General features: G+C 39.4%; 1 pseudogene; it reads left to right on the top strand.

Moving 5' to 3' along the window:
* Nucleotides 1–9792: 9792 nt before the first annotated feature.
* On the top strand, nt 9793–35073 carry LOC148009715 (uncharacterized; annotated as a pseudogene).
* The last annotated feature ends 37016 nt before the right edge of the window (nt 35074–72089 follow it).

The following is a 72089-nucleotide window of genomic DNA, read 5'->3' on the forward strand; positions in this document are numbered from 1 at the left end:
TTTTTTACTTTTATACATACCCTCATTCCTTTTGGGCACCCATCCCTTTTTTACATAACCGGCTATTTTATCCTAGGTCCTGCTTTTCTTATTCCCTTCTATTTACATTGTGGCTTCACCCATGCCAGTCCACTCTTTACAAATTGCATAGGAGGGAGCCTGATACTCTTTTATAACGATTTAGGGGCATTGTTGCATTTTAAAATGTGCCTCTTCCATTCTTGCACTTGCCTTGGGTTTTTAAGGGGTCCTTACACGTTTGACCCTTTTCCATCTTATTTTTGCTGTTGGGCCGCCTTTTTCCACTTTTCCCTATATTTTATTTCTTTTGCTTTCCTCTTTTTTATTTTTTTCCTTTCTTGCACTTTTTATTTTTTGCCTTTCTTGTGTCGGGTTTAACAATCGGATCCCCACTTATGACTACCAACAACAAATTTGAATTATAATACATGCAAGCATCGTAGGTAAACTATGATAGAAGATTATGAATACATTAGAACTTGGCTAAAGTTTATTAGCATCAAAAGGCATCTCTACACCTAGCACTTAGTTGCAAAAATCAAAGCACGCATCAAGGGATTCCTAAAATAGTAATACTTTTTGTAAGTCTAAGTGCTCACTCCATCATTACATCCTTAATTCGGTGTAGATAATGATGATGATGATGATGCTTCAACATCCTCCTTCATGATACATATTTGTGATCAAGAGTTAAAAATTGATACAAAGAGTTAGTTTGAAACCCATCCATCTACAGTCATCTCCCTTGACTAGTAGGCCCTATAATAATAGATGATTGCTTTAGCAGGCTTGTATTTTGTCCTAGTATGCACTTGCCCTATAGTAATAGGTGACCACTTCAACATGCTCGTATCTTAAAAAAAGACTACTCTACTATAAACTTCAAGATTTCCAAAAAGGTCAATGGCCTTCTACTATGTAGGAGATCGATCAGTGTATATGCTACAAACTTCAGGGTACCCAAAAATTGATGGCCTCGAGTAGAGTATGCTATAAACTTGAATATGCAACTTGATTCGGTAGCATGCAACACCCATGCGATGATGTTGTGCTGGATGAGAAAGTAGAGGAGGTGCTTACTTGATAAGAAAGGTCATGGCAAGAGAAATTAGAGGCACATGCATGCCTATTATACAAGTACACTATTGTAGAGGAATCTCTTGCTAATGATGTAGATTTTCAGCCGCCCATGGTTTCCTAGGTGAAGAAAGCTCCAACCTAGTGTACCATTATGTTCTATTAAGGAATAATGATAAAGGTACTAATTGGAAAAGCTATATCTGCAGGATTGTGGCTCCATAGAGAAACCTAAAAATATTCTAGAAGATCTTATTACAACTTGAACATATGCTAGGTAGTACGTACATTGCTACATGGAGCTAAAATATCAGCAATTAGCATGCAACCATCTCATTGCCAATGTTCTAGGAATACACTACAGACTTCATTATGGTGCTTGATCTACTAGCATGCAAGTAACTATCCCACTAGTATTTTGGGTGTACACTATTAGTACTCTATAGTGGCAGTACCATGTGTCTACTTATTTTCACAAAATAATTTACCAAACCCATGTCCCACATGTCTACTCTAGCCTACTTTACAAACTAATTCACAAATGTCTACTCTAACCTAATTCACATACTAATTTTCTTAACCCATATGCAAGTTGGGAGAGCTTAATAGTCGAGTAAATTTTTTTATTGTTTTGTATAGTCTTGTTCTTTATTAAAATTTATTGATACTCTTGTAGCTTGGGAATCTCCACAAAAGTAGTTGGGAGGTCTTTTTGTGTGTGTTCCATAACATCAAGGTTGTCTATCAAGTCTTTCAAGGCAAGTTATCTATTGACCTCAAATTTCATATTTTCCCTCATACTATCTTGACATTTCATAAATATAGTCGCTTTAATCTTTGCATCACAGTTAAATCATGTCTTCAATAGGTAATTTAAGAAAATGTACTTGTAATTATAGATGTGCATGTACATGCTTTAGACAAAATAATCAGGATATTCTTCGTAACTTGCATCCTCCTATTGAAGAAGGTGTTGATATTATACTCGAAGAACAAACAATATTGATAAAAAATGAGTAAAAAACAAATGTGGTGCAGTTATATTGCATATGGTGGTGGTGGACATTATGTGGTCCCTTCCACATATTTCAAATACCAACAATTCAAAGTTGCATATAATGGGTTGGGTAGAAACTTAGGCCCTCTAAGAAAACATGAGACACGTTCACCTAGTAATGATAATGACTCTACACATGGCAATAATGATAATAATGGCAATGGTCCTATCCTATAGATATTAGTAACAATAGTAATGCAAATGAATCTCTAGCAAATAACTCTTTTATCGACATTCCTACTGAGAATGGCAATGGTCTTTGTTAAGAGGAACACAATGAGAGTCACTATAACTTCCACAGTGAATATGATGAGCATGAACATGATAATGAAAACAACCCTACTATGAATTCGTTAGCTCATCAGATTATAGAGAGACTCATTGAGCCTCAATCACTTTGGGATGAACATGAAATCTCAATTACTGCTTAAGATAATATGCTTCAACTCTTATTCGGGGATATGGGTGGCAAAAGAATTGGAAAGCGTAGTGTAGAAAAAACAAAGCCAAGTTTATGTCAACTACTAGTTCAATTACCAGAAGCGTGGGATGGTGATCTAGATGGTGTGAGAGTTCCAACATGTTAGGAACAAGTGAACTCGATGTTTCATGAACTTGGAATGGTTAAGCCACAACATTATATATTATGTACAGGTGATGAAACAAATCCCCATGAATTTGAATACTTTTAACCTAGTAATGAAGACTTTTACTACAAAAATGTTATAACATGTGGATGTAAAGATAATTGGAAAAGTGTAAGCTTAAGTGTGATTGCTTTAGTTGTTGTGAGAAGTATAAGCAATGTTTAAAGATTAGAAAGGACACTATAGCTTTTGATTATTTACCTATACAAAAACAAATTAAACGTTTAGCTCAAAGCAAAAAAAAAATTCATGACATGCAAATAATATGGCATCAAAAAGATAGGTAGTTAGGTATAAATGAATTTTGGGATGGTTCAACATGTAGAGAAGTTCAAAATTTTTGGAATCCAAGTGTTGAATATGAGATGCCTGTTGTATGTAAAAATGAATCATGTTAGAAAGTATACATTACATTCTCAATAACTTTTTTTTTTAAATTCTTAGAAAGAGGCTAGAACAAAATAAATCAAGATTATAACTTTGTGTGTAAAATAGTGACAAACATAAAAAGAGTAGGGTAAAAGCTGATCTTTGTAACTTGGCTCTTTTTCTGCATTGGGATGGATTCTAAGCATCTTAAACAACTCAACATGATTGTGGAGTGGTAGAAATTAAGATTCTAAATGGTGAAAAATATTCCACTACGATAGGCATACTTCCTAACTTGTTTCTAGCTTTTAGTACTTGTAAAGTCATAGAAAATCTAGTGATGTATTTCATGCATTTTTGTGGCCTTTTTGAAGAGCTTTATGTTAATAGACTTGAATTTTTTTATAATTATTCACTAAAAATTATATTCAAAGACTCAACAAGCCATTCTAAAACATGTAAAATTTGTGCATTGTTAATGATGGTTATTGGGGACCATCCTACATAGTGTAAAATATATTCATTCAAAGATGGTGGTCAATTTTTTTGTCGTAGAGACAAATCTCATGCAAGTCTAGATGTTACTAATCCATCCTTTTCAAGATAGATATCTATATGATTTAAATAGATACTTCATACTAGGGCCACGGATAAAATGAAAAGCTAGTTACATGGTCATAGCCTTGTCTAAAGCAAAGAGATCCTCCACAATGGGTGAGAGAGAGACATAAGGTTTGTTTGGAGAGTCATCACTCTAGGGATTATATGACTTGTATGGGTTAGATTTATCGTAAGATTCAGTATACGACACAATGCACATTCTATCACTTAATCTATTTAGTAAATGTATAAGTTCACTTATGAAAATTTTACCAATCGAGACAAACAAAGCTATTGATAGCTATACAAAAATGATTTATAATCTTTCTCCTCCTTCCATAAAATATGGATAGTGGCTGCATGCTCCAAGAAAATACCATGAAAGTTTTAAAGCACAAGAGGATCAACAATTTATGCAATGGTTCTTGTCATGCATCATGAGCATTGTAGAGGGTATTCCAAAGGAATTTTGCGATTTAGGTATTATTTTAGTGGATATAGCACGTATATTTTATAGTTATAACAAGAAAAAGGTTGGTCTAGGAAAAATATAGCAAGTCATTTTTGTTGGAATTTTGTAAAGACAATCAAAATTGTGTTTATTGTGCAAACCATAAAATAACTAAATGTTGGCTAAAGGGCCATAATATACAACATGATTTACTGCACAAGAAGGAAGAGCAACAAAAGCTCATGGATATAATGGATGCAAATCAACACACTATTCTACCTCTTGAGTTTCCTGGAGCTTCTTACATATGGAAAAGAGAATATATAAGTGTTTATCTCCACAATACTTTGGTTGTATGTCAAAAGAAGTAAAAGACAAAAGCCAAAGCAAAGGATCCATTGCTAATGAGTCATTCATCTTACTTTTGTATTATGGTTTCACAAGAATTCAATTTCATATTTAATAAATGATTTTCTTGTATATGTAGGGGAGATCTATCTTGATATCAAAGGCTCCTATGCGATGGAAAATCTCACCACCAACGCAAGAAGAGACAGATAATCATGAAAAAAATACATTGGATGATGAACTCATCCAAGAGAACATGAGTGATGTTTTTTAATAATTATTTAATATTTTTATTTTCTTCCTTAAATTTACAAAATATTCTCATTTTGTAGGAAAGGTTATATGAAGCCAATAACTCTTACGATGAGGTTGTTACATCCCATGAGATGTTGGAAGAAAACAATATGATTGTAATGGTTTGGACTTTCTTTTATATATTTGAATGTTGATCTTCTAAAATATGAAGATGTCATGCAATGAACTATCTAAATTGATGAAAACATATAGGATGTAGAAGAGGATGTGTATTGATCGCAATTTGAGGATCAAATTATTCATTTATAATGAGGTATAACAATTTTACTAAAAGCATTATCATTATATTAAATCTTTGAAGCACTCATAGATGATATTAATAACTTGCTTATATATCATAGGATTATTTGCTATAAGAAATGACTCATTTATGGAGCTATTAAATGGCTCTACGAAGGTTTGATATCTCTAACATACATATATACGTATGTACACACACACACACACACACACACACACACATAATCTTTACTTATATTTATGATGTAATTCATTTTTTTAATTACACATAATGAACATGTGGATGTTAAAGAGTTGCAAAATGAGAATGTAGAGATTGTTATTGGGAGAAAAAGCAACCATATATGCAATGTCTTTTTATATTTTTAAGTTGAATAATGACTTTTATCTTTGCATGTCTTTTACAATAAATGTATTTTTCTAAAACATTGATGGTATCTTGAACATGAGCAAGAGAATGGAATCCAATTTTGAAAGTAGAAAGATTACTCATGAGAACCAAAAGTAAAAAAAGGATGAAGGTGCAGCCTCTTGTGAAAAAGTAGTGTTATTTTAATTGAGATAAAACTTTTTATTAATATATTTGTTGATCATAATGCATGATCTTAGTTCTATCCAAGATTCTGGAAGAGGCTGTTAGTTCTCACAACATGAAAAAGCTCAACCATCTTATTTTATGACTACTTTGGTATGTTATAAATGTTTACTATTATATTTACTTTATAAGTTGGCTACTAGTTATATGGATAGCATTTTGAAATTGTTTCTCATTGATACATAATGGTTATGTAGTATAAAGTTTACTCTTGTATCAAAAATAGATTATAAGTGACAATATTGGATTGTGCTTTTTACCCTTTGTGTTTCTTTAATTTGTGTAGGTGGAAACATTTGATGATGAAGATCAAGAGACCATATTTATGAAGTTTTTTGACGTTCAGAATATTGATTAGTTATCTATATCATTGAAATCATCTTTCAACATCATAAAGAGATATTCAACCTCTGAAGCAAATCGTAGAGAGCAAAATCCTTTTGTAATTAAAAAGATTATTGTGTACTAGCTTCTTTATACAAAAAATTATGGTTATGAGAAGTGTGAAACATGCATTGTGCCTTGATGATGTACTCCTATTGGACTAAAACATAAAAATTAGAACATCTTATGAAAACATTAAATTTTGATGTGTAAATTTGTTTGCATCATTTAGACTCTTCATTGAGTTGCTAATATTCATATTTTGTACAATTGAGTCTATTGCTCCATTTAGACTATGATTATTTGTATGGGTATTAATTTGTTTTCAAGAACTTGAAATGAGGACTTTACTAGATAGATAGAGTTATATCTAATTAAATTAAATGGATTTATTTTTTTGGTTGGTTTATGTATGTAGTAGAATCCATCTAGTTTTTTAGTGTGTAACAAAATTCTGTTGTGAAATTACTATATAGTAATTTGAAATAGTAAATTATAGGAAATTGCTAAGTAGCAACCTTTACAATTTTTCTACTCAAGCAAATGGCTATATTGTAATCTCTCTAGATTAATTTTTATATCTATTAAATATTTTATTATAAAGATATTTAGCAAAACATCCACTTTTTACTATTTGAGACTTTTGCTAGATATGTTGTAACCTATCTCATAAACTTCTATTTTTTCACTATATAGATAAGAGTTTAGAGTTCCTTCTATGTCAGCTATAGTTTTCACAATGGTGCTGCATTTTTGGAAGTGCTACATGAAGTTGAGGGTGGTAGCAATTGCAAGTGTAGTTAGTTCACTATAAGGGTCATCACTTCTTCAAGCTGGGATGATAGAATGAGATTGGGGAGGAGGCAAGAGATGAGGTTTACTTATGGCTATGGTTGTTGAGGGGTTTCTAATTGTTGAGAGAGAGAGAGAGAGAGAGAGAGAGAGAGAGAGAGAGAGAGAGAGAGAGAGAGAGAGAGAGAGAGAGATCATCAAAAGGTTGAGTTGATAAAGATTATTGAGGTTTTTCACATAGTCCCATGCGCTACCTTATACAATAGCTTGTACATCCTTATAGGCTTCCTAGCAACATCTCCATTAAGTATTTTGGCCTTTTCAAATCGAAATAATAGGGCTTGAACATGGGAGGTAGTATTTGAAGAATTAATCAAAGATGTTTAGTTATCCTTTAAAGTCTTTTAATTAGAGGTTACCATGTTAATGGTAGTTGATTGATTCTGAGTTTCTTTCAAGTTGAAAAAAAGCTACACAAAGGAGGAGCCTAGGGCTAGAACCAAAACTCATATAAACTAGTCAGCAAGAAGGTTGTGGCCCTAAAGGTCCTTCAATTTTGGGATGTTGAAAGTTCAATAGGAGAGCTTAGCAACTTTAGCTACAAGCAATTTCATCAATACCATCAACATTATCTTGGTCAACAAAAAGAGTTTCTTGGGTATTTCATAGTGCTTTGAATTAAAGTCTTGTATTTTCCTTTGTATTACTGCAAAAGAGATTTGGGATTCACAGTGTAGTTGGAAAATTTTTTAATGTAGTTAGAGGTTCTAGCTATCATCTTGAGTTAGTGTTTGTGAGTTCCAGTAAGAGTACTACAATGTTAAGGGATTGAACTAAGTCTTCATCGGTGAATACATTTGTTTCTTACTTCTATCTCTTGACTTGTCATGCCTTTCAGAGACCCCGTGTCTTCATGGCCAATGCGCATAGCTCTTCAACTTTGTGGTGCACCTGACATCAAACTTGATTAAGGTGAGGGTTTGATTATGGCAAGTTACATGGATACAAATGTGATTTCTCTATAGGTTGTGAATCAACTACTAGAACTAAGGTCATAGATAATTGAGTTTGGGGATGTGGATGTGGAACTCAAGAGATATTTGTTGAACACATGTAGGATGATGGTTGATTTATACAAGAAATAACAAATAATGTAGGAAGATGTTGATAGTGGGATAGAGGATCAAGCACTCCAAGCACTTGAGTGGGTCATCCAAGAAGAGTATCTCTTTGATGCAAGTAATGTAACCACATATCTCAAAGGTTTTGATGGATGTATGAAACTATATGAAATTCATGAAGATCAAAGGCTTGTCTATTTCTCACAATGTGAATAACTAGACAATCCAATACACAAGTTCAAGATATATAGTGAATGCATGATGCAACTTGAAAAAGATTCAATAATGCTCTAGAAGTAGAGATTCATACATTATATCGAAAGGCAAACAATGCTCTAGGGAATATGCAAGATATGGGAGATGTATGATTTGCTTGCTAACTTATCTAATGTTTTAGATGTTTTTTCACCAAATGATTTGATAGAGGAGGAAAATGATATTTTTGATACTATAGTACTCTCTACTGAGGCTTTGTTTAACTATGTAGAGGATACATTAGTAGAACTTGAAGTCAATGCAATGATAGGAGTTGCACATGCAGACATACTACTGACAGATGATGGCATTGAAATAGATGTATTGACTGTGATTGTGTATGAGGAGGTACATGATGTATATGCATTATTTGATGTCAAAGGGGTCATTAGATAACGCTAAGTTGATACATGTATATGCTATGAGGACAAAGACTAGTAGATATCCTAACTACTGTACTCGGGTAAGTTACTCACGAATATATGTGTGCATCACGTGGGTTCAAAATAAGGTATTTTTAAAATACAATCTTTATATATTTTTTACATACAAAAGGGTGTAACATAAAGGGGTTATTTACATATTGAATAGAAAAGGGTTTTGTTTTATTCATGAAAAATTCACAGATAAGAATATTTGAATGCACGTTGTCGTAGAGTTCATGCAAGGGCTGCAGAACACGGGGTTCAAGGTACAGCAATGGAAGAGACTAACAAGAAGAAAATTGAATTGTTGATGCCAAAGTACACTATATTTCTTGTCAAGTGAGTTACATGAAGCTCATGTTCAGAAAAATCTGAACATATTCAGTTTCCTGTTTGTGAAGAGATCTTTGCAAAGATTGCAATATTAGCATACATTTCTTCAGGTACGATTGATAGCCAGATGGTGTAGTTCCTAATCCAGAACCATATCCATAATCATTATAAGAGCTAGAAGTATTGATGAAGGCTGAAGTTCCGTAGTCCAGATTGATATTCAAGTAAGATCCTGGAAGTGAAATAGGACTCCTGTACCCAGCACTGTAACCAGGATAATGGCCAACACTGAGAGGAAGATGATTAAAGCCAGCTTAAGCTGACCCTACACCATAGGTAGATACACCTATTTCAGTATACTGGGCCCTTTCAAATCCACGAAATGAGGGTATTTTATAAGAGGTTGTGCATTTGACACATTCAATGGACCTTCCAATATCACATGAAATGTCTACAAAGCCAGCAAGTCGGCTATGCACACTTCCATCTGCAACTAATAGTTTCTGAAGTTGCTTATTGGTGAGCAGTCTAGGATATCTTGTCTTCCAGTAATTACAGTTCTCAATGACAGAAGCATAAGGCGCAATAGTTTCATGAATCACAGAGTGATATTATTCAGGATGAGCATAGTAATTTGCTTTGTCAAAACCCTGTTCAGAATCATTTGACTATACCATGTGCTCTGCAGAGACCACACAACCATACACTTGATAGATTCCTCCTTTTTATCCCAGAAAAGATTGGTTTATCTTCTCCTTAGCTATGGTGCACGTGAGCTTCCATCGCAACTATGGCAAGACCTTTAAGAAACCTCGTAGGCCCTATGAGAAGGATCGTCTAGATGCAGAGCTCAAGCTTGTTGGAGAATATGGTCTCCGCAACAAGCGGGAACTCTGGAGAGTGCAGTATGCCCTTAATCACATCCAGAATAATGCCCGTATGCTTCTGACACTTGATGAAAAGAACCCACGGCGTATCTTTGAAGGAGAACCCACGGCATATCGTTGAAGGAGAACCCACGGCATATCATTGAAGGAGAGGCTCTACTACGCCACATGCTTAGATAAGGTCTCCTCGAGGAGAGCCAGAACAAACTGGATTATATCCTTGCTTTGACTGTGGAGAACTTTTTTGGAGCGCCGCCTGCAGACAAGACCAGGCCTGTTTGTCAAGGCCAATCCTCAAACTCAACACTCTACAAGACAATACTGCACTCTGCATTGATGTATTTACATAAAGTTGACTCAAACCATTATGAAAATCCGTATAGATCAGAAGCATTCATGACAAAGATGTAGGCTTTGACTTTGTAACATGAAAGCCTGAAAGCACTCTGAGACATAAATATCTAGCATGTTCAGTTGTTCAAGGTTTTTAGCATACTCAGGAGCATGAACTAGATCTCAGATGACAGCGATGCCGCCTGGCCTCAATACACGAACAATCTCCTGCAACCCCTTAAGCCTCTCAACAGCTTTTCGACCAATGCTTTAGAAACTGATGAATTAGGTAGCTGTTTCGGTGTCGTCTTCACTCCTCTTCCCATGAATCTTCTCTCCTTGCCGCACTGTTTTTCCTGTCCCCTGGATGAATTCCTTGATCAGCTTCCCGACACCAGGCAGTTATGCCTCTCAAAAGTCTTGTGATGGCTAATTCTCAACGGTAGTTCAATCAACAGCACAGTGAATTGCGCCGGTGATGATGATAACGGAGTGTCTTGAACCTGCTTTTTTTTTATTTGTTTCCGAAGTTTCCTGTTGGAAGGAACAGGGGAAGCACAGCCGGCCATGTAAATTCCCTCTATTCTGAGTGAAAAAAAAACTGCTAAGATAAGAACTCCCCCGTCGGGCATCGTCCTGATCGCCCCAAAAACGACCTGCTTTCCTCTTGCTTTTTCCCTCCAAAAGTGGTTCAAAATCCCCAAATTAGTTTTCCCCTCTTAGGAATGAGTAAAACACAAATAGTGAAGTGCATCCATCTCTCAATGTGTGACTGCATATACACATGAGACCCAAACCATGAAATCCGAAACAGAGACCAATAATTACAACACTTTAAGCTGTCCCACAGTAGCCATAACCAGTCCTGTGCCTATGAAGCCATTACTCGCTCCGATTGCTTCACCATATTCATCCCTTCTTCAAACGTATACTGGACAAGATTTAAGCACCATCATTGATTTAGACTTTGAGGTTTATCTTTGAAGTCATGCATTGCCCCTTTGTCAGTCAGCTTTACAATGAGTAATCTACGCATAAACTTCGACTTCGGCCTTAAAGATTGGATGGGAAAATACTCCCTCGGTGCTTCACTAGCGCTTTGCTCGCTTAAGTAGCTTTTGAGAGACTTCCTTCAACTCTATGTCATGGGAACTTTTGAACTTAGATGATCGCTTCCACAAACCTTCCTTTGATTCCATAATTCCCTGCACTTTTCTTAGAGATCATCATTGAAATTATCAGCTTGATAATGTCCTTTGGCATCAGTTTTTCATATTTTTCTAACACACACACCATGCATCCAAACAAAATCATATACATGCACTAACGGAATATATACATTGGATGCGGATTATCATAATGTATCACGCACACAATGAATCACACGCAGAAAATAACACAAATGTACAACAAAAGAAATGGAGGTGTAAACGACTCGGATGCGCAGCAGCACGACAATGTGATGTAGACAATATACATATAGTAACTTCCCCGAGCTACTGTATACATTGATGGTACAGATGTAGTGAAAATAAATGCTTTGAACGATGCTTTGGTAGAGGTAAGCAATGCTCCAATAAATACAATTGTATTGACTATGGACACTGAGGTAGTGGTAGTTGAGGATTTGCAAGATAAGTATGCATTAGCAATGACTATTGACAACACAGAGGATATCATGTGTCACGATGAAAATGACATAGATGTTATATGGTTTTGCTATCCTTGTGACAATTTACTTTCCAGTCAATACAATTTAATTTAACTTCCGTTTTCCTTAAAGATGAACTCATGCCAAATAACAACATTTGCCTTGCTAAGATGTGCAATTAGCAAAGATAACGTCCTAGTAAATTGAGCATCGAAAGAAACCTTTCATGAATTTAACCATTTACAATGATTTGTTGCCAAAGGAATAAGACTAATGGTGCAAGATATAATTTCTACACCTTTAGGATTTAACTAAAATATACTACTATAGTAAATGGATAATCTTGCTCGTAATTTATAATGCTTGATGCAATTTGAAGGAAACTAAGTTCTATACATTATCATTCACAAGCTAAACTTCTTCGTTACAAATAACTCAAACAAATATATCCTATCCTTAACAATTTCTCTTTGCATGATCAACTTAAAACCGAATTAAAGCCAAGAAGAAAAACCTGGTTTTGGGGTGAGATATCCACATGGATACCGGGAGATGACCCTCCCGCAGCTACACCTTGGACTTTCTTAGGCGGCATCGTAGTTCGAATGTGAGATAGCCTTTTTCACTTTCTTCTAGAATTCCACCATCTCTTTGGAAAAAAAAAAAGAAAGTTTATGGGTGAGTGTGGTTTTGCAACCACAAGAACCCTTGGAGGACTTTGACTTGGGGTAGAAGGAATAGAAAGCACTTATTCTCCTTCCTTCCCTTTCTTTTATCTTTTTCCCACTCTTTCTCCTTCACTCCTTCTTTTCACTCCCTTTACTTTCCCTCCCTATCTTTTATCTCACGGCTACCTTTTTCCTTACCGGATATCATCCGAGGCCATGATGATGATTTGGATTTTGATAATACTGGGGATATGGGGGATTAAGAAAAAACTTAGGGGTTTGTGGAAATAAGAGAGTTATGAGGGGGATGAGAAAGGGTTATAAGGGTTATAAGGGGGTGAAAAGGGGCTTAGGGGAATATAACATGCGGGGGGGGGGGGGGGGGGTGGGGTGGGGGTGGGGGGGGTAAAAAGGGCTTTATGAAAATCCACGGGAAGGCTTTACAACCGGGGAAAATGGATTTCCGGGGGGGAGATGCAAGGGGAAAGGGGGCTTAAATCCCGGAAGGGGGGGGGTAAAAAGGGCTGCTTGTGTAGGATCCAATGGGAAGGGGGCTTATAAAAGCCCCCTTAGAAGCTTCCTAGAGAAGCTTCTAAGAAGCTTCAGCACGTGGTGGCTTGGAGACTTGCTGGCGGTGGCCAAACAAGCCCAAGCGGCGGCGATCTGGATTGGTGGCAGCTGACGCAGCGCGGCTCTCTCCCCCTTCCTCCACACGGCACGACACGTCACTGTCCTCCTTCCTCCACACAATGAACTTCCACAGTCTGCCAGCCTCTTCTCTTCCCTCACGCCCTCACTTTTGGCACAGCATCATGGCAGTAGCCTTCCGTCCTTTTCCTCATCTCTAGCCCATCATTTAAATAGTGGAGGGGAGGGGGATCTTCCCTCCCTTGTGTCTCATCACACATGTTTCCCCCCCTCATTCCAAGCTCCACCAAGGAGCTTAATTGCTCCTTCTATTTCCCTTCCCCTCCAGCTCGTCAATCGGCTGGGGGGATAGGGGGGAATAATTTAAAAAAATTTCATTTATCCAATTCGTTTTTCATTTGAGGCCGTTCACGTGTTTAGCAAATCGGAATATTACATTCTCTCCCCCTTGGAGGAATCGAGATGTCCTCATCTCGAGATAAACTGGGGATATTGATGGTTGAGAGAGCTTTCATCTATCCAAGTGGCATCCTCTTCGGGATAATCTTTCCACTGGACGAGGCATTCTCTCAGGGTTCTAGATCTTAACTGTCTTTCCCTAACATCTAAGATCCTATCCGGCCTTAGTTCAAGGACTCCTTAACTAGGCATTACAATTTGTTGGTCATCAAGTACATGATTAGGGTTGGGTATATATTTTTTCAAGAGGCTGATATGGAATACATTGTGAACTTTTAGGTTCTCAAGGAGTTGCAATTTATAAGCATTGGGTCCTAGGCATTTGAGGATTGTGTATGGCCCACAATACCTTGGACTTAGCTTCTTGCATTCTCCTAGGGATAGAGAACTCTTTTTAGGGCGTACACGAATGAAGACCATGTCTCCTTCTTCAAAGACTCTTTCTTGACGTTTCAAATCTGCATATGCCTTTTGTCTATCCTTGGCCGCTTGTATGTCTTGTCTTATTGACTTTATTTGATCATCCATGTCTTCCAACATCTGTCTTGACGCTTCAACTCTTAGGGTTGGATCAGAAAAGTTTAGGGGACTTCTACAATCATGACCATATAATGCTTGAAAAGGGGTCATCTGAATGCTCTGCTGGTAAGAAGCATTGTAGGCAAATTCAACTAATGGCAAGTATTGAATCCACCTCTTCGGCTCTCGACAGCAGTATGCCCTAAGCATATCCTCGATGACTTGATTTACTCGCTCTGTTTGGCCATCCGTTTGGGGATGGTAGGCTGTGCTAAAACAGAGTTGAGTCCCAATAGCTTCAAAGATAGCTCTCCAGAAGTGTGATGTGAAGAGAGAATCTCGATCACTAATGATTCTTCTAGGTAACCCATGTAGCTTGAATATCTCCTTGATAAACAATCTTGCAATGTCGGAGGCTTTATAATTTGTCTTTACTGGAATCAGGTGTGCAACCTTGGTAAGCATGTCAACCACAACCATAATGGAATTGTATCCTCCTTGGACTTGGGGTAAGCCCACAAAAAAATCCATACTGATGAATTCCCATTTCATTTGGGGAATGTCAAGCGGTTGCAGTTTCCCTGGCATCATGACATGTTCGGCTTTGATACGTTGGCAAGACAAACACTCAGTGACATACTTGAGAACGTCACCTTTAAGCCTCTCCCAATGATATCTCTTCCTAACTGCATTAAGAGTCTTAGCATAGCCAGGATGTCCTGCGAAAGGAGAATCATGAGCTTCCCATAATATCTTCTGCTTAAGTGACTGGCTTGCTGGTATACACAGCCTTGTTCTGTAGTAGACAAGTCCATTATCAATGGAAAATTCCTGATACTTAGCTTGCAACTTCTGATTCTGCTCCTTGGTAGATATTTCCTTTATCATTGTTTGGTAGGCCAAATCATGGCATGCTTCCTCTCTAGCTAGTTCAAGTATAGGGTTTTTTGGCATAGATACTTTTGTAGCCAGAGATCTAGCCGTTGATGGATTATCCAAGATTAGGGAATTTAGGAATGCCTTGCGACTAAGTGCATTGGCAACTACATTCTCCTTCCCTGGTCGGTACTTGATTTCAAAATCATATTCCTCCAATACTTCAATCCACCGACGTTGTCTCATGTTGAGCTCGTTCTGGGTAAAAATCCATTTGAGACTCTTATGATCGGTTACTAGAGTAAACTTGTTACCCAACAGGTAGTGTCTCCAAAGCTTTAGATCATGGATGACAGCTAGTAATTCCAAATCATGCGTGGCATAATTCTTTTCATGACTCTTCAATTTCCTTGAAGAGTATGCTACTGGATGACCTTCCTGCATAAGTACACACCCAAAGGCAAGAGTGCTAGCATCAGTTACTACCTCGAACTCCTTATTGAGGTCAGGAAGTTTTAGAATAGGTGCTGATACCAAACTTTTCTTCAATTTGTCGAAGCTATTTTGTTCGGGAGTTGACCATGTAATGGAAGTCTGCTTCTTTAGTAAGTCTGTAAGAGGTGCTGCAATCAAAGCATAGTTTTTTATGAAGACCCTATACCATCCTGTCAATCCAAGAAAGCTACGTATCTCTTTGACGGATGCTGGTATTGGCCATTCAAGCACATCTCTGACCTTGGCTGGGTCTACTGATATTCCTTCTGATGATACTATGAATCCCAGATATTCAATCTGACGCTTGAAGAATGCACACTTCTTCATTTTTGCATACAGCTTATGAGACCTCATTGTATCAAGGACAATCCGAAGTTGAGGTTCATGATCTTCTTCCTGTTTAGAATAGACTAAAGTGTCATCGAAGAAGACAAGCACGAAATCATCAAGATATGGTCTAAAGATATCTTGCATTAATCTGTTGAAGGTGGCAGGTGCATTTGTAAGCCCGAATGACATAACTAGGAACTCAAAGTGCCCATATCTTGTATTGAAGGCCGTCTTTGGAATATCTTCTTCCTTGATCCTTATCTGATAGTAACCTGACCTGAGATCAATCTTGGAGAAGATCTTTGCACCTTGAAGACGATCAAGAAGCTCATCTATTCTAGGAATAGGATACTTGTTCTTGACTGTTGATTGATTCAACCCTCGGTAATCAATACATAGTCGAAGCGTCCCATCTTTCTTTTTCTGGAATAGTACTGGAGCTCCCCACGGTGAGTTGCTAGGCCGGATGTAACCCTGATCTAACAGTTGCTTGAGTTGTTCTTTCAACTCAATTGCTTCCGGTATGGACATTCTATAAGGTCTCTTTGCAATTGGTGCAGCTCCAGGCACTAGCCTAATCTCATGATCTACTTCTCTTTGAGGCGGAAGTTCAATCAATTCCTCAGGGAATACGTCAGCGTATTCCTTTAGCCAAGAAGGTCCTTCATGAGACTCTTGCTTTTGATCTAACTTGTTGAGTTTGATCAAGTAAACGGTTAATCCTTTTCTGACTCCTTTTATGATCTGAGATACTTTGGCTAATTGGATTCTTGGCACTCTTGCCTCACCTTGAGTTGTGACAAATTCCCTTTTAGCGTTTCGAAAGGAAACTTGACCCTTTCCACAGTGGATGTGGGCATCATTAGGCTTAAGCCAATCCATCCCGAGTAAACACTCATGGATACCTAAATTCATGACTCTGAATTTGACTGAGGTCTTCTTTCCTCCCAAAAAAAATTTCACCTTAGCAGTTTGCCTGGTACAAGTTACCTCACGACCGTTTGCCAATTCCACAAGCAGGATAGGTGCTTCTACTGTGGATATTCCTAAACTTTTTGCACATGCTGGTGAGATAAAGGAATGTCTACTGCCACAATCAATCAAGGTTTGTAAACCTTTACCTTGATAGTCCGACGGTGTCTGAATCACCGAGAACTGGTGATTCGGCCCTTTCTTGTGTAAAGCGGCATGAACTGTCGCTCTTTCGAATTCTGCTTCCATAGTCGGATCTTCCTCTTCTTCTTCTTTGCATCTTTGCCTATTGGCAATGCAGGCAGTTCTTCCTCTTCCACGGGTGGCGGCTCCTTGACCGCGGCCTGCACCTTGGAAAGGCGTTTGACGATGTCTTCCGTTGAGCTTGGGACATTGCCTCTTGAAGTGACCGGGTTCGTTGCAGTGGAAACAACGGAGGTTTCGGTCGTTACTTTGAGTAGGAACAAAGTTGTTGACGTTATTTCTCCTTGCTTTCTTCCTTTGTCCCTGATTGTGACCTTGAACTCTCTTCATTTGAGGTCTGAATGCTCCTCTCTTCGGGTCACTATAGGACCAAGTTTTGTTACCCCTTGGTCTAGCTTACACCTCCTGAATTATAGGCGCTGCTCGAATGAGTGCATCCTGAAGATCTGATGGATGCATAGATTCGAGACGGGTATTTACGGGTGGATTTAAGCCCGCACAAAATTTGGACACCTGCTGCGTCATGTCCATCTGTGGCGCATACTTTAAAAGTGAGACGAATTTAGAATAGTATGCGTCAAGAGTGAGTCCTAGCTGTTTTAGCTCATAGAACTCATTCATTTTCTGTATACGATATGCAGGTGGCAAATATCTTCCCTGCACGGCTTTCTTCAACTTCTCCCAGGTAACGGACCCCTCTGAAGTCCCTTGATCCCTGCACCATTGCTTCCACCAAAGTCTGGCTTCGCCGGTGAGCTTTAACTTGGCGAGCATGGCCTGTTTGGTAGGTGCAGTACCAGCTGCTTCAAAGTAATCCTCCATGGATTCCATCCAAATTTCAGCATTAGCTTGGACGAATCTGCCTGTCCCGTCAAACTCGGGTGGCTTTATCTGCTTGAGGAGGAACTTATTCTCTTGGGTCACAGCAGTACTTGATGTAGGAGGTGAATTTGGAACCTGTACCTGGGGTTGTGCATGGATAAAAGTTTTCTTAACGTTATTATATGATAATCGACGTTAGCTTATCTTTCATTTTTTTGTTCAGCTATCTCGTAAACAATGTAGCTACTTAACTTTTTAACAACTCTTATGCACAGCCAGATATTGATAAAAAGAAGTCTTTATTTGTATTTACATGGGCATAGCCTTTTTGAATACAACGTTTCTTGTGATGATAAGCCAATCATTACATTCAGTTTGGGGAGAACAATGTTGTATTGCATTTGTCTACAGGAACTGTGTAATAGTAGGGTTTTGGGTCATGGATCTTTAGGAACCGATAGTTCATTGGAAGTTCAGGATACCCTTTCCATTGGAATCCATACTTCTCATGGCGGCCCAACACTTTAATCTTGCCGGTTGGGATTACACGGGTTACTTCCTCATATACATATGAGTTCATTTCAACCCTCCGACCTTGAATATGTAAAGTCGAATTTACGTGAGCTTCCGTAAAAATGAACAGCTTCACGACTTTCAAGTCTTCCAACCACTTGATTCTCTTTAGGTTAAGCAAACCGGTGGGCAGCTATATAGTAGATTCCTGAAGACCCCGTCCATCTTCGTTCTATGTATAAAGGTGATGGATTATAAATCTGCTCCAGGATGTTCATCATCCCAATTCTTTGTCTATAAAGGGGAGAATGCATTGCAGTCATAAACATGACCCCAAATACCAAAAATTTGTTCCATGCTTCATAACCTTGCAAGACATCATTGAAGGTAAGGAAATGTTTCGATAGCAGCAATTTCTTTACTTCATTTAATTGAGATTTTATAAAAGCAATTCTGTTATTGGTCGGCTCTGATACCAACTGTAGCGTGTCCCCTAGTATCATCCAGGACACGTCTTAGCAGTCCATCGGAAAGGATGTCTAGAAAACTCCACTCGGCACTCCCATGGAATGTTACGAGTTTTGCGATCTAGGTCTTCCCGCGTCTGCCACGTAGTGGAAGTATCCTGGCCGTTCCCCACTTAGGATCGACCGGAATTAGGGTTTTCCTAATTGGTCATTAGCTAACAGCAACTAGCGTCAGACTCGAGCGAACTACTTTACACAGAAACGCCAGGTTCGAAGCAGATTCACACTGCACTTGGTTCAAGGAGAATGGGAAACGAGAGGGATGCAAGGCTCAACCTCTCTGGCATAAGGCATAGTCCCATTCCGTTCCCCTAAAACAGCGTAAATCGGGTAAGACGTAACTCTAGGTCATCGTTCTGGTTATTCGTTTTGATGATGATGATCATCCCGCCGTTCTTCGAGATTTTTGAGAAAAGTTCCCAGCTAACCAGGACCACCCAACCATAGGATATAACAATCAGCTTCTTTAATTAACCCTGTTAAGCACTGGTTCCTTCACGTAATCTTATCACGTGACATAGAAAAACAATATCAAGCAAGTTCTTTTAACATTTCATCATTTTATCTTTGAAATATAGGGAGTTCCGCCCGTAGGCTTGTCCATAATCCGTCCGAAGGCTATCCAGTGATTCCCAGGGATCACTATTCCAAGCTTCCGCCCATAAACTAGTATGCGGGCCTCGAGATCCAATCCCGAGTCACGTTAGCCTCTTGTGCAGGACCTGGAAGGCGAGGGATTTACGGCCAGAGCCCCCCCAGCACCCAAGCGTCCTCCTGCTCCAAGTAGAACTCAACGGAGAGACCTCTCGCGGCGGGTTCGGTCCACATTCCCGGCGCCGTCAACAACCCCCTTGGTTAGGGTTAGGCAGGTAGTCGGGGGTAACTGAACTGCCTCTTCCTTTAGGCCTTTAACCTGAAGTATAGGTACTCATTTAATTTGTAATTCATAATTCAAACAGAACCCTAAAATCTCTTACAAGCACAAACATTTCCATTAATCAACCGTGTTGTTTGGCAAACTGCTAAGGTAGTGTTCTTTCCTTTTTGAGTGTATCAGCACTCGTTCCCAAGGTATCTTGTAAATTGGCAAGATCCTTTACATTCCGGTGTAGGGCATATCTTATTAACCCAACTTGGTCAACCCTAAAGTTCCTTAGATATGCTAGTTTCCGGTTTACAACTTTTCCTTATTTAGAAGGATATCCAAAAATACGTCCTTTTGCAAGATAACTTGCGTAGGGATCTGCCATCCTTGATGAGGGTTTTTACCCTTTCTCCTTGCGAATCAATCACAAGACTAAATGATTTCCTACTTGTTGCGCAAGTCCTGCGATGGAATAAACTGTTTTAGATCCTTTAGCTGACGTATGTCAGGCCTAGGGTTTCTTTTTTTTAAGAACTTTAGGGACAAACCCTAGTTCCTTATCTTTACGCATTTATTGTCCCTACAATAAGGAAAGTAGTCAAGTGCTTAGGGTATGAATGTTTCTATGTTTAGATTGGTTTAGTTATCTCTTGGAAGGTAATATTAATCGTCTTGTCACGGTTTTGCTATCCTTGTGACAATTTGCTTTCCAGTCAATATTGTTTAATTTAACTTCCGTTTTCCTTAAAGATGAACTCATGCCAAATAACAACATTTGCCTTGCTAATATGTGCAATTAGCAAAGATAACGTCCTAGTAAATTGAGCATCGAAAGAAACCTTTCATGAATTTAACCATTTATAATGATTCGTTGCCAAAGGAATAAGACTAATGGTGCAAGATATAATTTCTACACCTTTAGGATTTAACTAAAATATACTACTATAGTAAATGGATAATCTTGCTCGTAATTTATAATGCTTGATGCAATTTGAAGGAAACTAAGTTCTATACATTATCATTCACAAGCTAAACTTCTTCGTTACAAATAACTCGAACAAAGATATCCTATCCTTAACAATTTCTCTTTGCATGATCGACTTAAAACCGAATTAAAGCCAAGAAGAAAAACCTGGTTTTGGGGTGAGATATCCACATGGATACCGGGAGATGACCCTCCCGCAGCTACACCTTGGACTTTCTTAGGCGGCATCGTAGTTCAAATGTGAGATAGCCTTTTTCACATTCTTCTAGAATTCCACCGTTTCTTTGGAAAAAAAAAAAGTTTATGGGTGAGTGTGGTTTTGCAACCACAAGAACCCTTGGAGGACTTTGACTTGGGGTAGAAGGAATAGAAAGATCTTATTCTCCTTCCTTCCCTTTCTTTTATCTTTTTCCCACTCTTCCTCCTTCACTCCTTCTTTTCACTCCCTTTACTTTCCCTCCCTATCTTTTATCTCACGGCTACCTTTTTCCTTACGGGATATCATCCGAGGCCATGATGATGATTTGGATTTTGATAATAATGGGGATATGGGGGATTAAGAAAAAGCTTAGGAGTTTGTGGAAATAAAAGAGTTATGAGGGGGATGAAAAAGGGTTAAAAGGGTTATAAGGGGGTGAAAAGGGGCTTAGCGGAATATAACATGAGGGGGGGTAAAAAGGACTTTATGAAAATCCACGGGAAGGCTTTACAACCGCGGTAAAATGGATTTCCGGGGGGGAGATGCAAGGGGAAAGGGGGCTTAAATCCGGGGGGGGGGGGGGGGGGTAAAAAGGGCTGCTTGTGCAGGATCCAATGGGAAGGGGGCTTATAAAAGCCCCCTTAGAAGCTTCAGCACGTGGCGGCTTGAAGACTTGCTGGCGGTGGCCAAACAAGCCCAGGCGGCGGCGATCTGGATTGGTGGCAGCTGACGCAGCGCGGCTCTCTCCCCCTTCCTCCACACGGCACGGCACGTCACCGTCCCCCTTCCTCCACACAATGAACTTCCATAGTCTGCCAGCCTCTTCTCTTCCCTCACGCCCTCACTTTTGGCACAACGTCATGGCAGCAACCTTTCGTCCTTTTCCTCATCTCTGGCCCGTCATTTAAATAGTGGAGGGGAGGGGATCTTCCCTCCCCTGCGTGTCATCACGCATGTTCCCCCCCTCATTCCAAGCTCCACCAAGGAGCTTAATTGCTCCTTCTATTTCCCTTCCCCTCTAGCTCGTCAGTCAGCTGGGGGGATAGGGGGGAATAATTTAAAAAATTTTCGTTTATCCAATTCATTTTTCATTTGAGGCCGTTCATGTGTTTACAAATCGGAATATTATAGTTATAGTATGGAGCTTTATGAATAGAGTAAGGTAGACCCTTAGAATTTGAAGAGTTTGAGGAGAAAAAGGCTTTTAGAGTATGTAGTTATACTTTTAGTTGGCTTTTTCTAGATGCGAAGGCATAGAGAAAATGGTGGGGGTACAACATGTTCAAGGGCTTTTTCATGATGGAAAAGAGTAAAGAGAATTGGGAAGAAAGTGAAAGCGGGACACATGTCACAAAGAGAACATCAACATAGACAAATGTAATAGTTCATTGATCCTTTTGATGTTGATGCTCAACAAGAAATTGAGGTGGAGGAGTGTTTGTAAGTTGAAGGTGACAATGACGAATGCAATTGTAGCTAGTCAACTGTGATTTTCATGGCTCCTTCATGTTGGCTGACATGAGAGATTGAGAGGAGGCCAAAGATGAGGTTATGGCTATGGAGAGAGAGAGAGAGAGAGAGAGAGAGAGAGAGAGAGAGAGAGAGAGAGAGAGAGAGAGAGAGAGAGAGAGAGAGAGAGAGAGAGAGAGAGAGAGAGAGAGAGAGAGAGAGAGAGAGAGAGAGAGAGAGAGAGAGAGAGAGAGAGAGAGAGATCATCAAGAAGGTTGAGGTGATAAACCTTCTTGAGGTTTTGTGCTTGGTCCCAAGTGTGCCACTTGACCCTACTAGCGATTAGTATGTTTTGGGAATCTTGTGCTTGTGAGCATATCAAATGGTGCCTTATACACCAGCCTATACACCCTTATAAGCTTCCTAGAAACATCTCCATGAAGCATTTGGGCCCCTTTAAATTGAAATAATAAGGGGTTGGCCATGGAAGGAGGTAATATTTGAAGAATCACTCAAAGCCATTGAGGTATCCTTAGAAGTTTCTTGATTGGAGGTTATAGTGTTGTTGATCGTTAATTGATTCTATGTTTCTTTCAAGTTGAGAAAAGCTACACAAAGGAGAAGCCTAGCTAGATATGAAACCCATATCAACTATGACAGCAAGAAGGCCATGGCCTTGAAGGTTCTTCAAATTTAGGATGTTGGGAGCTCAATATGGGAGCTTAGCAACTTTAGCTACAAGCAGTTTCATCAAGACCATTACATTAGCATTATCTTCGACATAACTGCCCCTTTCTTGATTGATCATAAAAATGAGTTACTAGTTTTATACTCTTTACTCCAAAATGTGACCGGCTTTATACGTTTTACTCCAAAATCTATGTATATTGGAGTCATCTAGTTCTTAAATATCTGATAACATGAGTTTTTTGGGTATTTGAGAGTGCTTTAAACCAATGTATTGTTTTTTTCTTTGTCCTATTTTGCAGAAAAGAGATCAGGATTCATACTATAGTTGGGAAAAATCCTAACAAATTTATGCTCTAGCTATTGCCTTGAGTCAATGTTTGTGAGTTTCAAGAAGGGTACTATAGTGTAAAGGGATTATATGAAGTCTTCATGAATGAATAAATTGGTTTCCTACTTTCCATCACTTAACTTGTTGTGCCTTTCAGAGACCCTATATCTTTGCGGCCAATGACATGCTCTTCGACAATGAGTTTTTAAAATACATTTTTTACATATAGAAGGGTGTGATATAAAGGAGACGTTTACATATTTAATAGAAAAGGGTTGTGTTTAATTTTGAAAAAAAACACAAATAATGGTATTTTTAAATAGGCCTTGAATACATGTGATATAGAGGGGCTACATATAATAAACCCCTCAATTTGGGGATCCCATGGTGTAGGTAGTGCTCGGGGAAGTTACTATATGTATATCCTCTACATCACGTGCATTCAAGGCCTATTTTAAAATATCCTTATCTATGAATTTTTCTTGAATAAAACATAACCCTTTTCTATTCAATCTGTAAATAACCCTTTTATATTACTCCTTTTTGTATGTAAAAAATGTATAAAAATAGTAATTTAAAAATACCTTATTTTGAACCCACGTGATGCACACAAATATTAATGAGTAACTTACCCGAGAGGTAGAGTGAGATGGAGGCATATCATGCCATGGTTAGTCCAGATCCTTGCCATGCTATGTGGTGGTGGTGATGGGGGAGGGGGGGAGGAAGTTCTGCCATGCCATGGTTGAGGTTGATGGGGGGATATGAGGTAATGTTTTAGGTGGGGTTATTGAGAGTGAAGTGGAAGTGTAGAAAAGTTTCTTTGTGGGTTTTTGTTTTTGGAGAGTTTGAGGGGTATGGAGTGGGTTTTGGCCATATGGGGATATGTAGACGTCATGGTAAGGTAGTGGATAGAAGTTTCACAGGGTTCTTTCTGGTATGATAGGAAAGGGGGATTGGAAGCTGAAGAGCACAAGGTGTTTATTGTTTGGGGGGGGACATAGGCTTTTTTAGGTTTTACGAAAAGTACAAATCCTTATTTTTAATGGTGACACTTAATATAATGTGTCATGAGGTGCACCTAAAAGAGGCCATCTATATTACATGCCTTCAAAGGATACTAAATATCTCATATATTTGCCTACACATTTACATATAAAGCAATATCACATATCTTCAAAGGGTATTTACAAATATCATATATTTTCTTTGATGTTTAAATATAAGGCAATAAGATGCCACATTTTTAAGGAAATTTAATTTTTTAATTATACTAAAAATCCCCTTATATAAGTATAAATTTATCCAATTTTTTAATTATACTAAAAATCCCCTTATATAAGTATAAATTATACTGAAAATTCCCTTATATAAGTATAAATTTATCCAATTTTTTAAAAGAAAGTAGCCCTTTTTCAATGGTATGTGGCACATTGTCATATTTTCTTTTGCACCATGGAGTATAAAATATAATTGACAATGTTATGTAAGAAAATTGTAAGCCTATGTGGCACCTTGGTGTTGAATCCAAATCTAAGGGCTTTCTTCTAAACTGTTAAAAGCAAAAACTATAACAAAATCTATATTCAGCATGCTCTCGACCATCTCTCTCTCTCTCTCTCTCTCTCTCTCTGTCTGTCTCTCTCTCTCTCTCTCTCTCTCTCTCTTTGTGCCTCTCTCTATCTGTTTGTCTCTCTCTGTCTCACAAACAATTGACTACAATAATTGATTCTCCAATTGAAGGATGCAAATGAATCAATGGAAAAGTGAAGTGAAGGATATGCATGAATTCATAATAGGGTGGTGATTCTCCAGGCCCTCTTGGAACAAACTAGAAGAATCCTTACTCCTTTCTACTTCATTGGTCTTTACATTGATGTAAGGGACAAATATTTTTTTGGTTTACCCACTACGATCAATTCATGTGTAAAGTATTTAGGAAACTCACACTACCAAGATTATTTATGTTCAAGAGTCACTTTAAAAAACAATTAAGGTCGCATTGAGAGAGAGAGAGAGAGAGAGAGAGAGAGAGAGAGAGAGAGAGAGAGAGAGAGAGAGAGAGAGAGAGAGAGAGAGTGTGTGTGTGTGTGTGTGTGTGTGGGGTGAGGGAGGGAGGGAGGGAGGGAGGGAAGGAGGGAAGGAGGGGGGATATATATACACACACAAAGCTAGAGGGGTTTTGCATAGGGAAGCAAAATTGTACATTTTGGATTGAATATTGAAGAAAAATGTGCCTTTGCCTAAAATCAAAGTCAAATTTTGCAAAATTTACCTATATTGAATGTCTTTTGTAAATGAGAAAATGTGTAGCAACCATAGGCTTGGGCATGTGTAAAGCCCTTCTTGTTGCCCTTTATTATTACAATCTTTATATTGGGAGCTAGATTGCTTGCGTTCATATTTTAAGTTTACTTTGGTGATTTAATTTGTTTATCTAGTTGATCATTTCCATTTGTAGATTTTAATGCTAATATTGTATATGGTATACCATTTACCATTAGTACGGTCATTGGACATCGATGACACATATTTGTCCAATTAAGTCACCAAAACCTTTAATGTTTCAACACATACTATACATTTTTCCTAATCATGTGGCTTTAAGAACAATCTACCACCATTTAAAGTATATGCAAAATAAACTTTCTAATGAGAATTACATCAAAGACTACACATGTGAAGATTTTTATGGCATTCACATTTTTAAAATCCTATCATTCAGATAGTGATATCTTTCAATACATACATGACTTAGCTTTGAGAATAATCTATAACCATTCAAATCATACGCAATATAAAAACTTTTCGTAACTAAATTGTTTCAAACACTTTACGTACTAATGATTTGTATGGAATGCATATTTTCAAATCCTATCGTTCTCACTTTGATAACTATATATTGGGGATGGTATCACAAATTATATTATATTATCAACTTTAGAACTTTTTGCATAGACTTTATGCATGCGCATGTATGCTCAAATCCAATCATAATAGAGTGCCTCTCTTCTCACCTAGTTTCTTGCTAAGAAATATGAAATATCTCATCCCTAGGAGCTTTTTAATATGAGATTTAGTAAATAATTTTCACATTGAGGATGCTCTTGGGGAGTAAATATCTAGAATTGCCTAGCAAGAAAATGGTAGTTGGAATAGAATGATGCTCTATGAATGTTGGACTCAAGAATATGTCCATGTGAACAAAGCATATGAAGAGAAGTTAAGAAGTTAAGAATAGGAAATGAGTTGTGACACATCTCCAAAGGTAGGTATCATAGTGACAATGATAGGGTTTGAAAATATTGATTCCATACAAATATTTACAGGTGTAGTTTGTAATACAATTTTGTTGAAAGTTTTATATTGTATATGCTTTAAATGCTTGTGTATTGTTGTCAAAGCCTAGTCAAGAGGAGACGTCTACTTCAAGCTTTTAGTTACCTAATTGGGCACGAATGTGGTGTAGATATCAACGTTGAATTGCTTTCTTGCTTTCTTGCAGCCAAACACGGCATTGACCAAACTTTGTTGTCCTTTAGGAGACACGACAGGTCCTTCGTACACCAGCTTCGGCTCTTCGACAGTAGCTTCTCTCTTCTCGCTGGAGGGTCCGAAGCCTCTCCACCACCCCGCCACGAATTCCTTTCTGGCATCTTAACAATCAGAGCAGGCCTTCCATCAAGAAGAGAAGAGGCTTCACTCTCGCGCGCGCGCGCGCCCATATATATATATCTATATATAGAGAGAGAGACATATATATATATATATATATATAGAGAGAGAGAGAGAGAGAGAGAGTATCACATGTAGTGGAGAGCCAAAACTATAGTAAATTTGGGAGTGGGAGTGAATCTCTATTTTGTTTTAGTTTTAGCTTTTAAGACTTCACTTAAAAATTCTTGAGGTTTGGATGCTGCCACATAAGCTTGGAGCATAGATTATATATAGCATTGGGCCTTGGCCTAAACCTCGAGATGCAAGTGTACTTCATGCTACTTATTGAAAAGTGATTGTTTTATTTGACAATAATTTGGATATATTTTTCATCATTACATTCGTAGAATGGGTTTTTATTGTAATTTGAAAAAAGCATGCAAGTTTCTCAAGGATAAATGTGTGTTGTTATTACCTTATTTACATGACTATACATATGTTAACATAGGAATTTTTTGATATCCTTTGAACAAACTTTATATGGATAGTTTCTTATACATGTGCTCTCTCCCCCTTCAATATATTATATACAATAAATAACTCATTAAATATATGGCTTCATACTTATTCACAAACTTTACTATTATTATTATATCGAGCTAAATGTGGTTGGTAATTTCAAAACATGACTTCTTGAAGTGTTGTAGTGGGAGAAATCTAGATCATAGTGGTGGTCACAGAAAAAAATCATATCCAAGTCTTATAGGGCTTTTGGGTGATATAAAAGGGTCTGCAAATGTGTGTGTGTGTGTGTGTGAGCTATGTACTATGGTGGAGAGCTTGGGAAATGCCAATCACGCTATAGTTTCAAAAAGTGAAATATCGAAAAATAGTACAACATGTAGACCCAATACTGACATTTAAAGCAATGGAATTATTCATGGAAAAAATTACCCATGTCATCCCTATCTAGATCACTTGTGGATGTTATGCCTCTTATGTGAGACGCATTTGGAGCTGATTTAGCTCAGCCATTGACTATTTTAAACAATCCCAAATCTGACCAAAACAGGGCAGCCACTTGTTACTTCAATTTTATGCTTACAGGTCTTGGCATTTGATGCCCGATTATGCTTGGTTGGTGTCTACATGTCTGGGAATGTATGCCTATGAGTTGGCACTTGATTTGAGCTTGGTTTGAGCATTATTTTACTCAATTTTGGACTGTTATTTGCCACTGGAAACTTTAGGGCTGAAGCTATTTATGCTACAGTTGGGTTATGTCTATTGGTCCAGAGGGTGCTCTCGGCTACATGATGTATCTGGACTATGCCACATGTCTTGTTTATGCTCTAGAATGCTTTTGTGCTAAGATTCGAGCTCGATTTTGATTTGACTGTCACTTCTTTGCAGCTGGCATTTCATCTATAACATGGTTTATGCCTAAGCTACCCAATACAAGTTATGATATCTTGGTGAATGCTTTATGCTTTGGCTGTGGTGGATGGCAGTTGTTTGATCTCGTCTCGACATTCACTTGAGTATTTTCTTGAGCCATTGGACATTGACTTGGCTTCTTCCATTACGACTCAGCTTTTTCCGTTACGATCTTGGATGCTATATGAGATTTGATACTCTGATTGTGAGTCTTGGCTATTACTTGGATGCCCTTACAGATATTGAGCAGTGAACTACTCCCTTGTTTTGGTAGTTGCCTATTGAGCTGTGATTGCTCGTTTGCTTTTGATATGCGGGATACTTACTAATCAGTAGACTTGGATAGTGCTTGGGATTTATAGTTATGGTTGTCCTACTTCTCTATTGTATGGCACCTATACTATCTGGGCTGCTATTGCCCATGTATGTTAGGGAGCAGTTGATCTTTATGGCCACCCGTGTATGCACATAATCTGTTGCTATGTATTTTATAGAGCCTCTTACCTGGATACTTTTACATAGATATTTGGGCTTTTATTGGAGCTTGATTCTTACAGGTTTATTTACCACTTGCCGTTCTTGGCTAGACATGTATGTCCGTACATGGTATGAGACACTGCAAGGCTATGTATACTCCTATATTTCGGGGATGCTTATGCATTTATGGCTCCGAGGCGCATGCTTATACTTTTATGGCTGTGAGCTACAGTGGTTGGATATGTCATGCTTTAATTGCATCCGTGGTTGATACCTTTGTGTTCTCCCCTTCTAGTTTGGATGAGTCCCCTTTGCAGTATGCTATGATGACTTCCAGCTCTTCTAGTCATGCAGCCAATCCTCTTAATGAGCCTGTTCTCTCTAATGAGAGTTTTCCTGATTCTTTGAGCTACTTGGATGTATTGGATAGTCTTACTCATGTTATTATAGAGCAATTGTCATCTTCTACAAGTTTTACAAGTTTTGTTTGTTTTCATTGTGGAAAGAAAGGGCATGTGAAGCGCAAATGCTTCAAGTGGATTAGAGAGGAGAAAAGATTGCGCCGCACTAGACATGAGAGAAGAGTGAGTGACACAGCAGGTGAGACCACTATTGATAGTGGTATGGTGCATGTAGTTACCCATGATTATGGAGTTGAGCCTAGACTCCTGGCATCATGGTACCCTACAAATTACTTACTCAGTGATACGGCCTATACCTTTTGTTGGCTTTTAGATTGTATGGCATCTTGTCATGTTACTCCGCACAAAGCTTGGTTCTCTTCTTACAGGGAGGTTGACGGATATATTTTTTTGGGCCTTGAGCAGGATTGTCATGTTATTGGTACAGGGGATATACACTTGGCTTTGCCAAATGGGTCTTCTCTTATGCTTTGTGATGTCTTGCATATAATCTATGTTAGTCAGTTGCATGGTGCAAGATATTATGTCTCTCTTGGGGATACTTCATGGAAAATCCATCGTGGTTGCCTGGTATTGGCCAGAGGTGCTAGATATGGCAGTGATTGATGCCAGGAGGCATATTCCACGGTGGATTCTGTGAGGTTTTGCGGTGGATTCCGTAAAATTTTATCACAAGGGCTCATACACAAGGTGGATTCTTTGTGCAAGAAGTCGATGGGGATGCCTATCCTTTTCGGGGGTTTTGTTAATTTAATGTGTAAATGGGTGATTCCATAGCAGGTGATTCCGCAAAATACATATTTAAATTAATAAACTTTTATGAGTTTAGAGTGCGCACTCGTAATAAATTAAGGTTAGGATTGATTTCTAACCAATTTATTTTTATAGCTGAAGACTTCTAGGTATTCACTTTTGTTGGTTTAATTATATTATTTTTCTAACAATTGTGAATGCTTTAGTTGATGTGTAAAGCGAGTAGCGGTGGCATTGGGAAGCATTGGAGGATAGTGTGTATTCAAATTATCATCAATTTTTTATGGGCGCGTATCTTAGGCATAGCGCCTATATTTTGTTGCGCTTATTTATTAAAGCACTTAATATTTATTTATTATTTTTGTATGCACATGGATGCACGATTTAAATACTTGTATTGGACATTGTATTTGGATACCGCCTGACTTCTTGGGTGCCCAATAGCTTTGATTTTTTAGTGGCACAAAAGCAAACACAAAAGCAAAAGCGTGCTAATTGTAAATTGGGCTATTTCTTGAGCTTGAAGATGAATAATATATAAAATACATGCTTTGTGGAGCGCTCACACAAGGCATGGGGGGAGATTGCACCCAATTGGTCTCTTGTTCATATCGTGCAAGCTTTCTTCACTGTTTTTTGTGCAAAAAGTAGAGTTCTTTTGTTTTTGGGGACCTTCTGACGCTCACTACGCATGCATACGACGTCCGATCTGTGCATTAGTGGTATCAAAGTGAAGCTGAGATCGAGAGCTTCCAATCGCTTACCATCTCGCGTGAAGGCGGAGCTCCTGGAACGATCGAGCTCTATAGTCAGTCTCGTGACAAAAGGTCAATACCCGCATGTTCTTGGCAGTTAAGAACTTCCTGCTGTACACTCAGATCGCGAGAGACTCGGCCTCTGCAAGCAGAGGACCACGTGGGAAGATCCTTCAAGAAGTCGTGAAGAACAGATAATAAATCTCAGTCATAACTTTTCAAGCTTTAGTAATAAGCTTATCAGCTTTTTAAAAAAAAGCTTCTTAAAAGCTTCACTAGCCATTTTTATCCGCCTGCAGCCGCAGCATGAACTGGCCGCCTACGCCGACTCTGGCAAAAACATCCTCTGGTCCTCAAAAATCAAGCTTAGTCACTAAAGCTTAAAGCTCCAAATCCTCTAAGTTACTCAAGTCACTAAGTCCTACAAGTCATCTTCAACAACTACTATAGCGGCAGTTTATATTCAGTAATACATAATTCACTTTACTACCCTCTGGAAGCCCCTGTTCACACATGTTAACTAACAGAAGCAGATTACAGCAATCAATCATCAACACCATGTCTATACGCAAAATTATTTTCTTGGAAGACAGTTGTGACATTGAACTTTGCAATCGTAAAGGAGAAATACTACAAAAGCCAAACTAAAAATATACAAGCCTTGTAAACCTGCCTTTGAGCTACGCTCATGCCGCTAACAAGGTTTCGAGTGTGTGAGGTCTTTTGGAATTTTGCAGGATGATTGATCAAAACATGGATGATCTTATGGCTGAAGGTGATCTACCTGAACCAACAATGGAGCAAAAGTTGGATTTGATTATGATGCAACTGCAAGAGGAACGAAGAGCACGACAAGCTTTGCAAGCTCAATTGGCTGAAGGTGATCTACCCAAACCAACAATGGAGCAAAATTTGGATTTGATTATGATGTAGCTGCAAGAGGAATGAAGAGCACGACAAGCTTTGCAAGCTCAATTGGCCAATCTGCAACGATCTACAACCGACCAAGATGGATCGCAACTTGAAGATCTTATACGATGTACCATCAATGCAACACTTGAAGCCCAATCTATTCGCAAAGAAACAAAGATAAGTAAAAGAAACTTCAAATTTCATACTTTCAATGGATCACGTGATGGAAAGACTGTTCTTGCTTTTATCAGTCAATTTGATGATTATTTCCATGAAGAAACATATGCTGAGTAAGACAAAATTAAATGTGCCACTAACCATTTAGTTGACCGAGCATCCTTATGGTGGACTATGGTCCGCAAAATCATTGATTGTCCCACTACTTGGGAGACTTTCCAAAACAAATTTTTGCAGAATTTCCTTCCTCCCCAATTCCACGAAAAAGCCATCAAGCAATGGGATCTTCTACAACAAAGGGATTGTGAACCTATTTTCCAATATACTGAACATTTTTGGAATGCCCTATTGCAACTACGAATGCTCGAAGATGCACTATAAGGGTACACACATATAGCGACGCTAAGCAGCAACGTTTTTTTCGGCGTCGATATTAACGTCGCTATCTGTGTCGCGAAAAACATCGCTATTATTGCGACGCAAATAGCGACGTTTTTAGTGACGCAATAGCGACGCAAATAGTAACGTTTTTAGCGACGTAGATAGCGACGACTTACTGCGGTAACATTTCACAGAGACCTGAATGTTTCTTTCAAATGAGTGCATGAAGGCGGAGAGAAAGAGAAAGGGAGGTGAGCAAGGGAGATGAGCAAGGAAGCAAGCCGCGAGCCGCACGCGAGGAGAGGAGAGCCACTCGCACAAAGAGGTCGTGGAAGAAGAAGAGAGCACAACGGTATGCCCTGTTTTGGTTTCTTTACAATCTTTGTTTTGCTTTGCAATGTAGGTTAGAAAGTGTTGGTTTCTCTTCGATCTTTATGTTGCTTTGCAATGTAGGTTACGAAGTGTTGAAAGAGAGAGAAATGGAAGCGAGTGTTTTCAAAATTTTTCTTGTGTTGGCAATCTTTGTTTTGCTTTGCAATGTAGGTTAGAAAGTGTTGGTTTCTCTTCGATCTTTATGTTGCTTTGCAATGTAGGTTACGAAGTGTTGAAAGAGAGAGAAATGGAAGCGAGTGTTTTCAAAATTTTTCTTGTGTTGGTTTTTATTATTTGCAATGTAGGTACGAAAATGTATGTGTGTGAGCATAGTTTAGAGTCGACCTCAAAGATAGATAAGTTTAGAGCCGAACTCAAAGAGATAGATACGAAAATTTAAAAAAAATGACCTGAAATATATATAGTGAAGTGGTCCCAATATACAATATAGAATCGTTATTAAATTATCATTCCATTACATCGCAGTCAAGATGTTTAGTACTCACGACCAACATGGTGGTGATCGTGAGGCTTGGCTCAATCAACGTGTCCCCTGTCCATGCACGCAATGCAAATTGGCCATTCGTCGGAAACATCGTTTGTCCATAGAGCATGTGCAATGGTATGGAGAGTTTCGAGTTGAGATAATCGATCAAGCAGTCTTGAATTATGAGATTGCGGTAAGTTCTCTTTCATTACGTACTATATGATATGTAATTGATTTAAGTATAACAGTTTGGGGTTATCTTAGAAGTTAGCTCCTTAACGTCCTTTACAGGGTCACGGCCATGTCGATACGTTGCAGTCCGCAGATCTCTTGCATCTAGTAAGACGGGTTCGTTCGTGCTCTATACAAATGCCGTCCGAGACAACTAACTGTCTCATAGAAGGTGATAACTCTCAACCCCCCTTCTATGGGTGAGAATGCTAGAGACATGGACGATCCTCCTGCTTTTTTGGAGCCAGAGTTAGAGGACACGATCGAATCATTGCTTCCAACGGACTCGGAATCCCAAGATCCTTTAATTGCGGAGGCTGCCATTCCATTGTATGATGGGAGTCGGGTATCCCGTTTGAAGACACTTCTTGCATTGTTGAGCATATAAACAAAGTATGGATGGAGCGATGTGAGTGTAACAGAGCTATTCAGGTATATTATGATGTGTATGATTCTTTATTGAAAGCCATTAAAATGTGCTATGTAGTACTCTAATAACGTGCTTCATTGCAATTTGTAGAACGTTGAAATCTTACATTTTGCCTTCCCAAAACACGATGCCTGAGTCTCGTGATGATGCAAGACAAGTCCTGCGAAAGCTAGGCATGGATTATAATTGCATTCATGCTTGCCCCAATGATTGTGTTCTCTTCCAGGGAGAGTTTGAATTGTTGGCCACATGTCCCAAGTGCGGTGCGGATAGGTATCGAAATGACTTGCAGGGACAGAATGTTCCGCAGAAGGTTTTAAGGCACTTTCCACTGATACCACGTGTTTGTCACATTTTTCGGACCAAGAGTTTTGCAAATTTGACTACATGGCATGCGGAAAATTGATCCACTAATGGTGTACAACGTACACCAGCTGACTCAGAAGCATGGCATCACATTGACGAGACTTTCCCTAACTTTGCAAAGGAGGCGAGGAATCTACGATTCGGTCTTGCCATGGATGGGATAAATCCTTTTGGTTTACGTTCCACCTCCTATAGTGTATGGCCCGTGGTCCTTGTTAACTACAATATACCGCCATGGCTTTCCACCAAGAAAGGACACCTTTTGCTCAGCTTGCTTGTGCCTGGATGATACAAAGTCAAGAATATGGATGTCTACCTCTCTCCACTGATTGATGACCTAAAGGAGTTGTGGGAGGGAATTGTAGTGGAGGACATGAGCAAACATATTGGTAGGCGATCCACAACTATAAGGGCAATTCTTATGTGGACCATGCATGACTTTCCAGGTTATGGAGAATGCTCTGGTAAAGCGTGTTTTCTTATTTTGCTAGTTTTCTTTGAGCCATGTTGGTGTTATGACATGCCTCATTGTACATGTGTGTTATATAGGGCTAGTCACGACAGGTTACCATGCATGTCCTCTGTGTGGACCAAGGTTGGATTCTCGTATGTCAAAATCTATGAAGAAGATGGTATTTGAGGGACATCAGGCTTTTGTGCTAGAGTGTCATGTCATGAGAGAAGGATTTCTTGGCCGCCCTCTTGCAAGAATGAACGCACTGAGCTGGTTTGATCGCAGGATGGTGGACCAAGACTTGCTTCCTAGTGGAATGCGATGCTTCTCAATTTTCTATGAGCTGACTTATTGGAAAAAATTGAAAATTAACCACCTTTTAGATCCCATGCACATTTTTAAGAATGTGGGTAGCTTGCTATGGGACCACCTCATTGGGCAGCGAGACACACTAGGAGCGAGGATGGATTTGAAAGCAGTGGGAAAGACAAAACCATATTGGCCTGTAAGTGGCATCAACGGTCGAGTGCAATTTCCGCGCGCTCCTTGTTTTTTTTCTGGCAATGAAGTGCGACGAGTAAAGGAAAACATCAAGTCCTTTTGCACGCCGAATGGCCTAATGCGTTCTCTCAAGATAGCATTCATAAAGGATGACCAACTGACAGGACTCAAATCCCATGATTGGCATAAGATGTGTCAGGTATGTACGGTATAAGGCTGCGTATGGCATGATTCTGCATATTAGATTTCAGAATCTCCGTTTGTTTATACACAATATTAATTACATGGTTTTCACAGTTCGTTGCCGATCGCAATTGCAGGGTCTCTGACATCGAAGGTACGAACAACCATTTACAAATTGTCCGAGTTGGTTCAGTTTGTCTCCCAAAAAGAGATTCACACATCATCGATTGAATCCGCGAAATGCATGGTAGTAGAGACTGCTTGTCTTTTGGAGAAGTATCTTCCCACTAGCATGCTCACAATACAAACCCATCTTCTAGTGCATATTGTAGATGAATTGCAAGTTGCAGGTCTAGTCCATAGTCGATGGATGTTTTTCCTTGAACGGTTCATGAAGACCTTAAAGGGATTTGTGCGACAACGGGCTCGTCCTGAGGGTAGCATGGCTAAAGGTTGGTTAGTGTCGGAGGCCTTGGTGTACATTTCTGAGTGGTTGTCCACTGTGGACCAGGACAAAGGCTTGATATGTCACTTAAGGAGGATGATCGTCTGAATGGAGATGTCCTAGTGGGAAACGGAATAGAGAAGAAGATGGACGCATCCATGGAGTCCAAGGTGAACCGATTTTGTATACTGCGTAGCGCTACGATGGAGAAGTGGCTGCAACGGTATGAGGATGCTCGAGTTGAGCGAGAGTCTACAAGATCTGACTTTCAATGGAGTATGTGGCAACGGCCCATTCGATATCCAAAGGGCTTAGAGGACATGCCTCTACTCATGTCCACTAGATGGCTACATGAGGCCCTAACCAAAGCATCTCAAGATGGAGAAACAGTTACTGAAGAAGAGTGGGACTTCTCACGTGGATGCAATCCCAAGGTATGCAATCCCAAGAAATTACAATCTATACTGCAAATCGCAACTAATATACTTGTTCTTCTCCTAATATAAGGTCCATAGTGCAGCATGGTCACGTGGATGATATTTCAAAGTAGAGCACATCAACAAGTTACGCTCGACAATGGACTCTGGAGTGATGGCAATGTTTGAGCAGGAAAGCCGACGACATGCCACAGATCCAAACTGTGTAGTTGCAGAGATGGAGTATTTCGGATGTTTACAGAGTATCCTTGCAGTGGACTATCGAAGTTTCTCCGTGACCATATTTGATGTGCAATGGTTCAAGGTTACTCTTGAAGGAGCAGGTGCAACTGTTCGGCGAGGGCCAAGTGGCTTTGTTGAGATTGACTCAACAAAGAAGTGGACCGATTTGAGTGATACATTTGTTTTGCCAAATCACTGTGAGCAGGTAAGAGTCCCTAATACTTGACGCACTTTAACAATCTCAAAGTGGACTTTTATACTAATCGTAATATGGATCAGGTCATCTTTTTCCCTTATCCGCAACAACCTCAATGATGGTATGTCATTCCCATGACATCTAGAAGTATCCCCGTGTTTGCGAGAACCCCCGTACCAATCGTAGAAGAGACACCTTTAATAGCGGCAATGAGAGAAGGCATACAAGAAACTAGGATGAACCACCTGGAGGACCAAGACATCTCACCTATGGAGATAGAGGATGGGTTTTTTGAAAATGAAGCAGAGTCCTCATTTTGTGGAGAATTTTGTATAGATCTCCCGATGTATACTGAGCTATGTCAAGATGAGATTGTGGAACCCTAAACAAAAGTGACTCGATCAAAACGTTCCTCCCACTACAGCTATGCCACTTTTTGTAAATCGATTCGGAAAATTTGTATGTTTTTGGAGTATGGTGTTTTGTATTATCTATTTTTTTAATTATTTTAAAATTAAGTCTTGCAAATTAAGTCTTAGTTTTATTATGACTTGCAATTCATTATCTAATTGACTTATTTTTCCTTGTATGTGCAGGTTTAGGATTTGGGCACGAACGGTAGGATGAGTCGGGATTTTACAGATGATGACATTGACACGATGCTAGCACGTTTCTCACTGGAGCAGCTAGCACGGGTCAGAGATAGAGCCGATGCACAGCTTTCCCATTCCACCTCAGCACAATCGGCAGACTCTAGATGGTCCGATGCTTCGGTCTCCAATAGACGCAGTCGGAGGTCTTGCTTTGCTTCAGAGTCACGTAGTTGAGGAGGAGGTAGCTCCTGTTGTGGGGATACAGATGCAATCTCTCCCACTCGCACTGCCACCAGGAAGTCGACACCGTCTTTCACTAGCTGTGGCGGGCAGATGTCTACTGCTCCCACTCCTTCACGCACCCCGCCGATCACTCCCAGGGCCGACAAGAAGTACACAAAACCCACTCCTCCAGGTATGTATTTTCGCATCCTTTTTCGCAGTAGCACTTATCAATTCAAGTTGTGTTTGACACATTTGTATTAATGTCATGAAAGTACCCGTTTGTAAAATCTTGCAGATTACTCATATCTCATAGATAAGGCCTCTGGCCATTTATACATGAATGATGATGGAAAAGCTGTCATCTCTAGGATGCATGAGTTGTGCCAACAAGTATTTTGGCACAACATTACAGACAAGTGGAAGGAGATCCTAGATGCTAGCAAGGAGTACATAATCGATACATTGTATCGAGAGTTCCCTCAACCCTCTAGCAATAATAGATTTTCGAGAGGGTGGATGATGACACGTATGTGTGACTATCAGTCGCATAGGCGGTCTGATGCACGTGAAGCAGTCAAGCAGGGCAAATCGAAGCCAGAGTGGCTGGATACAGAGGACTGGAGTAATCTCCAGGATGAGGTGACATCCACTTCAGACAAGTGGAAGTAGCAGAAGGACGCAGCAAAGACACGCTTGGACGCAAGATCAGTGCATCACCTTGGTAGCGGCGGCCACACAACATTCCTGGTAGATTTTGTAAGTTTTAATAGGGTAGAGTACTCCAATTTAATGACATCCATGTTGATGTATGTATTTCGAACATGAATCTCAAGTATGTTGTTTTTCAATATTTGTGTGCCACAGCAAGGTTTTATGAATCGTGACTCGACTGCACTAGAGGTGACATATGGGGAGAAGCATGGCTTGAGTGCCCTGATCGAGAAGCTCTATGCTCGCAGAGGACTGGTAAGTAGTAATAAATATCATTCCTAATTTCAGAAATCTATCATTATATGTTAGTTTGTATTTGGTACTCACAATTATATATATATTTGTTGTTGCAGACTCCCTTCGATATGCCACTACAGCGAGAGGAGTTTTCTGATGCGGATGAGTCGTAGAGAGCATATTAGGCTACATAGGATTACTCCCCATCTTGTATTATATAAGGCCTTATGGCCTCTATCCTCCATATATAATAGCAAAGTGTATATGATTCGGACTTCTATGTTGTAGCATGACTCCATATTTGCTTTGTTGCAGTAGCACTTCTCAATTTAAGTTATGTTATTTTCTTCATCAATGTAGTGCACATTTGTGTTAATTAATGTCATGAAAGTACTTGATTGCAAAGTCTTGTCATTATTTGGGATCGATTGTCTAACTTCTTTGACAGCAGGAATTGTCTGTTAGCCCTGTGTGGCTCTAACTGTGGCAGGGCTGCATCTGCAGCTCTGCCACAAAAAAATTTTATTCTCTGCAACCGTCGGTATCAACGTCGGAAAATAATTCTGCAATCGTCGGTATTAGCATCGAAAATTCCTCTATAACCGTCGCTATTTTTGTCGCTAATTTCGTCGCTATTAGCGTCGTTAAATAGCGACGATTTTGTAGCGATGCTAATACCAACGATGAGGATATTTTATATATATAAAGAAAACGTCGTTATAGCATGTATATATTGTAGTGATGTACCAGAAGCAACTCATAAACGCAAGTTTATGTCTGGCCTACTTGGACATTTTTATGCGGAAGTCAATATGTTCAAGTCAACAACCCTTGAAGATGCAATTTCCTTGGCCCATGATACTGAAGACAAAATTGACGGAGGAGACAAGCGACCACAAAAATTCCCAACTAATGGTAACGTTGGTTCCAAACAATTCAATTCAAATTTTTGAAGATTCATTCAAAGTTGTTTTCTTCCATCGTCATTCCGTAAATCTTGGACACGACGACTTATTTTGCAATCAAACACGAATCCAAACCCTAAGCCATCTCTTCAGTCAAATCCCAACATTCCTAAACTTCCTACCATTACCAATAATGTATCCAAAACAAAACCCATAGTTTGTTATAAATGTCATCAACCTAGACATCTAGCAGTCAATTGTCAATCCAAAAAGCCATTAGTCCATATCAAATATTTGGGAGCAATAGAAGATGAAGAATGTGAGGAAATGCTGGACTTTACGGAAGAAGATGACGACATTGGTACTACTTCTGATACTTTGCTAGGTATGCCAACTCCCCATTCCTTATTAACAATGAAATTTTTTATGCATGGCAAAGAAAATACTATTTTACATGATGATGGGAGCACATATGACTTTATTTCTGCAAAATTAGTCAAAGAATTGAATTTACATACTGTTTCTACACATTATCACATCAAGGCTGCATTCCTAGGTATGAGATATAATGGAACACAAGAGGTTCATAATTTAGAAATTAAAATTAGTGATTATACTGAATGAAGAAATTTCTTAGTTGTACCTTTGCAGTTTAGTGACATTATCTTAGGAATGCCTTGGCGTCATCAATACAATCCTGATATAGATTATTATACGCATTCAATTAAAATTTATTTTCAAGGAAAACAAATCACACTACATGGTATACACGCTTCCAACAATTTTCCATTGCTTATTCATACTTAGGCTAAACGTACATTACGTAAAAGTAGCAAATCCTATTTAATATGGGTGAATTAAATTCAAGCTAAAGAAAAATAGATGCATCCTAGGCATGCATAATTTCTTTCCCAATTCCAAGATTATTTTGTTGCTGATTTACCACCTGGAAGATCATAAGATAGATTTAATTCCTAGAACACAACCACCATGTAAAGCACCATATAGACATAACCAAATTGAACAGAAAGAAATTCAAAACCAAATAGAAGAATTGCTTAACAGAGGTTTAATTAGACCTAGTAGTTCTCCATTTGGTGCACGTATCTTATTAGTGAAAAAAGAAAAATAATACTTATCGCATGTGCATTGATTATCGTGCCCTAAATAAAATTATTGTTAAGAATAGATACCCGATTCCTAGGGTAGATGATCTTATGGACAAACTACAAGGATCTGCCATATTTAGTAAGATAGATATTAAATCTGGATATCATCAAGTAAGATTGGATAAATCTAATATATTCAAAACTGCATTTAGAACACAATTTGGACACTATGAATTTTTGGTTATGCCTTTCGGTTTAACTAATGCACGAGCCACATTCAGTCATATGATGAATCGCATATTTTTGAAACATCAGCATTGTGTCATTATTTTCTTTGATGATATATTAGTTTTCAATAAAAATGAGAATGAGCATTATAAACATTTGTCTTTAGTTTTTAAGTTATTAAAAGACAATCAATTATATGCTAATCCCGAAAAGAGTGAATTCTTCCAAATAGAAATTGAATATCTAGGACATATTATTTCATAAGAAGGTATTAAAGTCAACCCTAAAAAGATAGAAGAAATTTTAAAAAAAAATGTGCATGAATTACGTTCTTTTCTAGGTCTTGCTAGCTTTTACAGGAAAATTGTGAGGAATTTCTCATTACTTGCATTACCTTTGACAAAACTCTTAAAGAAGGGTATCGTGTATAACTGATCAGACAATCAACAAAAGTCCTTTGATTTATTGAAACATGCTTTAACTCATGCTCCTGTATTACAATTACCTGACTTCAATACACCATTCTTTTTAGTAGTTACTGATGCTAGTGGATCTAGAATAGGAGCAGTCCTTATGCAAGATTCTCATCCCATAGCTTACTCTAGCTACAAACTCAAACCATCTAAACTTAAATATTCTACCTATAATAAGGAATTGCTAGCCGTAGTACAAGCCTTACGTCAATGGAAACATTATTTAATGGGATCTGAATTCATGATCAAAATTGACCAACAAAGCATTAGACATCTCCCTAGTCAACCACAAATATCTGACCGACACATTAAATGGGCTGCTTTTATTCAAATTTTTCAATATCAACCTGGAAAAGAGAATGTTGTTGATAATGCTTTGAGGGGAAGACCGACAATTCAAAATATTTCTGTGATATCATTTGATTCCCTTATTCCTATGAAATGTACTTATCATCAGGATCCTACTTTTCAAGCTAATTGGAATAAGCTAGTTGCAAATAATTGGATTCCTATTGATTCATTGTCTTACACTAATGGATTTATGTTTTATGAAAAAAGATTATGTGTGATTGTTCCATTTCGATCATTTGTTTTGCATGAAATTCATTGTTCCCCATATCCAGGTCATAGAGGAATTATATCTACTTTGCGTACATTGATTGAAGATTTTTATTGGCCACACATGGACACTGATGTATCTAATTTTGTATCTAAATGCTTAATTTGTCAACGAGTTAAAAGACACCATGGTAAACAATATGGTTTACTAATGCCATGATCCATTCCATCATGACTATGGGAACAGATTTCAATGGATTTTATCACTAGTCTACCTAACACTAAAGCTAATCATGATATGATTTGGACTGTTGTAGACAGGTTCAGCAAACAAGCATATTTTATTCCATCCAAGAAAACTTTAACTGCATCTCAAGCTGCTCATTTGTTTTTGAAAATTGTTTTCACTAACCATGGTTTATCAAAAGTCATTATTTCTGATCGTGATTCTAGATTTTGCAATAATTTTTGGATTACTTTGTTTGCTAACTTAGGAACAAAGATTGATTTTTCATCTGCATTTCATCCTGAAACAAATGGTCAAACAGAAGCCACTAAGAGTACTATTTTAGATCTTTTGCGTGCTTACACCATTTCAAAACCACACACATGGGATACATATCTACATTTACTTTAATTTACATATAATAACACACCACATACAGCTACAAAGAAAGCACCATTTGAAGTTATTTATGGATATCGATTGCCTACACCTGTTACATCATTATCAAACAAAATTCAAACTGCTGATGATATTGCTAACATGCATGCTACTATTTTTTATGAAGTTAAAGATATGATTGCCAAAGCCCAGCAATCATATACAAAAAAAAAAACAAGAAAAGAGAGGCTATCAATTTTAAAGTTTATGATTATGTTTGGTTACGGATTGAAAAACACAGATTACAAAGTGTAGATAAACACCCAGTTGTTAAATTAGCACCTAGATTTTATAGACCATTCAAGAGCATACACAAAATCAATGACAATGCATTTAACCTAGAATTACCACAACATTGGAAAATCCACAACACCTTCCATATCAATTTATTACGACCTTTTAGACGACAACTACCTGTACACCCTATCTATGAAAACCCTTCTTTGCTAGATGAAGAAACTGAAATCCTTGAGCTTGAAACTATTATAGATACTGACTTTATGACCACTAGAACTGGCCATAGATATTCTAGATATTTGGTCAAGTTTAAAAATCATCCTGTTGAAGAGGCCCAATGGATGCACACTAGAGACCTAAGTGCTTTCCCCACACTGCTAGCTCCACATTGAGCTAATAGCAATTGAGGACAATTGCTATCCCACCCCAGGGGTATGATGCCAGGAGGCATATTCCATGGTGGATTCCGTGAGGTTTTGCGGCGGATTTCGTAAAATTTTATTACCGGGGCTCATACACAAGGTGGATTCTTTGTGTGAAAAGTCGATGGGGATGCCTATCCTTTTTGGGAGTTTTGTTAATTTAATGTGTAAGTGGGTGATTCTGCAAAATACATATTTAAATTAATAAACGTTTATGAGTTTAGAGTGCGCACTCGTAATAGATTAAGGTTAGGATTGATTTCTAACAAATTTATTTTTGTAGCTGAAGACTGCTAGGTATTCACTTTTGTCGGTTTAATTGTATTATTTTTCTAACAATTGTGAATGCTTCATTTGATGCATAGAGCAAATAGCGGTGGCATTGGGAAGCATTGCAAGATAGCGTGTATTCAAATTATCATCAATTTTTTATGGGTGCATATCTTAGGCATGGCGCCTATATTTTGTCACGCTTATTTATTAAAGCGCTTGATATTTATTTATTATTTTGGTATGCACATGGGCGCACGATTTAAATACTTGTATTTGACATTGTATTTGGGTACCGCCTGACTTCTTGGGCGCCCAATAGCTTTAATTCTTTAGTGGCACAAAAGCAAACACAAAAGCAAAAGCGTGCTAATTGTAAATTGGGCTATTTCTTGAGCTTGAAGATGAATAATATATAAAATACATGCTTTGTGGAGCGCTCACACAAGGCATGGGAGGAGATTGCACCCAATTGGTCTCTTGTTCATGTCGTGCAAGCTTTCTTCATTGTTTTTTGTGCAAAAAGTAGAGTTATTTGTTCTTGGGAACCTTCTGACGCTCACTACGCGCACATACGATGTCCGATCTGTGCACCAGTGATCATGTAGTGTATGTCTCTCATGTGGGAGATTCTATGGTTGCAATTACACAGATACCACATGCATTGTTATGGCATTGTTGCTTAGGCTGCCATGTATGACACACTGAGATGGATACTTTATGTGATATGGGCTTATTACCTGCTCTTCCCCATGCTACTTGCCCTCATTGTACTCATGGTCCGTGTAGAGCCTCTTCGGCTTATGGTAATCGTGTGAGGCATGCTCCTCTAGATCTAGTCCATGTTGCAGTATATGGATCTATGCCTTCTCAGTCACTTGGTGGAGTGTCGTATTTTGTGACCTTCATGGATCATGCTACCCACCATACTGTTGGGGTAAAAGGCCCTTGGGCCTACCCATGTACAGTGACCATTCATATTCTTTATTCATATATATATATATATATATGAAAGTGTAATAAGGCTGTCATAACATTGTTGACAACATGTACATTGTGTGTGCTCTTCTCTCCCACGTCTCTTGCATCCCTTTCAACTAGTATGAGAGCAGGTCCTTCGCGATCGCTTCTCGGCCTTCCCCAACATCTACACGAGGTATGAGAGCTTGCTTTTCACTCAATTTTCAGCCATTCTTTGACATGAACATTAGGGTTTCATGAAGAGGCAGCCATAGCTTCCATCATTGAAGCTTGTTTTCTTCGCCTCTTTCTTGGACTTGTCCTAGGCTTGTGTAGGCCTATCGTAGGCCTTCATTGGGCTCTTGCTTATCCCCTATCCACCCTAATTTGGCCCCTCAAGTACAATAACATGCTCACATTTTATTTGTGTTTGTTTGTAAAAATGGCTCAAAAATCACTCTTTTTGTCATAACTTGGGCATTCGAAACCCGATTCAAGCAAGGTAAGAATCTAAGTTGGGATTTTGGCATGCTCCAAACGTAATGTTGATGTTGGATTTGCCATATTCTGATGACAGAATATCCTGCAACAGATTTCAAGTTTGAGACAATGTATATTTGTATGCCTATGGCTTATATTGGGATGCTTCTACTGATGTCTATTGATACCAAATCACTTCTGGATGTTATGCCTCTTATGTAAGAGGCATTTGGAGTTGGTTTAGCTCAGCCATTGACTAGTTTGAATAGTCCTAGATCTATCCAAAACAGGACAGCCGCCTATTATTTCAATTTTATGCTTACAAGTCTTGGCATTTGATGCCCAATTATGCCCGGTTGGTGCCCTACATGTCTGGGAATGTATACCTATGAGTTGACACTTGATTTTAGCTTGGTTTGAGTATTATTCTACTCAATTTTGCACTATTATTTACTACTGGAAACTTCAGGGCTAAAGCTATTTATGCTACAATTGGGTTATGCCTATTGGTCAGGGGGTGCTCTCGGCTACTCAGTATGATGTCATGATGTATTTGGACTATGCCACATGTCTTGTTTATGCTCTAAAATGATTTTGAGCTGAGATTACAACTCGACCTGGGTTTGACTGTCACTTCTTTGCAGCTGGCATTTCTTCTATGACATGGTTTATGTCTAGGCTACCCAGTACGGGTTATGATGTCTCGGTGAATGCTTTATGCTTTGGCTGTGGTGGATGGCAGTTGTTTGAGCTTGTCTCGACATTCATTTAAGTATTCCCTTGAGCGGTTGGACATTGACTTGGCTTTTTTTGTTACAACTTGGCTTTTTCCGTTACGAATTTGGATGCTATATGGGATTTGATACTCTGATTATGGATCTTGGCTATTACCTAGATGCACTTATAGGTATTAAGCAGTGAACTGCTCCCTTGTTTTGGCAGTTGCCTATTGAGCTGTGATTGCTCGTTTGCATTTGATATGCGGGATACTTACTGATCAGTGGAGTTGCATAATGCTTGGGATTTATAGTTATGGCTGTCCTGCTTCTCTGTTGTATGGCATCTATGCTATTTGGGCTGATATTGCCAGTGTATGTCTAGGAGCAGTTGATCTTTATGGCCACCTGTGTATGCACATGGTCTACTGCTACGTACTTTTACAAAGCCTCTTACATGGATGCTTTTACATAGATATTTTTCCTTTTATTGGAGCTTGATTCTTACAGGTTTATTTGCCACTTGTCGTTCTTGGTTGGACATGTATGTTAGTACATGGTATGAGACACTGCAAAGTTATGTATACTCCTATGTTTCGAGGATGCTTATGCATTTATGGCTCCGAGGTATGCTTATGATTTTATGGCTGCAAGCTATAGTGGTTGGATATATCATGCTTTTGTCTACTAGGCTTGTCTGTTTGGGAGCTTTTGCATCCGTGGTTGATGCCTTTGTGTTCTCCCCTTCTAGTTTGGATGAGTCCCCTTTGCAGTATGCTATGACAACTTCCAGCTCTTCTAGTCATGCAGATAGTCCTCTTGATGAGCCTCTTCTCTCTGATGAGAGTTCCCCTGATTCTTTGACCTCCTTGGATGTTTTGGACAGCCTTACTCATGCTATTACAAAAGCAGTTGTCCTCTTCTACAGGTTTTACAGGTTTTGTTTGCTTTCATTGTGGAAAGACAAGGCATGTGAAGCATAAATTCTTCTAGTGGATTAAAGAGCAGAAAATATTGCACTGCACTAGACATGAGAGCAAGGCTAGTGATAGAGTAGGTGAAACCACTATTGATAGTGGTATGGTGCATATAGTTACCCATGATGATGTAGCTGAGCCTAGTCTCCTGGCATTGTGTTACCTTGTAGACTACTTGTTAAGTGATATGGCCTATACCTTGGATTGGCTTTTAGAAAGTATGGCATCTTGTCATATTACTCCCCATAAATCTTGGTTCTCTTCTTATAGGGAGGTTGGCGGATGTATTTCTTTGGGGCTTATGTAGGATTGTCATGTTATTAGTACATGGGATATACACTTGGATTTGCCAAATGGATCTTCTCTTATGCTCCGTGATGTCTTGCATATACCTATGCTTAGTAAGAGCCTGATCTTTGTTAGTCAGTTGCATGGTGCAAGATATTATGTCTCTCTTGGGGATACTTCATGGAAAATCCATCGTGGTTGCTTGGTATTAGCCAGAGGTGCTAGATATGGTGGTGATTATGTAGTGCATGTCTCTTGTGTGGGAGATTCTATGGTTACAGTTACGCAGATACCATATGCATTGTTATGGCATTGTCGCCTAGGCCATGTATGACACACTGAGATGGATGCTTTATGTGATATGGGCTTATTACCTCCTCTTCCCCATGCTACTTGCCATAATTGTACTCCTCTTTGGTTTATGGTAATCGTGTGATGCATGCTCCTCTAGATCTAGTCCATGTTGCAGTATATGGACCTATGCCTTCTCAGTCACTTGGTGGAGCATCCTATTTTGTGACCTTCAAGGATCATGCTACCCACCATGTTGTTGGGATAAAAGGCCCTTGGGCCTACCCATGTACAATGACCGTCTATGTTCTTTATTCATATATATATGAAAGTATAATAAGGCTGTCATAACATTGTTGAGAGCACCTACATTGTGTGTGCTCTTCTCTCCCGCGTCTCTTGCATCTCTTTCAACTCCTATCAAAGAAAGTCCTTTGCGATCGCTTCCCAGATTTCCCCGACATCTACACGAGGTATGAGAGCTTGCTTCTCACTCAGTTCTCAGTCATTCTTTGACATGAATAGTAGGGTTTAATGAAGAGGCATTCATAGCTTCCATCATTGAAGCTTGTTCCCTTCGCCTCTTGCTTGGACTTGTCCTAGGCTTGTGTAGGCCTATCGTAGGCCTTCATTGGGCTCTTGCTTATCCCCTATCCACCCTGATTTGGCCCCTCAAGTACAATAGCATGCTCACATTTTATTTGCGCTCTTCATTTGAAATGAATAGTAGGATGTCATGATGTATTTGGACTATGCCACATATCTTGTTTATGCTCTGGAATACTTTTGAGCTGAGATTAGAGCTCGATTTGGGTTTGATATTCACTTCTTTGCAGGTGGCATTTCATCTATGACATGCTTTATGCCTAGGCTACCCAGTACGAGTTATGATGTCTTGGTGAATGCTTTATGCTTTGGCTGTGGTGGATGGCAGTTGTTTGAGCTTGTCTCGATATTCATTTGAGTATTCCCTTGAGCAGTTGGACATTGACTTGGCTTTTTTCATTACAACTTGGCTTTTTTCGTTACGAATTTGGATGCTATATGAGATTTGATGCTCTGATTATGGATCTTGGCTATTACCTAGATGCACTTATAGGTACTGAGCAGTGAACTGCTCCCTTGTTTTGGTAGTTGCCTATTGAGCTGTGATTGCTCATTCGCATTTGATATGCGGGATACTTATTGATTAGTGGAGTTGGATAGTGCTTGGGATTTATAGGTATGGCCGTCCTACTTCTCTATTGTATGGCATCTATGCTACTTGGGCTGCTATTGCTCGTGTATATCAGGGAGCAGTTGATCTTTATGGACATCCATGTATGCACATAGTCTACTGCTATGTATTTTATAGAGCCTTTTACATGGATGGTTTTACACAGATATTTGGGCTTTTATTGGAGCTTGGTTCTTGTAGGTTTATTTGCAACCTATCACTCTTGGCTGGACATGTATGCTAGTACGTGGTATGAGACACTGCAAAGTTATGTATACTCCTATGTTTCAGGGATGCTTGTGCATTTATGGCTTCAAGACATACTTATGCTTTTATGGTTGCGAGCTACAGTGGTTGGATATGTCATGCTTTTGTCGACTAGGCTTGTCCTTGTGAGAGCTTTTGCATTCGTGATTGATGCCTTTGTGCTCTCTCCTTTTGGTTTGGATGAGTCCCCTTTGCAATATGCTATGACGACTTCCAGCTCTTCTAGTCATGTAGACAGTCCTCTTGATGAGTCTGTTCTCTCTTATGAGAGTTTCCCTAATTCTTTGAGCTCCTTGGATGTATTGGATAGCCCTACTCATGCTATTACAGAGAAGTTGTCCTCTTCTACAAGTTTTACAGGTTCTATTTACTTTCATTGTGGAAAGACAGGGCATGTGAAGCGTAAATGCTTTAAGTGGATTAGAGAGTAGAAAATATTATGTCGCACTAGACATGAGAGCAGAGTCAGTGATACAGTATGTGAGACCACTGTTGATAGTGGTATGGTGCATGTAGTTACCCATGATGATGCAGCTGAGCCTAGAGTGCTAGCATCCTATTACCCTACAGATTACTTGCTTAGTGATACAATTTATACCTTTGATTGGCTTTTAGATTGTATGGCATCTTGTCATGTTACTCCACATAGAACTTGGTTCTCTTCTTACATGGAGGTTGACGGATGTATTTCTTTGGGCCTTGAGAAGGATTGTCATGTTATTGGTACAAGGGATATACACATGGCTTTTCCAAATGGGTCTTCTCTTATGCTCCGTGATGTCTTACATATACCTATGCTCAGTAAGAGCTTGATATTTGTCAGTTAGTTGCATAGTGCAAGATATTATGTCTCTCTTGGGAATACTTCATGGAAAATCCATCGTGGTTGCATGGTATTGGCCAAAGGTGCTAGATATGGCAGTCATTATATAGTGTATGTCTCTTGAAAGGAGATTGTATGGTTGCAGTTATGCAGATACCACATGTATTGTTATGGCATTGTTGCCTAGGCCATGTATGACATACTGAGATGGATGCTTTATGTGATATAGGCTTATTGCCTGCTTGTCCCCATGCTGCTTGCCCTCATTGTACTCATGGTCCATGCAGAGCCTCTTTGGCTTATGGCGATCATGTGAGGTATGCTCTTGTAGATCTAGTCCATGTTGCAGTATATGGACCTATGCCTTCTCAGTCACTTGGTGGAGCATCATATTTTGTGACCTTCATGGATCATGCTACCCACCATGTTTGGGCATACCCTTTGGTACAGATTGAGAATGATGTTGCTATGCTTTCTATGCTTTAAAGGTTTATGGATTCTGCTAGTTGCAGGCCTAGGTACTTGCATATGGATTATGAAAGCTATGCTATCTCTCCTAGCTTACGGATCTCTTATCAGCAGTATGGCATTGATTTCTTATGCTCTCGGTATTATGGGATTGCTCATGGCATGTGCTTGACCTTACAGGCGAAGGTCACTGGTATGCTTACCACAGTTGGATTGTCTTATGGCTTTTGGGCTGAGACCCTTATGAGGGCAGTCTACTTGGTTAATAGGACGTTGTGCTTAACTTTGGATGATATTACACCACATGAGGCATGGAGTGGTATGAGACCCTCCTATGATCACTTGATGATATTTAGCTGCCATGCCACTGTCAGTATGCCACATGAGCCTATGTAACACAGATGTCTTCTCCTTGGTTATGGAGATGGTGACTTTACGGCTTACAGGTTTTGGGATTTAAATGCCCAACAAGTTCCACGCAGCCATCGTGCTGTCTTTTATGAGATGCAGACACCTCTCAAGCCTCTTGATGCGCGTTCAGTGTGCTTTATGATTTATTCTACAGCCGTATGTCAGTCTGCCGCTTTTTTGAGGCCACATACTATCTTGAGACCCCGTTTCACTTGTGTTCGGGATGCTGGCCCTATGTTGATGATTGACCTTGGAGACTCTATATGCTCTCTATTGTCTTTTATGTGTTGTGTTGATGCTATGTGCCACTCTAATGCTTTACAAACGTGCACTTATGAGTTGTGTTGCTTGCTTCATGGGAAGCAGTCATGGATTGCTCTATTGTCTAGAGTTATGGGATCACTTATCTCTTGGATGTCATGGACTCAGGGATGCTTGACTCTTCTTGTGAGGAGGTTCCTGACACTTATTGCATAGCTCACTTTTCGATTGGGCATTGGGTGAGATGCCATGCTTCCTCACCCTATCTCTTTTGTTTTGTTTTGTTTTTTTACTCCCTAGCCCATTGGCCTTTTAGTGGGAGGTTGTTGGGGTAAAAGGCCCTTGGGCCTGCCCGTGTATAATGACCACCCATATTCTTTATTCATATATCTTAACGTATGTAAAGTCTCCATCCACCCACAAATTAACATATGTCCCAGTGTTTCCCATCTCGTGGTATTGTACCAGACCTCGCCACCACCACCACCACCACCACTACTACTACTACAAACAAAAATAGAAGATGTTAAAGAACAAGATCTTACCCTCTCTTTGTTTTTTATCTATTCATTCTCTTCTCTCCTTCCATCTCTCTCTCTTTTTCTCTTTCTTTATTATGTTGTATGTTTGTTCCCTCTCTCTCGTTCCTTTTTTATATTTCTCTTCCTCTCCCTTTCTCATTTCCTTTAACACAAAATAACGTATGTTGCAGTGTTTCCCATCTCGTGGTATTGTACTAGACCTCGGCACTACCACCACCACCACTACTACTACAAACAAAAAAGAAGATGTTAAAGAACAAGATCTTACCCTCTCTTTGTTTTTTATCTATTCATTCTCTTCTCTCCTTCCATCTCTCTCTCTCTTTCTCTTTCTTTATTATGTTGTATGTTTATTCCCTCTCTCTCATTCCTTTTTTATTTTTCTCTTCCTCTCCCTTTCTCATTTTCTTTAACAAAACATCTCTCTCTCTCTCTACCACTACAATAAACAAGAAAAGAAGAAACAACAACAACAACAACTACTACTACTACAAACAAGAAAACTAAACAACAATAAACAAGAAAATTAAAAAAAACTACTACTACAAACAAGAAAACTACTACTACTACTACTACTACTACTACTAGGACAACAACAAAACACTACCACTACCACTACCACTACCACTACAACAACAAACAAGAAAAAAAGAAAGGAAGAAATAAAACAACAACAATAACAACAACCTCTCTCCCTCCCTCCCTCTCGCTCTCTTTCTCTCTTTCTCTTTTTCCCTATTATATTTAATGTTTTCTCTCTCTCTCTCTCTCATTTCTTCTTTCCTTTTCTCTCTTCCTCTCCCTCTCTCATTTTCTCTTTCTCTCTCAATACACATGATTTTTAACAAAAACAAGAAAAAGAAAAGGAGAAAAAACAAAAACAAAGCAAGAGGAAACAATGCACTCACCGCAAAGGCCCTAGGATGGATTCGATGGCTCCTCTTCGCAATTACGGCTCCTCTTCACCCTCCGTACACTTTCTCCTCTTCATGGCAAGGTGGTGGCGGCGAGAAGCTTTCCTTCTCTCTCCCTCTCAAATGCAAGATGGAGTTCACTCTCCCTTTCACTCTCCCTTTCACTCTCTCTTTCATTCGTTCACGCAAAATGACGTGCTCGGGTTTCGGCCCATATTTTTTCACCTGAGTACCATCGCTATTTGCATCGCCATTTATGTCACAATTATGTTGCATTTGCGATGCAAATAGCAATGCAAATAGTGATGCCACTAATTTGCGTCGGAAATCGTCGTCGTTATATGTGTGTATTCTTGTAGTGTTGAGTGACCACCATATCTTCAATTCTGGACTGTGAAGAACAGTCTACAAGCTGTGTAAAACTCGGTAGCCCCTTGTGTTGATGGCTCATGCTCCTTGGTTATACTCATTTGATGTTCAAATGGCTATGATTGGTGCTTGATACTTTGGGGATGTTATGGTTAGGTTGTGAGATGTCTTTGGGCTGATTCAAGCACTTCAATTTTTTTGTTTTGACAGAGATATATGTGATGTAATACATAGGAATGAATACACTTGATAGAGGTTTATGCTATGCCTAATGTGTTTAGGCTATCTCTTAGGTGCTACTATGTTGTATTCATTTATACCATGAATGTTAAACATCTAGAGATGACTTTGGGGGTGTTTTGAGCTTGGTTTAGAGCTTGCCAACATTGTCGTTGGCTATAAAAAATTGTAGGTTAGAGGAACCATACCTATAAAACACAATATTAGTGAGTTTGGGAATCTCCTAATTCCCATTTTTTGAAGACTAAAAAGGTAGCACATGGATAACATGCCCATAAGTTTCTCTAAACCATATGATGTGACCAATAATTGGAAAGCACTTGAAAGAAGGAATTTATTGAGTTATAGAGTGCTCGATTTAAGTTATATTCTTGCATAATTCATTTTAGTTGAGTTTTATGCTTCCGGTGAGGCTCTCTATTACTGTTTTGATATTGACATAGTAGCATTTTCTTAAGCAGTGATTATACATGTTTTGTGCCTCATATCTAGGCTGAAATAGATCATTTTATTTAAACATTTTTTGATGTTGTGCACTATGAACACTAGGTACCATTTGTAGATAATCTATGCCTAGAGTTGTCATATGTTATTTGTGATGCATTCATATATGCTATTGATTTTAAATGCCTTGGCTATGCTAGAATATGATCAATAATTAAATTGAAAAGTAGATTTTGAAAATATCTTACTGGTTGGATTATGCATGTCTTCTTGGTTAGTTGTGTGACAATTTAGGCTTGTCTTTGCTGACATTTCCTATCATTTTGGGCTGCAATGATAGCTCATTGTCAGTTATAGTAGAAACCTTCTACATATCAAGGGTGCACATAACTTTACCATATGGCAAAAGTAGTGCTACAACATTTTGGTGTAGAAAAAATAGGTCAAGGCTATTAAAACTAAGAGGATACGTCCGGTAAAAATAGAGCAAAAGATTGGGATATTCTCGATGAGCTTGCATGCTCTATGATTGAGCTTTTAGTTTGTAGACTCTTTGTTGTTCAACATAGAGAAGTTGGATTCTGCCTATGCTATGTGCACAAGACTTGAGGAGTTGTATGCTTAAAAAAATGTTGCTAGCAAGATTTATTGGCTAAGAAGTTGATGCTCTACATGAAGGAGCATACTACCATGTCTGTACACCTCAATGCATTCAACTCAGTTTTTAACTAGCTAGTTGTTTCGAAGTTTAATATCAATGATGAGTTCAAGGCCACTTTCTTGCTATGCACTTTTCTTGAAAGTTGGGATACATTTAGGATGGCCATGAGCAACTCTAATTCATTACTTCTATACTCTAATATGGAGAGTTCTTTGCTTATGGAAGAGTTGAATCAATAGAACAATGCAACCAATAAGTCTTCCAGTGTGCTGCACACTAGAGGCAGGTCTCGGCAATGAAATTTTTGAAAATAAAGCATATAGTATTTCTCATGTGGGAAAGATATAGAGTGCCATCATTGGAACAAGAAAGATCACTTTAAGCATGATTTCTATAAGTGGAAGAAAGAGAAAGGCAAGGGTAAGAAGATTGATGACAACAAGGATGAGAAAAAGGATAGTCGCTCTACAAAGAAGAGCAATGTCAAGATAGAGAAAGTCAACGTAGAGAGTGATAGCAGAGGTGAAGTACTCTTTGTCTCTTCTTGCTTTAGTGCATACTCATTGGTGGATAATTTTGATGATGACATGTATACTTGGATCTAAAAATAGAAGTGTTGGATTCATGTCATAGATGCCTTGTCCAAGTTGCTTTCATCTTTCCATTCTCATCTTCTAAGTCTATATGCTCATCTACTTCTTTATCATCCACTTTATTAAAGGCATCTTGGGCACCAACCTAGCCTCACCCTCAATCTCAATGGGCAGAGGTGTTCCAAGATCAAGATCAATCTCATCCTCCCCCTTCTCAAACTCCATTTCTTGAGCTGCAACTTGTGGATGCAAGGGTTCAACCTTCTGACATGTCCACCTATCTTTGTCTTCTTTCTTGTATCCTAACTCCATTATAATACTTTCTACCTTTGAATGCATATCCATTCTCCATCATTCTCCCTTCACATAAAACTCAATCATTTCTTCCTCTTCTTGGACTCCTTTGGGTTGGCATTCTTCAAGATAGGGGTAGTCGATGTAGAGGTATTCTCCTTCTAGGTGGTAGTCGATGGGAAAATCTTCGGGGCAGTAGTATCCATCTCCCTCAAGAGGGATTTTTTTGTAGAAGTATTGATCTTCAGGGTAGTATTCTTGGTAGACTTAGTCTTCAAGGAAGCAGTCTATGTAGTAGTAGTCGGCTCTCTTATTGGAGACGAGAACTCATTTCTAGGCTGAACTCATCCTCCACCTTTTCTTCTTTGTCATCTTCATCTAATAAGAACTCTTCTTCTTTTTTCACTTGCTTCTTCTTCTATTGGCTCCTTAGTTCTTCTTTGATTAGCTTCACTTCATTCTTTAGCTCTTGAAAATTTTTAGCTCTCATCTACTTCAAGTATGGTTTGGCTCACTCTTTGGCTTCTTTGGATCCAGAGGTAGTCTCCCAGTTCCATCTTAGTATGATTTCTTGTTGCAACTCCATGTCAAGGTCTCGGGCCCCTCCCTCCCTCCCTCCCTCCCTCCCTCCCTCTCTCTCTCTCTCTCTCTCTCTCTCTCTCTCTCTCTCTCTTTGTGTTGCTCTCCCTCTTTCCCTCCCTCCCTCCCTCCCTCCCTCCCGCCCTCCCTCTCTCTCTCTATCCTTCTCTCTCCCTACTTTCCCTTCTTCCCTTTATTTTTCTCTCTCCCTTTCCCTCCCTTCTCTCTGTCTCTCTTTTCCTTTCCTCTCTCTATTTTTGTCTTTATCTATTCCTCTCTCTCCCTCTTCCTCTCTCTTTGTATTGTCCTCCCCATTTTCTCTCCTTCCATCTCTTTATTTTACTATCCCTTCCTTCCTCCCTCTCTCCCTCTCTCTATGCATCTCTTGGTAAACAAAAAGAAAGAGATAAGAGAGAATGCACTTACCTCAAATCTTGAAGACGAATCCTTTCGTGCTTCTCTCCTTATTTTTCTCCTTCTTCATGGGTTCCCTTCTTCTCCATTGTAGTTGTCTCCTCTCTCTTCGTGAATGAAGGTGGCAATGGTAGTGGAGGCAACATCTCTCTCTCCCTCCCTCCTCTCTCTCTCTCTCTCTCTCTCTCTCTCTCTCTCTCAACCTCCCTTGCTTTGAAGTCTCTCCCTCCCTTGTTCTCTATATATCTCTTCATCAACAAAAAGAAAGAGAGAAGTGAAGAAAAGAGAAAAACAAAGATAGAAGAGAGAATGCATTTACCTCAAAGATTAAATAAGAATCCCTTCGCACTTCCCTTTTTTTTCTTCTTCTTCTTTGTTCCCTCTGAGGGCTGAAATGATGAACGGGTTGCCTCTTACCCATCCAACCTCCAATCCTCACTAAGAGAACTAAAGAGGGGCACCACCTAGCCAAAGGGAGGATGGGCTAGGACATCCCTTTTCTCAAAGAGAATCAAGAGAACCAAGACACAAATTTACAAGAGAGAATATATGTGCTAGACACCATATTGGAATATAAGAGAGAGAGATGAGAGGAGAGGGAGACAAGAGGAGAAGAGGTAGAAGAAGCTTGCCATTATGCTACATGGAATGAGAAGATGAGAAGAGAGGGAGATAATAGGAGAAGAGGTAGAGGAAGCTTGCCATTATGCTACATAATAAAAGAACTCACTCATAGCTTACCTCAAAGAGATGAGGATATTCTAGAGTGCTCTCATGGACTTGTCATTGTCCTTCCTCCCCCCTTCATTCTCCATGGGCTCTTTATATAGCCTCCATGAGGGATTAGATTAAGCTAATCTTCTTGATTAACATAATCCTAGATGATGTATGGCATCTTTGAAAATATGGAGCATAGTGAATGGGATAAGTCCCCACCTTGGTCATCATGCAAGAAGCCAAGGGTGGTGGTAGACAACATAGAGAAATGGAGCTAGATTACAAGAGGTGGGTGCCCAAAGCACATTATTATAATATATTTACAAGAAGGATAGAGTGGAAAGTTGGTGTGATGAAAGAGAGAAGAAAATTGCATGTAGCCAGCAGTCTGCGCCTTCGTAACTTCAAATCCGTGAAAAATTTGAAAAAAGTTCCTTCTGCAACTTTGTAGACCAGGTCTAAACCAATCAGGCTTCGTGAAAATTTTCTTGAAATTCGCTTTTTCTTGGGAGTTATTGAGATTATAAAAAACGGCTTCTAAAAGCTGCTTTGACTTTAGTCCCCCATATGTATATAAATACATATAAGCATGTGACAAAAGGGGTCCATGCTTGTAAGCTTTTGTGCAAGATCCAAATGACACCATGATGTGGATATTGACTTGTGTGCTAGGGTGAGGTGTTCTCTAATGATGGTGATAGATTCCAAATCTTAGTGATGCAGACGGAGCCCATGTGTAGTTGGAGGCTAGTCCTTTGACAAATCTATGCATTCACTCAACTCCTAGGTGTAATCCATTTTCATCTTCACTAAGATAACCATCCCTTTGACCCTTTACATTGACATGCCTCCTAAGAACTTGTTCCCCCCATTTGCTAGAGTTATCATAATCGAGAAGCAATGTAGCATACCTAGTGCTTGAAGAGTAAACCCAGAGTGATATGGTAGGCTCTTGATAGGGGCTTTGGCCAAAATTTTGTGGTAGTAATCCGGGTTGTAAAAAACCCAGATCACCTCTTTCTGCTTTATAAATGTCTCCTCCCTCTTCGTGGGTGGATGGCGATGGTAGTGGCTCTCTCTCTCCCTCTCTCTCTCTCTCTCTCTTTCTCTCTCTCTCTCTCTCTCTCTCTCTCTCTCTTTGAACCTCCCTTTCTTTGAGCTCTCTTCCTCTCTCTTTTTCTATTTCACACTTGCTCATTTACAAACTTGTAAAATGCCACACTTAGATTTTAGTGATTTTTTTTTCAAAGCATCATCACTATTAGCATTGCTATTAGCGTCGCTATATGTATCACTATTAGTTTTAGTGACGCTAATATCCACACCACCTAATCGCAGTGAAAACAACTGTTGCTATGGCAATACCGCCTAATCATGTCAAAAGTAATTGTTACTATGCTTCCATTTCCTTGTAGTAAAAATACTTACTACTACGGATAGGCTTATAGTCTTCTTAGGGAATAGTATCAATTATATATTAATAGGGGATTTTTTTCCCTTTATTGTAATATGGAAAGTTATCACCAAATTACTAGCTATATTTAGCCCAATATAGAGATAGTAAGTCTATGAACAAGCACTACACCTTATTCTTCATTGTCATGTCAACTATAATATTATAGAAAGTTTTCGAATTACTACCCGGATCTAGCCCAATATAGCAATAATATTAAATTTTATGAATAAAAACTAGATCTTATTTTTCATTGACATGTTTATTATAATATGTAATATCTTGAGGGTGAATCTATAACAAACCATCCATAGCGTGTGTTAAAGGCGTCACAATATAACTATGTAGAAGTCTAGGGGTTTTGTGTGATAGAAAAGTATCTATGAATTTTGATAGTGGAGAGTGTGGCATTTCAAATTATTTTATAATTTTGGAAAGTTCAAATAATTTGGGATATAATTGAAAAAATACTTTACATTTGCATTCAATGTGGTTTTTCCACAAAGACTTAGAGTTGCCTAGGGAGTAAAAAGACTTACTAGTTGTTCACAAGCCTTAGTATTATTATGTTGTTCACAAGCCTAGGGAATAAAAATACTTACTAGTTGTTCACAAGCCTTAATATTAGAGTTTCCTAGGGAATAAAAAGACTTACTAGCTGCTCACAAGCCTTAATATTATTATTTTGTTAGTAACTTGAAAACATAATAACCTCCTATATTGAAGAATGGGAAAAATCTAGATCATAGTAATGGCACAAAATAACTATGTAGAAGTCTAAGGGCTTCGGGTGATATAGAAGGGTTTACCAAATTTATCAAGAAAAGTGATTAGGTTAGTATATATAAGTAAATAGACTCTTTTCATATATGTCTTTAGACCCTCACATTGTTATGGTAAAATTCACGTGGAGAGTCTGAACTTATATTTCATGATGGAAAATCAATCATTCCAATATTTGAGTTGGTTAAACAAATTTGAAAAAAAGTTCTTTTAAGAATGTTGTGATGCTAAAAAGAAAATAGATATAGAGCACTACCTAAGCCCCTAGCACATGCAAGAACTCCCAACTCCTTGTCGCTAATCACAACATATCCAAAATCAATAGACAATTGAAACATAGGTTAGTGCTCCTACAGAAAAATATACATAACCTCCTTATAACTCACAATATGATCCAATAGAATAGTATTTTAGCCATGACTATGGGAAAATGGTGTATTGGTGCGTCCACTAATACAATTCACTCCACCTAAATGAACCTACAACATTGAGAGGATATCTTTTTGGCAAAGTCTTCTCTATAAGCCTAATGAACATACATGATTGCACCTCCATATTTACTCATCCTCATCCACATTAGGAAAAAGTAAACTTAGAAATGGGCCTTCGATTACCCCTCTCTCTCCTCCTTAAAACAAGAAAATGAGGAGAGAAGAATAGTAAGATAATCCTCTTCTCTCTCTCCTTTTGCAATCTCATTTTGCCTTTTTTATATAATCCACAAAGGATTTTCTTAGATTCCTTCTCTCTCCTTATTCAAGAACCCTTTCAACCAAATTTTATATTGAAAAAGGAGTTGTGGTGCTTCATTTTCAATGTTTGCTCATAGAATGCAACTAGAAAAAGAAGCCATTGCAACATATAGGAATGTGGAGGAAGTGCTACTATCAAAAAGTGGGCTACATAAACATCAAGTAACGATTCAAAAAGATGAGAAAATATTAGGAGAAAATGATAACTTGCAAAAAAAGCCTTATTTTGGTGGAGCGAAGGCTAGGAAGTTTCTTTTTGCACCCATCAATAAGGAAGGGAATGTCACAGTTTATAGGTCACAAGATTACGATGGGCAAAAAAAGTTACATTTTGCTGTTATTGATCAAAGTAATGGAGGTAAGACAAGGTTAATCAAAGCCAATGTTTAGATTAGTCCCAATAAATTGGCTCGCAAGATAAAGTTTAACAATGGAGATGAGCAAGAGTTTATTGATGCGATGCATAGGTTCTACAAAATTATGATGGAATCATGGGGCAAAAGTTCTCTCACATATTACATAATGCATATTAAGTAAATATTTCAAAAGTATATGAATTTTATAAATGATTGAGTGTATTTTTACTCATGTGTAATATGTACCTTGGCAGCATATTCTTGAGATGCATGAGATAGACTTTGCAAAAAGGGGAAGTATTCGAGTTTGGTCCATGCAAGGGATGGAAATTTCATATTGGATAGCATGTGGTAAATACCAATAAAAAACCAATCATGGTGGAGGGATGAATTCTAGCAATCCAATGATCCACTTTCTATCTTAGTGGTACAAGATCATAGTAGTAGATGAAGCTCAACTCTCAGAGAAGAGAACAAATGAAAGTGCTGATGAATCAGTTGCAGACATCATTAAATCACTTCATGTCACTAAAAGAGCATGTTATGATATCTCAAGTACCAAAGAGGAGTATACCAAGTGGTTAGGTTCAAAAAGTGCTAAGATAGTAAGATGAAGAGAGTGTTCAGTGTGAGTGTAATTCATTATTTAAGAGAGAAAGAGAAAGTTCATCTATGTGAATGAGTCTTAAAAGTTTAAGCACTATATAAAAGGGTTTCACTTTCTATCTTATTTGTTGAGGTTTCAAATCTCTTGCTTTGCAGGAAAGATAGCTAGGCCTAAGATATCCACCAAGAAGCTTTCCCTTAGAGCCTCATATTCTATTCAACTTCATGGAGTATCTACTAGCTCAAATATAGTCTTAGACAATGATACTTCACTACCTACAAATGGACCACCCCCTTCTTAACATAACCTAGTTTCCTCAAGACGCCCTAAGAGGGGCCCTCCTTAGTATCCCCACACAAAATGCAACTAGAAGCCACGTATAATATACCATCACTCTTTTGATCTTGTCATTCCAAAGGTGAGACTTGTTTGTGAGATTGTGCAAGACCTTTATCATAGAGAAAGTAGGAGATGGTTTTTGGCACAAGGTTAGCGTAGACCCGATTGCTTCACAAAAGAATGTCTTCATACTCTACAGTGTACTATAGAAGCCTTTTTGGTAAACTTGATGACTAATACTAAACATTGTGTAATATATATGAAGTGCATTATTGTGACTCCGAAGGACTTCCAACTTGTAAGAAATCTTCAAGTAGTGAAAGATGTATTCGTTTTAATGGGATGAATATAAATTATAGTATTATCTTTGTGGAATAATGTTCTCCTTGTCCACTAGACATGTGACTATATCCCAATTATGCAAAACTATTATACACTTCTAAAAATATGTAACGTGTCCACCTGTTATCTTCAGGAAACGTCTTAGCAGTCCATCGGAAAGGATGTCTAGAAAGCTCCGCCCGGCACTCCCATGGAATGTTATGGGGTTTGCGATCTAGGACTTTCCGCGTCTGCCACGTAGCGGAAGTATTCCGACCATTCCCACTTAGGACCGACCTGAATTAGGATTTTTCCTATTGGTCATTTCCTAACGGCAACTAGCGTCAAACCCGAGCGAACTACTTTACGCAGAAATGCCAGGTTCGAAGCGGATTCACGCTGCACTTGGTTCAAGGAGAATGGGAAACAAGAGGGACGCAAGGCTCGACCTCTCAATGGCAGCGACAACAGGGTCTCAGCTCCTTTCTCCAGCCTTCCCCCTCTAGCCTACGATAGTGACAACATAGGGAATTTCCCTGGCTATCTCCAATACCACTTATATAGGTGAGGGGAGGGGGATCCTCCCTCCCCCATGTAGCATCCCGCATGCCTTCCCCCCCTCCATGGCACCTAGTAGGAATGCTTAATCATCCCACTTTCCCTCCCTCCCCCCCAGCATGACAACCGACTGGGGGGAAAGGAGGGAATTAAAAAATTTTGCAATTATCCAATTAACTATCCTCATGACCTCCTATTAAGAGGAGGTTCATGCGAAGAATGCGTTTATTTAGGAATCGGATATATTACAGTCTCTCCCCCTTGGAGGAATCGAGATGCTCTCATCTCGAGATAAACTGGGGATATTGATGGTTCAGAGTGCTTTTATCTATCCAAGTGGCATCCTCCTCGGGATAATATTTCCACTAGACGAGGCATTCTCTCAAGGTTCTAGATCTCAGTTGTCTCTCCCTAACATCTAAGATCCTGTCAGGCCATAGTTCAAGGACTCCTTGACTAGGCATTACAACTTGTTGGTCATCAAGTATATGGTTAGGATTTGGTATATACTTCTTTAATAGGCTGATATGGAATACATTATGAGCCTTTAGGTTCTCAGGGATTTTCAGTCTATAAGCATTAGGTCCTAGGCACTTGAGGATCTTGTACGGTACACAATACCTTGGATTTAGCTTTTTGCAATCTCCTAAGGATAGAGAACTCTTCTTTGGGCGTACGTGAATGAAGACCATGTCTCCTTCCTCGAAGATTCTATCTTGACGCTTCAAATTTGCATATGCCTTTTGTCTATCCTTGGGGCCTTGAGAGTCCTGTCTTATTGACTTGATTTGGTTATCCATCTCTTCCAACATCTGCCTTGAAGCTTAAACCCTCAAGGTTGGATCTAAGAAGTTTAGGGGACTTTGATAGTCATGACCATACAATGCTTGGAAAGGGGTCATTTGAATGCTTTGCTGGTAAGAAGCATTGTAGGCAAATTCAACCAAAGGCAAGTATTGAATCCACCTTTTTGGCTCACGACAGCAGTGTGCCCTAAGTATATCCTCGATAACTTGATTGACTCGCTCTATTTGGCCATCTGTTTGGGGATGGTAGGCGGTGCTAAAACAGAGTTGAGTCCCAATGGCTTCAAAGATAGCTCTCCAGAAATGTGATGTGAAGAGAGAATCACGATCACTAATGATTCTTCTGGGTAACCCATGTAGCTTGAATATCTCCTTGATAAACAATCTTGCAATATCTGAGGCTTTATAGTTTGTCTTTACTGGAATAAGGTGTGCAAACTTAGTAAGCATGTCAACCACAACCATGATGGAGTTGTATCCCCCCGGAACTTGGGGTAGGCCAACAACAAAGTCCATACTGATGAATTCCCATTTCATTTGGGGAATGTCAAGTGGTTGCAACCTCCATGGTATCTTGATATGTTCGGCTTCGATATGTTGACAAGACAAACACTCGGTGACATATTTGAGAATGTCACCTTTAAGCCTCTCCCAATGGCAGCTCTTCCTAACTGCATTGAGAGTCTTGGCATAGCTAGGATGCCCTGAGAAAGGGGAATCATGAGCTTCCCACAATATCTTCTGCTTAATTGACTTGCTTGCCAGTATACATACTCTCGTCCTATAGTAGACAAGTCCACTATTGATAGAGAATTCATGATACTTAGCCTATAGATTTTGATCATGATCCTTGATAAAGATTTCCCTTAGTATCTTTTTATAGGCTGGATCATGGTATGTTTCCTCTCTAGCTAACTCAAGTATTGGGTTGTTTGGCATGGATACCTTTGTGGCTAGAGATCTAGCTGTTGATGGATTCTGCAAGATTAGAGAATTAAGGAATGCCTTGTGACTGAGTGCATCGGCAACTACATTCTCTTTTCCTGGTCGGTACTTGATTTCAAAGTCATACTCCTCCAATACTTCAATCCACCGATGTTGCCTCATGTTGAGCTCGTTCTGGGTAAAGATCCACTTGAGACTCTTATGATTAGTCACTAGAGTAAACTTGTTACCCAACAGGTAGTGTCTCCAAAGCTTTTGAGCATGGATGATAGCTAACAATTCCTGGTCATGGGTAGCATAATTCTTCTCATGACTCTTCAATTTCCTTGAAGATTATGCTACAGGATGACCTTCCTACATGAGCACACATCCTAAGGCAAGTGTGCTAGCATCAGTTACTACCTCGAACTCCTTATTGAGGTCTGGAAGTTTTAGGATAGGTGTTGATACCAAACTTTGCTTCAATCTATCAAAGCTATTTGTTCGGGAGTTGACCATGCAATGAATGTTTGCTTCTTCAGTAAGTCCGTCAGAGGTGCTGCAATCAAGGCATAATTTTTTATGAAGACCCTATACCATCCTGTCAATCCAAGGAAACTGTGTATTTCTTTGACAGTTGTTGGTATTGGGCCATTCTAGCACATCTCTGACTTTGGCTAGCTCTACTGAGATTCCTTCCGCTGATACGATGAATCTTAGATATTCAATCTGATGCTTGAAGAATGCACATTTCTTCATCTTAGCATACAGCTTATGTGACTTCATTGTCACAAGGACAATCGAAAATTGGTTCTCATGATCTTCCTTCTATTTGGAATAGACTAAGTGTCATCGAAGAAGACGAGCACGAAGTCATCAAGATATGGCCTAAAGATATCCTGCATTAACCTATTGAAGGTGGCAGGCGCATTCGTAAGCCTGAATGACATAACTAGGAACTCAAAGTGCCCATATCTTGTGTTGAAGGCCGTCTTTGGGATATCTTCTTCCTTAATCCTTATCTGATAGTAATCAGACCTGAGATCAATCTTGGAGAAGATCTTCGCACCCTGAAGACGATCAAGAAGCTCATCTATTCTAGGAATAGGGTACTTGTTCTTGACAGTTGATTGATTCAACCCTCTGTAATCAATACATAGTCGAAGTGTTCCATCTTTCTTTTTCTAGAGCAGTACTGGAGCTCCCCATGGTGAACTACTAGGATGGATGTAGCCCTGATCTAGCAGTTGCTTGAGTTGTTCCTTCAGCTCAATTGCTTCCAGGATAGACATTCTATAGGGTCTCTTCGCAATTGCGCAGCTCCTGGTACTAGCTTGATTTCATGATCCACTTCTCTTTGAGGCGGGAGTTCTGTCAACTCTTCAGGAAATACGTCTGCGTATTCCTTCAACCAAGAAGGTCCTTCACTAGACTCCTACTTTTGATCTAACTTATTGAGCTTAATCAAGTAGATAGGTAGTCCCTTTCTGACTCCCTTTATAATTCGAGATGCTGTGGCCAATTCAATCAATTCCCCTTCAGAGTTTCGGAAGGAAATTTGGCTCTTTTCACAATGAATGTGGGCGTTATTAGGTTTAAGCCAATCCATTCGGAGTAGACACTCATGGATGCCTAAATTCATGACTCTGAATTTGACCGAAGTCGTCTTTCCTCCCAGAAGGAATTCCACCTTAGCAGTTTGCCTAGTATAAGTAACCTCATGACCATTTGTCAATTCCACAAGCAAAATAAGTGCTTCTACTGTGGCTATTCCTAATCTTTTTGCACAAGCTGGTGAGATAAAGGAATGTGTACTGCCACAATCAATCAAGGTCTTGAAACCTTTACCTTGATAGTCTGATGGTGTCTAAATCACCGAGAACTGGCGATTTAGCCCTTTCTTGTGAAGAGCGGCATGGACTGTTGCCCTTTCAAACTCCGCTTCCATGGTTTGATCTTCTTTTTCTTCGCACATCTGCCTATTGGCAATGCAAGCGGTTCTTCCTCTGCCTTGGGTAGCGGCTCCCTGACCAGGCTAGTTCCTTGGAAATGTGCTTGGCGATGTCCTCCTCCAACCTTGGGACATTGCCTCTTGAATGACCGGGCTCGTTGAAGTGGAAACAACGGAGGTTTTGGCCATTGCTTTGAGTAGGGACAAAGTTGTTGACATTATTAGTCCTTGCTTTCTTTCTTTGTCCCTAATTCTGAACTTGAACTCTCTTCATTTGAGGCCTGAATGCTCCTCTATTCAGGTCATTATAAGACCAAGTTTTTTTACCTCTTGGTCTAGCCTACACCTCCTGAATTATAGGGGTAGCTCGAATGAGTGCATCCTGTAGATTCGATGGGCGCATAGATTCGAGACGGATATTCATTAGCGGGTTTAAACCAACACAAAATTTTGACACCTGCTATGTCATGTCCATTTGTGGCGCATACTTAAGAAGTGAGACAAATTTGGAGTAGTATGCGTCAAGAGTGAGTCGTAGTTGTTTTAGCTTGTAGAACTCATTCATTTTCTGCATGCGATATGCAGGTGGTAAGTATCTTTCCTACACGTCTTTCTTCAGTTTCTCCTAGGTAGCGGATCCTTCCGCGTGTTGGTAACTGCGAGGAAGACGAGAGACGAAAGGAAGAGAGGAGAGAAGAGAGATATGAGACATCGGAAGTGCAACCCCAGACGTGTGTCAACTGAGCACACATGATAGGAATATATAGAGGGGACCTGGGGCGCTATATATAGACAGACTATATATAGCTAACACCCCCGCTCAAATAAAGGTCCCTTACTATGGATGTGTAACCTGTCCACTAGTATCATCCAGGACACGTCTTAGCAGTCCATCGGAAAGGATGTCTACAAAACTTCGCCCGGCACTCCCACGGAATGTTACGGGTTTTGCGATCTAGGTCTTCCCGCGTCTGCCACGAAGCGGAAGTATCCTAGCCATTCCCACTTAGGATCGACCGGAATTAGGATTTTCCTAATTGGTCATTAGCTAACAGCAACTAGCGTCAGACCCGAGCGAACTACTTTACGCAGAAACGCCAGGTCCGAAGCGGATTCACGCTGCACTTGGTTCAAGGAGAATGGGAAACGAGAGGGATGAAAAGCTCAACCTCTCCTCCATAAGGCATAGTCCCATTCCGTTCCCCTAAAACAGCGTAAATCGGGTAAGACGTAACTCTAGGTCATCGCTCTCGTTATTCCTTTTGATGATCATCCCGCTGTTCTTCGAGATTTTTGAGAAAAGTTCCCAGCTAACCGGGACCACCCAACCGTAGGACGGACCCATGGTCCATCCTCCGCACTTTCCTCGGTTTGTTTTAGTTATGTAATTATCTAACACATTAATTTGACATATAACAATCAGCTTCTTTAATTAATCCCATTAAGCACTAGTTCCTTTACGTAATCTTATCACGTGACATAGAAAAAAACAATATCAAGCAAGTTATTTTTTTACATTTCATTATTTTATCTTTGAAATACAAAGAGTTACGCCCGTAGGCTTGTCCATAATCTGCCCGAAGGCTATCCAGTAATCCATAGTGATCACTATTCCAAGCTTCTGCCCGTAAACTAGTATACCGGCCTCGAGATCCAATCCCGAGTCACGTTAGCCTCTTGTGCAGGACCCGGAAGGCGAGGGATTTACGGCCAGAGCCCCTCCTGGCACCCAAGCGTCCTCCTGCTCCAAGTAGAACTCAACGGAGAGACCTCTCACGGTGGGTTCGGTCCACATTCCCGGCGCGGTCAACAACCCCCTTGGTTAGGGTTAGGCAGGTAGTTGGGGGTAACTGAACTACCTCTTCCTTCATGCCTTTAACCTGAAGTATAGGTACTCATTTAATTTGTAATTCATAATTCAAACAGAGCCCTAAAATCTCTTGCAAGCACAAACATTTCCATTAATCAACCGTGTTGTTTGGCAAACTGCTAAGGAAGTGTTCATTCCTTTTTGAGTGTATCAGCACTCGTTTCCAAGGTGTCTTGTAAATTGGCAAGATCCTTTACATTCCGGTGTAGGGCGTACCTTATTAACCCAACTTGGTCAACCCTAAAGTTCCTTAGATATGCTAGATTCTGGTTTACAACTTTTCTTTATTTAGAAGGATATGCAAAAATACGTCCTTTTGCAAGATAACTTGCGTAGGGATCTGCCATCCTTGATGAGGGTTTTTACCCTTTCTCCTTGTGAATCAATCACAAGACTAAATGATTTCGTACTTGCTGCGCAAGTCCTGTGATGGAATAATCTGTTTTAGATCCTTTAAGCTGACTATGTCAGGCCTAGGGTTTCTTTTTCTAAGAACCTTAGGGACAAACCCTAGTTCCTTATCTTTACGAATTTATTGTCCCTACAGTAAGGAAAGTAGTCAAGTGCTTAGGGTATGAATGTTTCTATGTTTAGATTGGTTTAGTTATCTTTTGGAAGGTAATATTAATCGTTTTGTCACGGTTTTGCTATCCTTGTGACAATTTACTTTCCAGTCAATACAGTTTAATTTAACTTCCGTTTTCCTTAAAGATGAACTCATGCCAAATAACAACATTTGCCTTGCTAAGATGTGCAATTAGCAAATATAACTTCCTAGTAATTTGAGCATCGAAAGAAACCTTTCATGAATTTAACCATTTACAATGATTCATTGCCAAAGGAATAAGACTAATGGTGCAATAGATAATTTCTACACCTTTAGGATTTAACTAAAATATACTACTATAGTAAATGGATAATCTCGCTCATAATTTTTAATGCTTGATGCAACTCGAAGGAAACTAAGTTCTATTCATTATCATTCATTCAAATAAGCTAAACTTCTTTATTACAAATAACTCGGACAAATATATCCTATCCCTAACAATTTCTCTTTGCGTGATCAACTTAAAACCGAATTAAAGCCAAGAAGAAAAACCTGGTTTTGGGGTGCGATATCCACATGGATACCGGGAGATGACCCTCCCGCAGCTACGCCTTGGACTTTCTTAGGAGGCATCGCAATTGTAGTCCTTCAGACGTAGAAGAAGCTTTACACTCCTTTTCGGAATTCCACCATCGCTCCCTTGCACTTCAATACTCTTCTTCTCTTTTTCCGGGTAGGGGAAAAATCCAAAGTCCCAAGGGTATTTTGAAAAGGGCAAGGACGGCTAAGGGGTTTATAAAAACACGGAGGGGAGCCCAAGGAAAGGGAGCCTAAGTGAACTTTGAAATCCCAAGGGAGGGGTAATAATAGGCACAAGTAGGGTCATTGGAGGGTTTTATGACACGGGGGTGAAAGGGGTTTCAAGGAATAAAACACGGGGGGGTGATCCCGAAGCCAAGGGATAGGGCTTTTAGGGATTATACATGGGTAAAAAAATAAAAATGTAATGAGACCCTTAAGTCCTTCCTGCTCTTGAGGGGAGTGACTCCAACGTGAAGGGAAAGGGGTTTTAGCATGAGGGTGAAAGGGGACTTAAGGGGTTTTTAAAACCTTGCAGGGGGGTTCTAATACCCATGGAAAAGGGGTTTTTGACATGGGGGGGGTGAAAGGGGGCTTAGAAGGATTAAAACCGAGGGGGAAAAAGGGGGGAGAAAGGGGTTTTTAAAGCCCAAGGGAAAAGGGGGCTAAGAAGGCCTAAAACACGGAGGGGGGGGGGGGGGAAAGGGGGGTTTTTACAAAGCTTCAAAAGGAAACTCGAGGGGAAAAAAAAATAGCCTTAAAGGCTATAGAAACGAGGCCTAAGGCCCTTAGGAAAAAAAAAGGGGGGGGAGTAATCCCCAAGCCCGCAAGAAGGGGGGGCTTGGAGGAGACCCTTGGAAGCTTCTTAGAAGCTTCTGGGGGGAGTGTATGGGATTACGTGGTAGAGAGGAGATGCTTGTTACGTGGAGGGGGGAAGAAGAGGATGATGGCCACGTGGGCGGATGGTGAGGACTTTGATGGCGGAAGGAGGTGGAATGGTGGTAGCTGGGCGATGGCGTTTCGTCACTCTTTCCTCCTCCTTCCACACAGGCTACCGTGGGTGCAGCGACTCAACTCTTCCCTCTATCACCCTCTTAGTTTCAACACAGCGTCTCCGTGAGCAGCATGGAGACTTCACTCCTCGCGGCACAATAGGCGGCAGCACTCTCTCCCCTCACGATGCCCAGAGTCCCCAACTGTTCCTTCCAGCTTCGTCCCCCTCGAATTAAATAGGGGAGGGGAGGGGAATCCTCCCTCCCCTGCGTGGTGACTCCATAGCGATCAGAGATGAGGAAGCTCCAACAAGGAGCTTTGCTGGCCATTCTATTTCCCTCCCGCTCCAGCTCGTCAGTCGGCTGGGGGGATAAGGGGGGAAGAAAAAAAAATCATTAATCCAATTTCTTTTTTATTTGAGACAGTTCACGCGTGTGTCTCGAAATATTACATTCTCTCCCCCTTGGAGGAATCGAGATGTCCTCATCTCGAGATAAACTAGGGATATTGATGGTTGAGAGAGCTTTCATCTATCCAAGTGGCATCCTCTTCGGGATAATCTTTCCACTGGACGAGGCATTCTCTCAGGGTTCTAGATCTTTACTGTCTCTCCCTAACATCTAAGATTCTATCCAGCCTTAGTTTAAGGACTCCTTGACTAGGCATTACAATTTGTTGGTCATCAAGTACATGATTAGGGTTGGGTTCCTATTTTTTTAAGAGGCTGATATGGAATACATTGTGAACCTTTAGGTTCTCAGGGAGTTGCAATCTATAAGAATTGGGTCCTAGGCATTTGAGGATTTTGTACGGCCCACAATATATTGGACTTAGTTTCTTGCATTCTCCTAGGGATAGAGAACTCTTTTTAGGGCGTACACGAATGAAGACCATGTCTCCTTCTTCGAAGACTCTATCTTCACGTTTCAAATCTGCGTATGCCTTTTGTCTATCCTTGGCCGCTTGTATGTCTTGTCTTATTGACTTTATTTGATCATCCATGTCTTCCAACATCTGTCTTGACGCTTCAACTCTTAGGGTTGGATCAGAAAAGTTTAGGGGACTTCGACAATCATGACCATACAATGCCTGGAAAGGAGTCATCAGAATGCTCTACTGGTAAGAAGCATTGTAGGCAAATTCAACTAATGGCAAGTATTGAATCCACCTCTACGGCTCTCGATAGCAGTATGCCCTAAGCATATCTTCGATGATTTGATTTACTCGCTCTGTTTGGCCATCCGTTTGGGGATGGTAAGCGGTGCTAAAACAGAGTTGAGTCCTAATAGCTTCAAAGATAGCTTTCCAGAAGTGTGATGTGAAGAGAGAATCTCGATCACTAATGATTCTTCTAGGTAATCCATGTAGCTTGAATATCTCCTTGATAAACAATCTTGCAATGTCAGAGGCTTTATAGTTTGTCTTTACTGGAATCAGGTGTGCAACCTTGGTAAGCATGTCAACTACAACCATAATGGAATTGTATCCTCCTTGGACTTGGGGTAGGCCCACAACAAAATCCATACTGATGAATTCCCATTTCATTTGGGGAATGTCAAGCGGCTGCAGTTTCCCTGGCATCATGACATGTTCGGCTTTGATACGTTGGCAAGACAAACACTCAGTGACATACTTGAGAAAGTCACCTTTAAGCCTCTCCCAATGGTAGCTCTTCCTAACTGCATTGAGAGTTTTAGCATTGCCAGGATGTCCTGCGAAAGGAGAATCATGAGCTTCCCATAATATCTTCTGCTTAAGTGACTGGCTTGCTGGTATACACAGCCTTGTTCTGTAGTAGACAAGTCCATTATCAATGGAAAATTCCTGATACTTAGCTTGCAACTTCTGATTCTGCTCCTTGGTAGATATTTCCTTTATCATTGTTTGGTAGGCCAAATCATGGCATGCTTCCTCTCTAGCTAGTTCAAGTATAGGGTTGTTTGGCATAGATACTTTTGTAGCTAGAGATTTGGCCGTCGATGGATTCTGCAAGATTAGGGAATTTAGGAATGCCTTGCGACTGAGTGCATCGGCAACTACATTCTCCTTCCCTAGTCGGTACTTGATTTCAAAATCATATTCCTCCAATACTTCAATCCACCGACGTTGCCTCATATTGAGCTCGTTCTGGGTAAAAATCCATTTGAGACTCTTATGATCTGTTACTAGAGTAAACTTCTTACCCAACAGGTAGTGTCTCCAAAGCTTTAGAGCATGGATGACAGCTAGTAATTCCAGATCATGCGTGGCATAATTCTTTTCATGACTCTTCAATTTTCTTGAAGAGTATGCTACTGGATGACCTTCCTGCATAAGTACACACCCCAAGGCAAGAATGCAAGCATCAGTTACTACCTCGAACTCCTTATTGAGGTCAGGAAGTTTTAGAATAGGTGTTGATACCAAACTTTGCTTCAATTTGTCGAAGCTATTTTGTTCGGAAGTTGACCATGTAATGGAAGTCTGCTTCTTTAGTAAGTCTGTAAGAGGTGTTGCAATCAAAGCATAGTTTTTTATGAAGACCCTATACCATCCTGTCAATCCAAGAAAGCTACGTATCTCTTTGACAAATACTGGTATTGGCCATTCAAGCACATCTCTGACCTTGGTTGGGTCTATTGATATTCCTTCTGATGATACTATGAATCCCAGATATTCAATCTGACGCTTGAAGAATGCACATTTCTTCATTTTTGAATACAGCTTATGAGACCTCATTGTCTCAAGGACAATCCGAAGTTGAGGTTCATGATCTTCTTCCTGTTTAGAATAGAATAAAGTGTCATCGAAGAAGACAAGCACGAAATCATCAAGATATGGTCTAAAGATATCTTGCATTAATCTATTGAAGGTGGCAGGTGCATTTGTAAGCCCGAATGACATAACCAGGAACTCAAAGTGCCTATAACTTGTATTGAAGGTCGTCTTTGGAATATCTTCTTCCTTGA

Source organism: Lygodium microphyllum, chromosome 30 (assembly GCF_053477565.2).
Source record: "Lygodium microphyllum isolate KBCC chromosome 30, Lygodium_microphyllum_v1.1.10, whole genome shotgun sequence".
NCBI classification, from domain to species: Eukaryota; Viridiplantae; Streptophyta; class Polypodiopsida; order Schizaeales; family Lygodiaceae; genus Lygodium; species Lygodium microphyllum.